Raw genomic sequence first — 72,089 nt, forward strand, 5'->3', positions numbered from 1 at the left:
TAATAACTGAAATAACAGGGCCAGAAAATTATAAATCCGTAATTACATTTTGTCAGAAGAATTATTACTCTCTAATAATAGATGAAACGACTGATATATGTATATCAAAAAATTTGGCAGTTTCGATTCGAATTTTTTATAAAAAGTACATTGATAGATTTTTAGATTTCATACCATTGACCGATAGTAGCACGGAGGGTATTTTTAATGCCATTATTCGATCTTTGAAAGACAATTCAATACCACTTGAAAAAATGATTGGTTTCACTGCCGACATTGCTCGGTTATGATGGGAGCAAAAAGCGGAGTGCAAGCAATGCTGAACAAAGTTGTTCCACATCTGCATGTTAATGGATGCCTTTGTCACATTTTAAATCTAGCTTCAATGACCGCTTGTAATGTATTTCCCAACAAAATTGATACATTTTTAAAAGACGTAAACTATCATTTTTGGATAAACTCCTGTTAGGACGGCAGACTTTCAGAGTTTTCAAGAACATTTCGGTACAGAAATGCATGTTATACTAAAGTACGCCGCCACAAGGTGTCTTTCTGGACAAGCAGTCATAGATACAATTCTTGAGCAATGGATACCCACAGGTATTATTTAAAACTTTCCGTATTTGAAAATAAAAGCAGTAATCAAAATATTAATCTTATATCTGAATTTTCAAAGTACTTTTTATAAAGTAGGTATATTTTACATTTCTTTCTTATATTTTAAATGAAATAAATAATTCAGCCTGAAGATATTCGCATACATTTACTTATTACCAAATTAAAAATTTTATAAAAAAACCTTATTTAGACTCCAGTCCCATTTGGATGTTAAATATTGATTCAGACGAAAATCACTTAACCCCAGATGAACTTTACTGCGGTGTTATTGTGGATATTATTCTATCAAACAACCTTTTCTAAAAAGATGACGTACACATATTTAAGAGCTGTGATAAACAATTTTATATAAAATTTTGTAGTACCTTATTATAGAAAGTAAATTTACATGATAAAACTTTGTTGTGGGCTGCAAAGCTTTCACCATAAAGTTTTTTAAGCGGCGAAACAAATAGTATTGTGCCTTTAGTTATCGACTTGTTTCCGAAATCTGAATTTGATGAAATAGAGAAAATTTATTCCGAATTTAGAGCTTTAGCAGAGAATTAGAGCCTTAAAAATTCAAGAATTTAAATATATGCAGCTTTTGGGCAGAATTAAGATCAGTTAAAAATGAATTAAACGCACAAATGTTTTCTAATATTTATAGAATAGTTCAAGGCGTATTGGCGATACCACATTCATCCACAAACGTAGAAAGGATATTTTTTATACAAAATTTAATAAAAACTAAGGGCAGAAATATATTTCAAATAAACGCAGTTTCGAATTTAATAAAAACTAAAGACTCGATGAAATCAGCTAACAGTAGTTGTCATAATATAGATACGAAAAAAAGCTTTTTGTCAACTGAGGTATTTAAAGAACTCAAAGAGTTTCCTGACTAAAAACAGTTTTTTGATAAAGAAGCAGAATATAACTCTAGTTTGGTTCAAATTCGCATCCGAAAACTTTTGGTACATTTTTGGTTGATTTGGTCAATTTTTTTCCTTCGTTTGGTACAAAATGAAAAAATTCATTTATCATCCCTAATCTGTAGTGTGTCTAATCACTCAACGTGATTTTGTTGTTGTTATCTTTTTTTTTTTTGATATAGTTAATTTTTTTTTTGGTAATTGAATTAGTCAGTCCGCTAGAGTGCAGGATTTTTTTTTGTATGGCCTACTTGTGTAGACTCACTAGTGTTAACCTTCTTTCTTGAATCCCACGGCAATGGCTGAAACTCCGGGCTGGACAACGAGCAAGGTGCACACGGTGGGGTAACACTGAGAAGGTGGAGCTTTCTAAGCTACACAGGAGAGATCCATTACAAAAATGGCGTCCAAGTGTGGGGCCCACTGAACGTGGGAGCTCCGAAGTTGTACTTGCTATTTATGTAAATTTTTTTTTACAAAGTTACTTATACCATTTTCACGGAATGCTGTAGTTGTTTAGTGCATCTACAATCACTCTTGAAACTATATTGATGCTCGATTTACCTTCAGAGAATTACATTTTGTCTTATTGTATAATGGAATGCAGTATAAATATACACTTGTTGTGTGTTTTACTGACCGATACAGTATAGGTGAAAGGTTCATTAAAAAACAAAAAAAAAACAAAAAAAAAAAAAAACTTTGAACCAACGTTCGAGGTGTCAGATTTGTTGGAATCACTTCTGGGAATAATACGGAATATGACCACAAGTCGAATTTTTTTCTATTAAATTTTTTTTCTCCACACGCTATCCTTACCTTTACAATATTTATTTATGCCTTCTTACAACTTTACGAAACCTTTGGACAGAAGAGAAATACATATCTTTTTATATCTTTTGTGGAGAGTAAACTAAAACAAAAATTATAAAAACAAATGAAATAAAATAAATAATTTTTTTTAAAGCTAGTGAAGATAAAAATCGTCAATATGTCTGTACGCTACAGCAACGAAAACTTGCCTAGAAATTCCGGTCAGTTTTATATACTCTATCAGGAATATATGAGGAAAAACTACGAAATTTTGCAAACCGCTTGTAGTCACTTATTTCACCGTGCGTGTCTAATAAATTGGCTTAAAAAAACCCAAACTTGCCCACAGTGCAGAGCGACTTGCAGCTCTAAGCAATGTACAAACCCGAATACCTCCGTAATGGGTACCCGATTGAAAACTACGTCTCAAAGCGGAATGTCTACTAATGCAACCCAGGCAACTGAACCACAAACTGGTGGTCATCAACAGCAACAACAACAACAGCATCAAAAAGAGATGCAATCTCCGCAGCAGCAAACATCTTCGGAACACAATACCGGTAATCCCTCAGCAACTGCAAATGCAGCAACTGCAAATACAGCCCCAGCAAACACTGACCTTAATGAAAGCCGCATTCGAAGCATAGTTACTGCTGTCGTATCTGCTAGGCAAGTTTCAGCATTAGAAAAGTTCGAAAGTAGGGTATTATTAAAGATAGGATTCAAAGCTCCTTAGCTAGCATTCTTAGTAGGTTTCATATAGATAACCCAAACAACAATGAGGCTAGCATTCCGCCTCAGCAACCCGATAATGTCAATTGGCCGCAGGATAGACCCAGTTTCTTAAATGAGCCCCTCTTACTTCCTAGGAACAATCATTTCAGACTAAGTGATATGTCTAGTGTGACTCACGCTGGCAAAATATCCCAACTTATTTCCAGCTGGGACATCAAATTTGACGGATCAAATAAACTGACTGTAGAAAACTTTATTTACAGGATAGAATCCCAAGCTGTAGACACTCTAGCGGGAAATTTTAACTATGCGGGTACTCTCTGCTTAACAACAACTAACATTTGTCGGCTTATTATTGGGCTTGTAAACATAGCACAATGCAGTAACCTAATAATAATAGTTTAAGTACAGTAGAAATAGAAACCTAATATGTTAAATCAAGAGTATTTACTGTATAAATTCATCATATATATATAATTTTTTTATAGTTTGAGCTGGATCGGACTGGTTCACCAAAATTGGGTTCAATTGTACGTGGGTTGGGCACAGACATAGCAGTTGTTAGCAGCATGGTTTTTCTTGCGCAGTTCATCCTATCAATATGCATGGGTACCATAGTACGAATGTCCGGCACGACGACAGCGGTCGTAAGCACTGCAAGCTTTTTGAACTTTTGTGGAGCAATAACAGCAACAAAAATCATGTATTTAGACTTGTAATTACTTTAAACTTTTTTATAATCTTGTTTACAGCATCTTTCAAAAATCAATAAAGCAAAACTCCAATTGCCAAAATAAAAAAAATAAAAACACCTTACAAAAGCCGAGATTAAATTTAACAGTTAATCAGAAAAGGTCGTCATTTTTTACGTATATGAACCGATTAACTTGGTCACTAAGAGATTTTCTCAGCGCAATACTAATTTTGGTGTTCTTTTAATATTCAACCGACACTCTATTTAACAGATAACCGGCCGATTCCCTTGGAATTGTTATCTTATATAACGCAAGAAAGTTATTCATACTGAAAGAAGAAATTCGTCAGCACCATATAGAAAAGATAGTGTACTGGGTTCCATACCGGCAAATCTATCATTTTTTTTCCAAAATTCCATTCTTTATTTTAAATAAACCAATGCACTAATTGAATGTATGTCCATTCCCTATTGCAAATAAATTCACTAACTTAAATACAGATAACTTCATTGTGAATAGTATCAATCATTGATTGCCAATATCCCATTACTGAAATTTACGAAGTGTCAAAATTGAGTAGAATGCAAGGAAAAAAATTGATAGAAAATGAAGAAGGTATCCGCTTCCGGTAAAAGCAAGGCTTTTATACAGGTTTTCAGCTGAAGACGCTCTCTTTTTCCTGTTCAAGACTCAGCGGTAAGATCATAAACGTGATCCAATTTTTTTTAGTCGGTACGGATTTTTGCCAACAGTCGATACAGTTTTTAAAGTCGCGTTAATGTAAAGAAAAACTTTTCGAAAAGCCGCGTTGACCGTACACAAAAAAAAATTTTGCAAAATAATATAAAAAAAATAATAAAGAAAAGAAATCCGAGTACGAAAACATAAATGTAACTTTACACAATATTGTTGAGGTCGGGGAGCCAACCTTCATTTGGAACTGGAGAAGGGTATTGCAAGTTGCCCAGAGGACACGCATCCAGCAGCTAAGTGGTCATGGGAATTGGATTCCTGGTTTTTTATAGCGGATTTTTATACGATTAGCAAACTATACAAAATAGACATATGTACATAGCAAATTTAAGACAGAAATTTGCTCAGAAATCACTAGAGAAAAATAGAAAGAAAATTATTAGTTTGCAAAAATTAACTTGAAGGGAAATAGGAATAAAGAAAGACAAAGCAATGTAAGAAGTTTTTTTTCTCTTAGAAAATATTTAATGTCCAAAAACTAACTAACTCTCATAGTATATGTACATATGTATAATAAACCTAGAGAAGAGGTACAGTTAGGCTCAAACTGAACTTCAAGTCGAGTTCAGCAGAAACTGAAAAATTTAGTATGTTCGGTAATGTAAAAATGTGCACATGCAGTGGAAAAGAAAAAAAAGAATTGAAATGACTACAAAAATTTAAAAAAGAAAGGGAAAAAAATGTAATAAGCAAAAATGCGGTTAATTAAAATTAAAGTTTAGATTAATTAAGTATTTGAAAGAAAAACAAAATCAAGTAAAGTACCGAGAAGTGTGAAATGTGAAAGACGAAAAAAACTTCTTACAAAGTGCATAAGGTATATACACGTGGGATATATGTAGCTATCAGAGCGCTTATACTACCCCCCATTCTTAAGGTTTTAATATTTTTTTTGAATTTTCACTAGAAAATGAATGCAGTCTAAAGAAAAAAGGGTTATCATAAAGATAATGAGTCTTCAGCTTTCATCTCCTCTACAACAAAAAAAAGTTTGTTCTGGCTATGGCGGAACTATACAAGGTGGTAGCACGGCGACAGCTGATTGTTCTTTTTTAATATGATTTGATACATCAACTTCCGGCGCATTACGATGTTGACATTAGTCCATCGATATACAAAAACAAAGTACATGGAAGTTTTATTTATGTTTGTTGCTATGTCACCATGCTACCACCTTGTATGGTTCCGCCATGGTTGTGGCTGAATGTCAGAGAGGGAAGGCGAGATATCAAAAAATATTAATAATATTCAATTTAATTAAAAGTTTAGTGCACGTCTAAATATATTAAATGGGTCTGACGAAACAATACTTGGCTTATCGGCCTATAATAGATTTAATATACGTTTTAATATCATCAATAGTTGCCGATCTAATGTAAATTTTGGTGAATATACAATACAATTGAAAGCCGATATGTACTAGCCGCAGCTGCTGAAAATGTTGTTATTTGGAATTTGGGGTAAGTAAGAGGTGGACTGCAAATTATTTATGTAATTAAACTGAAACTGATTTTGCGTTTACTTTAGATTGGCTTTACGTGCATTGACGCTACGATGAAATGGCATAGTGAGCGGTAGCCTTGATACGGAATTAATTGTGGTGGATATTGAAGAACAGGCGGGACGTCAACGTCTCATTGGTCATAATGCGCCCATAACGGACGCACATTTCTTACAACATTTTGCTGCAGAACAAAACATTATTGTTAGCTGTTCAAAGAAATATAAAGGACCCATATTTGGGATCCTGCGGGAACGTTCCGCACACACACTGCCACTAGTTTTCTTTTATTTAAAAGTTTCCTTTCTTTCCGTTTAGTTTTAATAATGAGAGGTTTATTTAATTTTCACAATATAGTTTTTATTCAACTTATAATTCGTTACACTTTGTTCTTTCTTCCCGTTAGGTCACTTAGATTTTTTTGTTTTCTTTTTTTTGTAAGACTAACTCGTGTAGTCAATTTGCCGGTTCACTTCAAACTAATAACTGCCGCTAACGCAACTCTGCGGCTTGGCATATTTTCCTTACGTTGCTTAGCAACGAAATTAATTATGGCGTCGAAAAAAATCATGGCGTTGAGCAACGGCAGTTTCAGCCAATCAGAAACTCTCCGAGTTGCTCGACTCTAACAATTTTAGTGATGCCAAGTGCATCTGATGTATGGTTGCATCTTGCACATTTCTAAACAGGGTTGCCATCTACAATTTATTTTAATGCAATTTACTATGGCACTACATCAGCCCCCTTTAGAAAAGAAGTATTTGGTGAGATTAGTAATTAATCTTGCCACATTCTTCTTTAGGCTTTAATATGTTGTAATGTTATGAACGAAGGAGTTTGCTAATGCTAGGGTGTTCTAACCCGGGACTCATTCGTTCATCACAGTGCAACTTCTAAAAAGATGATTAAAAATGAAAAGAAAATTTTTAATAAATTGAAATATATAAAAGTTAGTTTGAAATATTTCTTTTAATGTTTGAAGTAAACCGGTGTTTTTTTTCTTCGTATTGTAAAATCTAACTAATTAAATGTATATTTATTTGTTACATTTTTTTGCCTTCATTGGCGGATTTTTAAAATATATTTATATCTAAAGATGATTAGTAATAGGCTATTAAATTAATTAATTTTTTGTACTCGATTTTTGTGTACAATTTTTTCGTTTTCTTTACTTATCTCACAAATTGTTACATTTGGCCCATCAATATTCTTTACTATGTAGAGACCTTGATATATATTTTTATGTTTATTCCTAGGTTCTGTTTCTACTAATTCTTTATCATTAATTTTAATTTCTAAAGGCTTAGCTGTTTTATCGTATAAGTCTTTATTTCTAATCTTATGCTTATTAATCAAATTTTTTGCCATTTTATGCGATGTTTGCATTCTAAACTTAAGCGCTTTTGCGTAGTTTTCTACGTTATAGATCGGATCAATTTGCCCTTTTTTCAGTTCATGTGGCATTGTAGTTTTTCTGCCAAATATTAATTCAAACGGAGTAAATTTCTTATCAAAAACCGAACTACTTGTAGTATTGTGTAAAAATGTAAAGTATTTTAAATATGTATCCCAATCTGAATACGTTTCGTTTAGGTATGCACGCAAGTATTCGTTAAAGACTCTATGATTTCTTTCAACAGTACCAACAGTTTCGTGATGGTAGGCTGTTGAGAAATCATGGTCAATCTTTAAAAGTTTTGTCAATTCAGAGAATAATTCGTTTTTATATTCCGTTCCTTAATCGGATCTAATAGCTTTCATTGTACCATATGTTAATATAAAGGTTTCAAAGATAGCGCAAGCAATAGTTTTTGCTGATTTATCTGGTACAGCTACTGTTACCAGGTATTTAGAAAAGTCACAAATCATAGTAACAGCGAACTTGTTACCATATTTGGATTCCGGAAGAGGACCTATTGTATCGACAATTACTATGTCAAAGGGTTTGCAGGGGGTTGGAGTCAAAACAAGATTTTCCTTTGTTTTTGGTTTTGCTTTATTTAAAAGGCATTTATTGCAATTTTTAACAAATTTCGCAATGTCTCTTGTCATATTTTTCCAATAGTATTTTGTTCTTAATTTGGAATATAATCGTTTTATACCGCAATTACCGCCTAACAAAGGGTCCTCATGATAAATTGTCATAAGTTTTTGTTTTTGCTCTGTTTCTGTTACAGTTTCTACAGGGTCTGTTAATATTATTTGTAATGATTTTAAAATTTTATTACCGCTGATTTTAAAATTTGTAATTGAAAATTCTTTGAAAAATATATAATTTTTTGGCCATTCTAACTGCTTAATATTGTGACTGCCGGCTGCTTTTTCAAGCCTCGAAAATAACTCATCTAAATTTGTTTTTCCGTTAGCATTCACAAAATTAAGTAAATTTAGTTTTTTATTTTTTAAATGCGCATAAATTTGTATATTAGAGATCTCATTATTTTTATTAAATTGTATAGTCGACTTTATTCCCGGTATCTTTTTTGAAAAATTGTATGAAAATTTGTCATAAACTTGTACTTTAGGCGTTTCGCAAAAAGTATCAGTAAAATTATCGCCTTTATTTTGTAATTCCTTTTGTTTGGTTTGTGATCGCGTTTGGATTGCTAAACCATGCTTTGTATATTCTTTTATTTCGTCTATACTAATGCGTGAAAAAGCATCAGCAACAACGTTGGATTTTCCTTTTATATATTCAATCGTAAATTTATATTCTGACAGTTCTAATCGAATTCTAGAAAGTTTAGACGAAGGGTCTTTCATGTTAAAAAGATAAACTAGTGGTCTGTGATCGGATTTTACTGTGAAATTTGTACCGTAAACATATCGACGAAAATGCTTTATAGCGAAATGTATTGCTAGGAGTTCTAATTCGATAATTGCTTTTTTCTGTTCTGCTTTATTAAAAGATTTTGACGCGAAACAAATTGGTAAATCGTTATCACCATGCTTTTGGCTTAATATAGCACCACACCGACTCTTAGAAGCATCTACTGTAATTATAAATTCTTTTGTAAAGTCAGGGTATTGTAGTAGTTGGGGAGACATTAATTCTAGTTTTAGTTTTTCGAAAGCGTTTTCGCACGCTTCGTCCCAAACAAATTCAACTTTTTTCCTATTTAAACGATTTAAAGGCGTTGCCAGTGACGCAAAATTCGGTATAAATCGCCTGTAATAATTTGCAAATGCGACAAATCGCCTAACCGCATCTTTGTCTTTTGGCTTAGTATACCTTTTGATAGCGTCTATTTTTGAATCGTCTGGTAGCAAACCTTTTGACGTACATTTATGGCCTAGAAAAGTTACTTCGGAACGAAGGAAATTGCACTTGTTTGGATTCAGCTTTAAATTAAACTTTCTACAGGTTTCGAAAACTTTTTCTAAATTTTTAAGGTGGTGTGTCTCACTACAACCAATGACGATAACGTCGTCAATGTACATAAAAGCCTGATTTGGCGAAATGCCTGAAAATGCTATTGACATCATACGAGAAAATGAGTTTGGTGCAATATTTAACCCGAAAGGTAAAACTTTCCAACGAAAAGCTCCTCGATCTGTACTGAAAGAAGTTACATCTCTAGATTTAGGGTGAAGGGGTATTTGGTGAAAACCAGAAAAAAGATCTAGAGTTGAAAAGTATTTGGCTCTGCCAAGATTGTCGAGTATGTCATCAACGCGTGCTAGTGGAAATTTTTCGGCTATAAGCTTTTTATTGACTGCTCTGAAATCTACGCACATGCGATACGATTTTTTGCCTGTTGGATCTTTTTTCGGTACCAAAATTAAAGGACTGTTATAATTTGAAAAACTAGGTTCGATTAAATCATTCTGTAATAGGTTTTCGACTTGTTTATTGATTTCTTCGCGTTGTGTGTATGGCAAACGGTAATTTTTAATATAGACAGGGGTTTTGTCAGTTAATCTAAGTTTTTGTTCGTAGAAATTATTAAGCGTCATTAAGTCGGTTTTTAACCCAAAAATATCAGAATATTTCAAACATAAATCAAGTAATTTCTTTTTAGCGTAAGAAGGCATTTGTTTTGCCAAAATTGATTTAAGCTCTTCTATACGTTTTGAATCGATAGGTGTATCATTTATTCGATAGACATTGAAGTTTTTAATGTCTTCAGTTTGAATATTGAAATCTTTTACGTACTTGACCTCGTCGGTGGTGTTGATAACTTTTATTATTGGATTTTTTGTATCAACGATACATTTTGCTGTGAAAACACCGTTACAAAGTTCCTGAGTATCAACAAAAACTGAACTTGTCGAATTTTTCAAACTAAAAACACGAAAAACTTCGCATCTTGGTGGAATTACAAGAGTATTTGTTGAAGTGCTATGCAAAATTGAAATAATTACCTTTTCTGTCCCTTGTCCGAATGTAATTGTGTCATTAGCATAATTGATTATGCATTTGTTCGTTTTTAAAAAATCTTTCCCTATTATACCGTCCGAAGGAATATTAAAGTTGTCATTGACAACATGAAGAGTCAGAGCAAAAAATTTATTTGATGCGATTATACTTGTATTAACTGTTCCTAGTGTCGTTACCGTGTCTGTTGTTACGCCTGTTATATTTATTACGTTACTATCGTCTACTTCTACATCGTTTGCCAAACTGGAAATTTTTATTAATGAAATGTCTGCCTGTGAATCTACTAGAAAAGAACATATTTTATGTGAATCGCTACAAGCGACTTCGACGAAATCGGAAAAATTTAAATTTAGACAATATATTGACTGAGAAGTATTTAGTCGAATTGCCCCTGCTCCCTCAGTGTTCGCGCCTGAGGGGCTCCGGCATTTAAAGAACGAACATTGGCTGAATTTCTAGAATTTGAACCCTGATTATTGGAATTTCTGTTATTTCCGGACCGATTATTATTGTTATTGTTGGAATTGCTATTGCCTCTATTGTAATTGCGATTATTGCCTCTGTTATAATTGTTATTTCGGAAATTTGTATTATTGTGTTGCCTATTTGCGTTATTGTCAAATCGAAAATTACTATTGTTGTTGTATCTGAAATTACTGTTACCTCTAGAATTTCCACGGAAATTACTATATCTTATCGGATGTGACCGAAACGCTAACACTTGCCGCTCTTTAACTTCCTGTTCTCGCTCCATAATCATTTTCGCTACTACGTCCTTTGAATCTTTGAAGGTTGTTGACGCAAGGATTGATTTCACCATATCTGACCTACTATTTAATCTACAAACGCTAATGGTTTGTTCAACTGCTATCTCATGGGCTTTTGCCTTCGTCATACCTTCAATGATTAGACAGCGCTCTAACGAGTCAGAAAGCTCTTCTACCTGCTTTGAAAATTCTGAAAAATTGTTATTGGTTACTCTTAAGGCTGCAATTTTTCCCGCGACAACTTTCGAGTTGTCTGGCCTAATTTCACTACATAGCGCTTCTTTAATTTGGCTGACTGATTCTATATGCGTTGGTAGTGCTTCGCGAGCTTTGCCTTCGAGCTTGGATTTTAAAAATGCAATAAAAGTAGGAGTTAAATTTTCGTTAGAGAATACTTCCATTAATTCAACTTTATTTATAAATGAGCCAAGCGCTAACAGGTCTCCACTGTAGTTGTCTCGCATAATCGGGGCACAAGTATTAATAAACGATTTTTTCTCCTCGATTGTGGCCATGGTTGTAACGTTAAGAACCGGAGTTAGAATAGAAAAACTAGAATTTGGAATTACAGGTTGATCAGCAAATCCTAAAAAGTCTGCACTCAGGGATAATTTATAATTATGTTAACTTGTTAAGATATCAGTTGACGATGCACTTCAAGATGAATCAGAATATGAATTATTGGAATCTATATCTTGCTCTGAGTTTTCGGAATCTAAATTTTGCTCTGAATTTTTGGAACTTGAACTCGGATGGGAATCTTTAGAAACAACCTTCCCGCTTCTTAGGTCCATACGCGTTGAAACGAATAGACAAAATATTAAAATTTTTGTTGCAAGATATATGGGATTTGTTTATGAAGATTGAATAGAAATTGAATTTAAAGGAAATTAAGTTGGAACGGGTTGAGTTGAGCTCAAAAGAAAATTATGAAAGTATTCTTAAAGGGAATTTATGAAAATATTTTAAATGAAATTTGTGAAAGTATGTATTTTTGAAAACTTTTAGATTTTAGTTATAATTATGCAATTGGTTAGCGAATACTTATAACAAAACAACTTAGTTAGTGCATTTTATTGAAATACTAATGTTAGTGATTAGTTAATGAAAAGAAAGATTAAAAAATATTTACTTTACGCTTTTGTTGTCCGCAAATCCAAATCCAATGATTGGAATTAGCTGAAAAATTTTCATGCAAAACGGAAGTGGGAATTGGAATTCACATGCAAAAGATGTTGAATATATTTATTGAAATGTAAGGATTTTTAATAGTACAGAAAGTGAAAAAAATTTTGAATCTGAAATGTATGGCAAAATTATAATTTTATTTGAATTTAAATGCAAAGATTATAGAATGCCAAATATTTTTGTACAGGCTTTAAACGGACGCACCGCTTTTATCAAAATTGTCTTGTTTTTATTTTTATAGATACGGGCGCACCGCATCTTTCCAAAATTGTATTATAAATGTCCTCGGACGCACCGGGGTTTAAAAAAATTTATATCATATTTTTACGCGGGCGCACCGCTTACGAAAAGTAAACAAAATTTTTTTTTTTTTATTTGTGTTTCTAATTGTTTGATGGAGCCCACTGTAGGGCAGAGTGGGACTAAAACTAGAAGCAATTAATAAAAAATGTTTTTCTGTTTTTGTCCGACCCTGTCCCACAGTGCCTACCTGAAACCTTTGATGCCTTTGATGGATGTATTGTATGTATGTATTTATTAATCAAAATAAATTTTTTTTTCTCTTTTTTTTTTAGTTAATATAATAGAAAATGGTATGAAAATTGGATTTGTAACGTATTGAAAAAAGTAGTTTTAAGTAGTTTTTATAAAATGAGTTTAAATAGTATAAAAGTGAGTATAATAATTAAGAAAAAATTCTATACCAATGCCTCTGCGTTTTACCGTTTGCTGTTTTTCTGCTGCGTTTGGTATACTGCTGCTGCGCTTGCTGTTCTGCTGCTGCCACCTGGTATTCTGCCGCTGCACTTGCTGTTCCTGATGGCGTCACTAGCCTTCTGCTATTCGGTTTTTCGATGTATGGTGGTTTGCCGTTATGACGGTGGCGTGGCTAGTGCCGTTTTTCCACTAGCTTTTTGGTACAGTTTCAATTTTTTGATTTTATATTTCAAAATTTCATTTTTTCCAGTTTTTTCTAATTTCTTTTATTATTTCTGCTGCCGATTAGTTTGGTGTTTTATAAGCTTTGAATTTTCGTATTATTTCCGATTTTTATTAAGTCTTGGTATTACGTGTATATGTATATTTTTCCAACCGATTTTTTTTCTACCACTAGCCACGACCAACGAAAAATCCACCACCACTGCCTTATTTGTTGATTTCGTAAAGTTTTTTTCTTTTACAGTTTCAAATTGTGGGTTTTTGTTAATTTTTACATATTTTTGGTTTTTAATGATTTTAAATTTTTTTGTAAATTTTCCTCAGTTTTATATATTTTTGTTTGTAATGATTTTAAGTATTATAATTTTGTGAAAAGGTTTTTGAAATTTTTGTATTTTTTTTTGTAGATTTTCCAAATTTTAAAAATTTTTTTTGTAGTAGTTTTTAATCTTTTGTACTTTTTTTGTAATTTTTGATTTTATATATTTGTAGAATTTTAAACTTGTATTTCATGTAGATTTTTTAAATTTTTTTGTATCTTTTTTTCAAATTTTTATATTTTTTTTGTAATAGTTTTTAATGTTTTATATATTTTTTGTTAGAATTTTTAAATGTTTTGTATTTTTTGTAAATGGCTTTAAATTTTTGTGGTTGTTTTTTGTAGATTTTTGATGTTTTTTTTAAATTTTTTTTTGTAGATTTTTTTTTTGTAGTAGGTTTTTAACTTTTTTATTTTTTTTTTTATTTTTTTTGTAGATTATTCATTTTTCCATTATTTTTTTAAATTTTGTGCAGGGCTTCTCTTTTTTACTTTGAGCACCCACGCCTGTTGGGAGGCTTGCCTCCTTTCGGCCACACACCATTTTTACAGGGCTTCGGCCCACGGTCGCCATATAAAGGACCCATATTTGGGATCCTGCGGGAACGTTCCGCACACACACTGCCACTAGTTTTCTTTTATTTAAAAGTTTCCTTTCTTTCCGTTTAGTTTTAATAATGAGAGGTTTATTTAATTTTCACAATATAGTTTTTATTCAACTTATAATTCGTTCTTTTGTTTTCTTTTTATTTGTAAGACTAACTCGTGTAGTTAATTTGCCGATTCACTTCAAACTAAAAACTGCCGCTAACGCAACTCTGCGGCTTGGCATATTTTCCTTACGTTGCTTAGCAACGAAATTAATTATGGCGTCGAAATAAATCATGGCGTTGAGCAACGGCAGTTTCAGCCAATCAGAAACTCTCCGAGTTGCTCGACTCTAACAATTTTTTGCACATTTCTAAAGAGGGTTGCCATCTACAATTTATTTTAATGCAATTTACTATGGCACTACAGAACACTCAGATAAAATTTTGGAATTTAGAAACGCAAACTTCAAAACTATTGTAGACAACCAACAGAAGTTTGGGCATTAGCATTGGTGGATAAATTTATGATTGCCGGTTGATAAATTTTAAACTTATTTAATTTTAACATAATATTAAATTTTGTGTTAATTTTTTAATTCATTTTAATAAAAATTTTATTAAAAAAAGTTTAGTGTTATTTTGTTCGTTATAGATGCGTTAGGACTATGGGATAAATACAACAGCTAGATAATATGATATTTATGCCATAACGCTAACACATAGATTTATGACATTCGTTGCTGTATAAATCATGTTATATATGGCATATGAATAGCATATTGAAAAGGGAAAAATATATGAAAGCTTAATAGCAGAATTTAGTGAACATAAAAGAGAAGGCTGCTCACATGTATAGAAAAATATACGTGAGGATTTGTCACTCTGTCTTAACAAACTGATGTAAACTTTTTGAATTTCTCACGCATAGTTTTTGTAGCACCATGGATAATTTAATGCTTTATATAACAAGTAGCGTTCTAACTGGGTATGTTGCCTACATACATATATGTTTGCAGTTTTACATGCTTATATACTTGTTTTATTAACATTATTTAATGAAAAAAATTTTGGTTGTAAAATATTGCCACGATTGAAAATCAATTTTTTTTTTTTGCACCATAATATACATAACTTTCTGTATGCGCATGAACATACACATGTACATAGTTACATAAGCAAGTGTCTTTTGACCGCCGCTCTGAATAGCATAAGCTAGAGCGAGCGAAGAGTAGCTTAAATTGTAGGGGAGAGCCTTTTCTTTTGGCAATATGCATTTGGCTTCCTCTCTCTAATTCCGAAAATTCATTTTAATAACTTTTGTTTGTGTTGATTTGAAGTTTCTACTTCTTTCATATTGAGGTAAAATTAGAAGTCAGGTATAACAACAAAAACATATGCATGTAGATATAAGGTCAATTACACTTTTTGAATATATGTACGTTATCTGTGGAAATAAACGAATTTTTGTATTGATCAGAGGAAAATGATCGTTTAAGTTTTTTTCTATCTCTGTATGAACCCGAAGGTAACGTAAGTTGTAGTAAGGCGGGGCTTTCACCCATTTTTAAAATTTCCCCACAGAAATGTAAGCCATGGATAAGGAGGGCAAAGGGGCAGTTTCACCATCTAAAGCTGCCAGGATTGTAAATGGTAAGGATCTGTAGCAGTGATGATAATTTGTACTTTTTTTTGGTACATTTCGCTTCCCGAAAGTACATTGGTACTACATTGACATATTTGGTACATTTTTGTAAAACACCGCCCTACACTTCAAGTCATTTGCAAAGCAGCTCTGAATGTACAAAAAAATTTAAAATGTTTCGAAGAAAATATATAGATAGTTAAGTTGTTTTGTTGCCGAGCACAATTTGCCATTTGCAATTATGGATCATTTAAATATGCTTATGAAAAATAGCATAACTGGCTCTAAAATTGTGAACAAATTTTACATCAACAAAATTAAAGCACAGAAAATAATAACTGAAATAACAGGACCAGAAAATTATAAATTCGTAATTGCATTTTGTCAGAAGAATTATTACTCTCTAATAATAGATGAAACGACTGATATATGTATATCAAAAAATTTGGCTGTTTCGATTCGAATTTTTTATAAAAAGTACATTGATACATTTTTAGATTTCATACCATTGACCGATAGTAGCACGGAGGGTATTTTTAATGCCATTATTCAATTTTTGAAAGACAATTCAATACCACTTGAAAAAATGATTGGTTTCACTGCCGACATTGCTCGGTTATGATGGGAGCAAAAAGCGGAGTGCAAGCAATGCTGAACAAAGTTGTTCCACTTCTGCATGTTAATGGATTCCTTTGTCACATTTTAAATCTAGCTTCAATGGCCGCTTGTAATGTATTTCCCAACAAAATTGATACATTTTTAAAAGAAGTAAACTATCATTTTTGGATAAACTCCTGTTAGGACGGCAGACTTTCAGAGTTTTCAAGAACATTTCGGTACAGAAATGCATGTTATACTAAAGTACGCCCCCACAAGGTGTCTTTCTGGACAAGCAGTCATAGATACAATTATTGAGCAATGGGATACCCCCAGGTATTATTTAAAACTTTACGTATTTGAAAATTCCGAAAATTCATTTTAATAACTTTTGTTTGTGTTGATTTGAAGTTTCTACTTCTTTCATATTGAGGTAATCATATGTAAAATTAGAAGTCAAGTATAACAACAAAAACATATGCATGTAGATATAAGGTCAATCACACTTTTTGAATATATGTACGTTATCTGTGGAAATAAACGAATTTTTGTATTGATCAGAGGAAAATGATCGTTTAAGTTTTTTTCTATCTCTGTCTGAACCCGAAGGTAACGTAAGTTGTAGGAAGGCGGGGCTTTCACCCATTTTTAAAATTTCCCCACAGAAATGTAAGCCATGGATAGGGAGGGCAAAGGGGCAGTTTCACCATCTAAAGCTGCCAGGATTGTAAATGGTAAGGATCTGTAGCAGTGATGATAATCATGGTACATTTGTACTTTTTTTGGTACATTTCGCTTCCCGAAAGTACGTTGGTACTACATTGACATATTTGGTACATTTTTGTAAAACACCGCCCTACACTTCAAGTCAGTTGCAAAGCAGCTCTGAATATACAAAAAAATTTAAAATGTTTCGAAGAAAATATATAGATAGTTAAGTTGTTTTGTTGCCGAGTACAATTTGCCATTTGCAATTATGGATCATTTAAATATGCTTATGAAAAATAGCATAACTGGCTCTAAAATTGTGAACAAATTTTACATCTACAAAATTAAAGCACAGAAAATAATAACTGAAATAACAGGGTCAGAAAATTATAAATCCGTAATTGCATTTTGTCAGAAGAATTATTACTCTCTAATAATAGATGAAACGACTGATATATGTATATCAAAAAATTTGGCAGTTTCGATTCGAATTTTTTATAAAAAGTACATTGATAGATTTTTAGATTTCATACCATTATTCAATTTTTGAAAGACAATTCAATACCACTTGAAAAAATGATTGGTTTCACTGCCGACATTGCTCGGTTATGATGGGAGCAAAAAGCGGAGTGCAGCAATGCTGAACAAAGTTGTTCCACATCTGCATGTTAATGGATGCCTTTGTCACATTTCAAATCTAGCTTCAATGACCGCTTGTAATGTATTTCCCAACAAAATTGATACATTTTTAAAAGACGTAAACTATCATTTTTGGATAAACTCCTGCTGGACGGCAGACTTTCAGAGTTTTCAAGAACATTTCGGTACAGAAATGCATGTTATACTAAAGTACGCCCCCACAAGGTGTCTTTCTGGACAAGCAGTCATAGATACAATTCTTGAGCAATGGGATACCCCCAGGTATTATTTAAAACTTTCTGTATTTGAAAATAAAAGCAGTAATCAAAATATTAATCTTATATCTGAAAATTTTCAAAGTACTTTTTATAAAGTAGGTATATTTTACATTTCTTTCTTATTACCAAATTAAAAATTTTATAAAAATACCTTATTTAGACTCCAGTCCCATTTGGATGTTAAATATTGATTCAGACGAAAATCACTTAACCCCAGATGAACTTTACTGTGGTGTTAATGTGGATATTATTCTATCAAACAACCTTTTCGAAAAAGATGACGTACACATATTTAAGAGCTGTGATAAACAATTTTATATAAAATTTTGTAGTACCTTATTATAGAAAGTTAATTTAAATGATAAAACTTTGTTGTGGGCTGCAAAGCTTTCACCATAAAGTTTTTTAAGCGGCGAAACAAATAGTATTGTGCCTTTAGTTATCGACTTGTTTCCGAAATCTGAATTTGATGAAATAGAGAAAATTAATTCCGAATTTAGAGCTTTAGCAGAGAATTAGAGCCTTAAAAATTCAAGAATTTAAATATATGCAGCTTTTGGGCAGAATTAAGATCAGTTAAAAATGAATTAAACGCACATATGTTTTCTAATATTTATAGAATAGTGCAAGGCGTATTGGCGATACCACATTCATCCACAAACGTAGAAAGGATATGTTTTATACAAAATTTAATAAAAACTAAGGGCAGAAATATATTTCAAATAAACGCAGTTTCGAATTTAATAAAAACTAAAGACTCGATGAAATCAGCTAACAGTAGTTGTCATAATATAGATACGAAAAAAAGCTTTTTGTCAACTGAGGTATTTAAAGAACTCAAAGAGTTTACAGTTTTTGGATAAAGAAGCAGACCACAGATAGGGCGCGCTCGTAATAATGGTGGGGAGAGAAGAAAAGAAAATACACAAACGAATTCGTTATAAAAAAGTGAACAATAATATTTATTAAAATACATGGAAATGCAAATTCAACGTTAGTCCACTTAATCACAATAAATGGAATTGGTTAGAAAAAGATACACAGCAATGTTTCTTGAAATAAGATTAAATGCAAATGCAAAGTTAATCTACTTAATCACAATTCCATGAATTCGTTAGAAAATAAAATGAAAGTAAAAGCAATTGCAAAGATAATCCACTTACTCACATTCAATATTTCCGATGACGGAGGTGCAAAAATGAATTTTAGAATTTTTAATATAATTGAAAGACTTACCTTCGGTGGCTTGGCTGCTGGCGGTTTCTTAGACGTTCGCAAAAGAAGTGAAAGAGGTAAAAAACCTTTTGTTCGTGGTCACCGCCGAATCCTAGGCTTAACTATTATCCGGCGGGGTAAACGGTTATCGGTATAAACCGATATGTATAAATGAAAGATGTGGGGTAAAAGGACAACGAAAAGAAAAAGTTAAGTAATACGAGGGTGCACCGCCATATTTAGGCTTGTGGCCTAAACATGCCGGCCCCCTTGCGGCGAGCAACTTCGAAACGATCGTAACGCCCCAACAACCAAGTCCCAAAGGGCTCGCGAGAACGAATCTCAACTTAAAATTAACGAATCTCAACTTAAATTTAGCCCCGCTGTAAATGCGTATGGAAGAAAAATAGTGTGACCAGGATACATAATTCGACCGACGCCAGACGCTTCTCCGTGGGATTCCTGTGAATAAAGAGATGTTAGTCGAAATAGACATGGGTTGATTTTAGTGCACTTTACTTATTGAATGGACAGATACCTGATTATTGCTGGTGGGCTCCAGACACTACCAACCCGAATATGGTGGCTTGAGTCAGCAGCCCGCCGACGTTCGACAGTGGTGTGCCGCTAACCATTAGGCTGGCGTAGACGTCGGCACCTAGTGTGAGCCGGACCGGTGTAGACCGGTGGAAAGCTGGATCCGCCAGCTTCATAAATTGGAATGCCGTGGCTACTGATGGATCCAGAGTTGCTGTCGGACTAAGCCGTGAATATCGCGACACCACTGTGGCCTGGGTCGTCACTGCTCCCGTTACCCCGTACTTCCCTCGCAGAACAAGCGTGCACTTCACGTGATAGGACGTGCCGGTACGCTCTAACCCGAGGTCCTTTGCGAGATTTGCATCGATGATTGAATTCGGAGCGCACGGATCGATAAGGGCGCGTACTGCGTGGAGCTTCCCTCCTGCTGCTATCCGAACGACCGCCGTTGGAGCTATGGCTACAAATGCGCATGTAATGGTTGTTGCTAGAGGCGTCTCCCGGAGGCGTCCTGTTTGGAAGCCGGCTGGCGTTGTTGGTTAGCGCGCGAGCGTGGTTACTTGGTTACGAGCATTATACGGCCCTGCCAATTAAGCGTCGTGACGAGCGGGACGGACGCGGTTCCGCGTCGCCACGGCGCCCCCCGGCAGAGCGGTGCGATGGGGGGAAAGGACGTGTCTCCCCGCCATCCCCGCGTTGTAAGTTTGAAGGCTTTTCATGACGTAATAGCGGTCGGAAACGTTGTGGTCCTGAACCGCCCGGTGGTGTTGTTGCTACTATTGCAGTAGGATCTTCCCGTCGTTCGATCTCTTCGTCGGCGACGTCCGCTTCCCACCACAGGGTTTGTTCAGTGGCGTGGATGGATAGGGCTCCGTCGGAGCTCTCTTCGCCATCACTCTCATGGGACGGTGGTGGAACGTCGTCGAGGTGTGTTGACGTGTGGTGCTGCTCGTTGCACCGATGACAGCGGTCTTCGCTGGGACATGTCTTCCGTTGGTGGAATGGCGATAAGCAATTGGTGCAGTATCTCAGATCTATAATCGTCTTTAGTCGATCCATGTTCGTCATGCCCCGGTAAATTGGGCAGAGCCTTATGCTGTGCGATTTTTCACATAGCCGGCATGGGACGCTGAATGTACTGCCGCGTGCCTCCGTCTTGGCGCGTTTATGGGACAATCCAGTCATTCTGGAATATCAAATTGTTAATAGAATATTCGTAGATGCCCTTGGGTTGGGTGGCTTATGAGCGGAGACAAGGAGCTTAATAGGCTGAGCTTGTGGTTGGCGTACTCGGGATGAATAATCTGATTAAGTCAGTCTGCCGACATAATGACGTGTAGTGATTGAAACCACTGTTAGGTTTGGTAAAATTGCATTGAGATACGCGTAAAGGTATCTTTAATGTTGAAAATATTTTCATCAGAATGAAAGTTCTGATGTTGAAACAATCAAGGAGTGAAATTAAGAATTATTAAATATAGACTTAGGACAAACTATATTTTTTGGTGTTTGCCTAATACAGGCAATATGCGGTAATATACGCTACATTTGTGTAGCAGATGGTATCACGAGTTACCCGTGTATTTTCACGGCTCCTTGTAATTGCCCTAAAAAATTTGGTCACAAAGCTTACCCACGCCCATGCAAATGTCACTATGAATATAACCTTTGAATGACTGTAAAATGACTAGTCAAATGACGTCGTGCAGATAAATGTGCGACAGATGTAAAGTGGCCTTTATTCGCTGTCTGGGAACACTCTTTGTGTTGATTTGGGCCATGTTGTGTGAGAATCACAAATTGTGGTGTGTTTGTTGATTTCAACACATCCGGGCGGAAATAGCCTACACTATTGAGTGTGGTAATTTGTAGAGCTGTCAGCTGTTCACTCTTCCAATCGTTGGAATGAGTCAGCTGTGCGGTTCTGCCAATTTGGCAACGAAATGAGACATAATGGTCATGTCATGCAATCATTTAGGGACAGCTCGCGTCTGAGTCCTGACGCGACATCAACGCTGATAATTATTTCTGGAAATTTTCATTTTTTGTTTTGGGTTTTCCCATAACGTTGATTTTGTTGAATTACTATTTCGTAAAACCATTCTGACCCTTCCTTTAATTATTTTATCAATCTTAAAGATTGTATTGAAATCTCCCATTAGCTCTTCCACCGTTAAGTGTACGCTACTAAACAACGTTGAAAGGCTTGGAAATTTTGCGGTCTTATATAATTCGAAGTTATTTCTTTATAGTTCACGAAACAGTCTAAAACTAAGTTGGAGTTGAGAAGAAGACTTAACTTTTCCAAATGAAAATAATAATGGAAAGTGTGTGTTCCGAACTATATCTGTTGGTAGGGTGCGTCGGGCACCTACCTAGCTCGCGTATGACTGATCGTGCTTTTCGGATCACACGGATCCGACTTGTGGTCCCACGGTATCGCCTACAATGTGTTCACCGCTTAAGAGACCAAAAAGAGAAATGTCATACGAGTGGCAACCTTACACTATTCATTCAAACTGACCTTCATTCATGGAAATATGGATACACACATATATTGAATGAATTTATAAATAGACAAATTTCTTTCCTTTTTCCCTTGTTTTCGCTGCAGGTAACATGGATAAGTTCTCTTAGCTGATCTTTAACCGTTTGATCCAACAACGCAAACAATGTCATGCCGGTGGCTCGCATTTTTTTGAAAGTATCATTTGTACGAATGGCTCAATATGATTTAGCTCCTCAGGATCATACATTTTATTTCCATGAGACCCTTAATGATCAAATTGCAAGTTCAGTCATCAGTTCATACGATATACGTATCTGGTAGTTTTTCGGCAATTGCGCATGCATCTGCTTGAGCTGATCCACCGTCGTTAGCTATGTATAGTCCGGGGTGTGGGTGTGCTACTACCCAATAGACTTTGAACGGCAAGTTGCTATGGCACCTGCGCTAGTGGCTGGGAGTTCTGTCTTCATTGAACGGGATTTCGTCAATATTGCTTTGCGCTTCACTACCATTCTACCAAGTGCGGACTCTTGCACAACACCTTAGTCGTCGTAATTCACTGCTGCACGACAATATCACCCAATCGGAAGCAATAAATAATTACCTGCATTCGATCTTGACATCTCCCTAAAAGCAGGTTCAAGCTGAAGCAGGTAACTTTCGACGAACTAATTCCTTCAGCTAAATAATCCCTTGCCGCCTTTCCAGATCGTTTACACATCAAGCCGTTAGAGGTGGCGAGAGGCGACAGACTTTGCTTGATGGGTATGCAAAAGGGAAAAAGGGCGGCTATCATATTGTCTACGAATTGGGGTACACCAAACTATTGCCCGGGTTGTGTTTACCGACTGCAGCTTGTGGTTCGACCGTAGCGCTGTGAAGGGTTTTCTACAACGCTATGTGGACAACGAACATGAGCTCGAGTACGATTGGGTTTCGCTGCTCAAAGCAGTAAACTCAATCTCATTTGGATGGATGTCCATGGCGACTGTTACCTTACGCGTGCATTCCCAGAGGTGGTGTGGTGGATAGAGGCAGCGTCACTCGTATCTTTGAAAGTAGCCAGAAGAGCGACACACCACCGCTGTGACGACACCATAAGCGCTTTACTTTATTTGAATTGCTAACGAACGGACCTACAATGATTGAACTCCCAATTTGACAATTTCATATAATCAAGGTCCGGAGTCAGCTGCTATGTTTTATAATATATCGTAAAAAGGTTGAGAAAACAGCGCAGGAGTTAGTAAAGAAAAATTAAAAAGGTTAAAATGGCTTCTAGACCTTATTAAATTAAAGCACAATCAAATGCATAAATGCCCATGAAGTGAGTGCTCTTTGACAACAAGTGATCTTGTGGAAATCATGTGTATTGTCATCGATACTATACTGTGAGTGTGAACAAAATCCCAGTATGCCTAAATGTAGTGCGCGACCTAAAGGCGATAGGCAAACTGCCCAAAGAATGATTTGATATGTGAATAGGTGGATTGTCGCCGTACATTCGTACCAACCGTTACACTTCAGGACCACATTACCTCATTTGAGTATGAAATTCAAATCACCGAATCTTGCCCGGAGGTGAGAATTATCACACCAGCAATCCTGAGGTAAGTGCAGCAATTGTTACTTGTTATTTTGGGTTGGTTCCGGTTTTGATTTTAATAGATTTTATATTAGAACCAATGGGTTGTCCCTTCCCTTGTTTCTGCAATGCTGATACCTCCGCCTTTAGGGTAGTTAAAGAGGATAATCTTTGAACACCATAAGGAATTGCAGAGTTTGAATAGTTCCACATATAGTTCGCAAATTGAAGGGGAGCAACAGAAACAGTTCAAAATTGGTGAAGTAAGCCTCTTGATGGCATGCAATTCTGTGCTTTCAAAAAAAATATCTATGTACTTCAAACGTTTTATCGATTCTCAATGTGCAACTTTCTTTGCACGCGACTCCCCAATTGTCAAAATGCTGCCGTGACCTAAAATCCACATTTTGCATGATACATTGAGGTGGGACGAAATGTAGGGGGTTTTTGAAACAGTAAACTTGAATGCTTGATTTCCTAAAACTGTTGTTCTAGTACATTTGTGTTGCTGGAAAGAGGGTGACCATAGACACGTTACAATTTTTTTGTGTTTTTGCGAAGGAAATGTGGTATTCCGAAATCTTTCCAACCATTAATAAAAGTTACATCTATGTATGTATATATGTATATCTACCTATAATGTTGAAATACACGCTAGTTCAGTGTTTTACTTTGTTCTGTCTGACGTAGTAGCACAATCGGCTTATCGGATTATAACCAGCGCCAGACTGGTACTATGTAAACGTACGTTTTGAACTCATTTGTAACTAGCTGGAACTGGCTATATCGACTGACGGTCGATAGATAATGGAAATGATTGAAAGTCTTATCAAAACATAAAGCCGGGCCGATTGCGTGACAATTCTTCGCTAAATAATACCCAATTTGGTTGGGTTTACCGGGTAATGGAAGATCATTCTGGTTCAGATCGGTGGCCGATGCTTTTGAAAGAAGGTTTCTATCACCAATTAGAAGGTACCTTTATAGTATGTACGCTTCTCAATGGTCAGCGTTTAATGCCTATCACCTCTTATTGGCTTCCAGCGGGCAGCGCGAAAGTAGTTTTCTTTTGCATTGCATGCCGTCGCGCGCACTTCGTTCATAACTGGCCAAAATGTTTGAAAATGTTGGTATTTACACAGAGCCTTTTATCGATTGTTCTTCCTTGTATATACGCCGAAACATGCCAGGAAGAGATTTGGCTTATCAGACTGTTCTGCAGGCATTTAATTTTTCGAAATATTGGACCGAATAAGGTGGGCCTGCACAATTTAGTCGTTGCGAAGTGTGCGCTAGTATTTACTAACTTAGCTTTAAATGCAATATTTAAATTTTCTGAGCAAATATTTTATGAACAGGTGATCCAAATTAAGTAAGCTAAGCGTACCCTTACCTATTGAATCGTGCAATACTTTTCCCAATGCTATCTTCTTCTGTTTCAGGGTGAATTGGTGCTCGCGCTGGCAGTTCTTTTGGGAATACATTTTTTTGCCAGGGAGGTCCGAGTTTGATTAAAATACCTGTGGCCAATTTCGGCCGGAGGGCAACATCCCGCGGCGCGTTTTAAGCACGCGGATCTCTAGGAAGAAGAGTCATTGGAATAGGGGGTTTGTGCTACGCATACCCTTGCATATATACATATGATATATATGCATGTCCGTTTATGTAACCGAGTGGTTATAGGCGCCTGGACTGACGGATGGTTTTGATTCATTCAGTTTACGGGCGGAAGGATACGATACGAGATGAAGTGAGTTGAGTGTTTTCCCCGGTTCATATTTTCTCTGGGTGTAATTGTTGCAAACAGATTAAAAGGTATGATGTTAACTATATTACCTTACGGTAATAAAATATTAGATGTTTTAAGACAAAATCGTGCTTATTGATTAATTGGTATTCTGTGGCAGATAATGGATCTGCGTTAGGATTGTGTTGGCCTCGTTCGGGGTGAACGAGAGCTGGGTTGAGAGAGTTGTTGGCCTCGTTCGGGGTGAACGAGTGCTGGGCTAGGGGGTTGGTTGGTGGCCTCGTTCGGGGGGAACGAGAGCTGGGTTACGGGGTTATAACGGTTGGGAGTTACAAGTCACCCTCACTGGAGGGTGGTAGCAGGACCAATTTCGTGATTGGTCTGGTGCTTTGTCCCCTTGCCGTATCCAGTTCGACGACTCGAACTCGGTTATCGGGGCCATAGTGAAGATTGGCTATCCGACCTAGTCTCCATTCGTTAGGAGGCAGATTATCCTCCTTAATGACTACTAGGTCTCCCTGTTTAAGGTTTGATTGTGGATGCTTCCACTTAACGCGCTTCTGCAATTCGGTGAGATACTCCGATTTCCACCGTTTGCAGAAGGTTTGATGCAGCGCCTTAAGTTTTTCCCATCGATTGACGAGTGATGCGCGATTCTCGCTGACGTCGATCTCCGGTGGAGCTAACAGGTGCCCTCCAACGAGGAAATGGCCTGGAGTAAGGGGCTCCAAATTAGACGGCTCGTTGGAGGAGGGGCTTAACGGTCGAAAATTGAGACAGGGCTCGATTCGACAAAGTAGTGTGCTGAACTCTTCAAGGGTAAATTTGTGACCCAAAGCGATCTTCTTGAAGTGGTTCTTGAAGCTTTTGACCCCTGCCTCCCATAGTCCGCCCATGTGAGGAGCTCCTGGTGGTATGAAATGCCATGTCAGGTTTTGGTGACTGTACTTGGATAAAGTTTGGTTGCGACCGTCCGCCAGGAAAGCTTTGAGTTCTGAGCGGAGAGCTCTGGAAGCTCCGACAAAGTTGGTTCCGTTGTCGGAGTAGATGTTCTTTGGACATCCTCCGAGAGATCCGAGCGACAAACCTATCGAAAGCTGCCAGGAATGCGGCAGTACTGAGGTCACTAGTGGCTTCCAAGTGGATCGCTTTGGTTGCAAAGCAAACAAAGAGGCAGACGTAACCCTTTGACATGCGGCATCCTCTTCCGCTATAAGATTTGATGTCAAATGGTCCGGCAAAGTCTACTCCCGCATTGGTGAAAGCCCTCGGAAAGGTGGTTCGTTCTGGGGGTAGATCTCCCATAACTTGGGTTTGGGTCCGTTTGCGGAATATTGTGCACGTTTTGCAATTATGTATGACCGATCGGATCATATTTTTTACACTAGGGATCCAATATTGTGTGCGTAGGCGACGAAACATAAGTTGGTTCTCCCCATGCAGGGTGTCTTTATGGATGAACTGGACAAGAAGTCGTGTGAGCCGGCAGTCATACGGCAGAATGATCGGGTGCCGTTCACTGTAGGGAATATCCTTGGCCCCTGAAAGACGACCGCCCACCCTCAATATGCCCTTTTCATCGACAAGGGGGGTAAGAGGGAGGACTTCACTCTTTGAGCCGATGAGCTTCCCGGCATTTAAACTCGAAAGTTCCTCCGAATAGTGCCTCCGTTGGTAGAAAGCTATTAACTGACTTGTCGTGGCCTGGATTTCATCGGGTGAAATGAAGTGCGATGCCGCTTTAAAGGAAGATTTTGTCTTAGGATTGGTTCTTTGGATAAATCTTCGAACATACGATATGACCCTCAAGGCCCTGGATAAATTGGAAAACCGTTCGAGGATGTCGTCTTTCTCTTTTATTTTTGAAGTTGTATGAACCTGCACCCGTTTCTCCTCTATGTTAGTCCGATAGTCCTTTTCTTGTATTGGCCATTCTGTCTTATCTTCTTGTAACCAAGAAGGTCCCTGCAACCACAAAGAGTTATTGACTAACTCCTTCGCTGATAGTCCTCGGCTAGCCAGGTCTGCAGGATTGGTTGCGGATTCAACGTGGTGCCAGGATTTGTTTCCTAGCTTTTGACCCCTGCCTCCCATAGTCCGCCCATGTGAGGAGCTCCTGGTGGTATGAAATGCCATGTCAGGTTTTGGTGACTGTACTTGGATAAAGTTTGGTTGCGACCGTCCGCCAGGAAAGCTTTGAGTTCTGAGCGGAGAGCTCTGGAAGCTCCGACAAAGTTGGTTCCGTTGTCGGAGTAGATGTTCTTTGGACATCCTCCGAGAGATCCGAGCGACAAACCTATCGAAAGCTGCCAGGAATGCGGCAGTACTGAGGTCACTAGTGGCTTCCAAGTGGATCGCTTTGGTTGCAAAGCAAACAAAGAGGCAGACGTAACCCTTTGACATGCGGCATCCTCTTCCGCTATAAGATTTGATGTCAAATGGTCCGGCAAAGTCTACTCCCGCATTGGTGAAAGCCCTCGAAAAGGTGGTTCGTTCTGGGGGTAGATCTCCCATAACTTGGGTTTGGGTCCGTTTGCGGAATATTGTGCACGTTTTGCAATTATGTATGACCGATCGGATCATATTTTTTACACTAGGGATCCAATATTGTGTGCGTAGGCGACGAAACATAAGTTGGTTCTCCCCATGCAGGGTGTCTTTATGGATGAACTGGACAAGAAGTCGTGTGAGCCGGCAGTCATACGGCAGAATGATCGGGTGCCGTTCACTGTAGGGAAGATCCTTGGCCCCTGAAAGACGACCGCCCACCCTCAATATGCCCTTTTCATCGACAAGGGGGGTAAGAGGGAGGACTTCACTCTTTAAGCCGATGAGCTTCCCGGCATTTAAACTCGAAAGTTCCTCCGAATAGTGCCTCCGTTGGTAGAAAGCTATTAACTGACTTGTCGTGGCCTGGATTTCATCGGGTGAAATGAAGTGCGATGCCGCTTTAAAGGAAGATTTTGTCTTAGGATTGGTTCTTTGGATAAATCTTCGAACATACGATATGACCCTCAAGGCCCTGGATAAATTGGAAAACCGTTCGAGGATGTCGTCTTTCTCTTTTATTTTTGAAGTTGTATGGACCTGCACCCGTTTCTCCTCTATGTTAGTCCGATAGTCCTTTTCTTGTATTGGCCATTCTGTCTTATCTTCTTGTAACCAAGAAGGTCCCTGCCACCACAGAGTTATTGACTAACTCCTTCGCTGATAGTCCTCGGCTAGCCAGGTCTGCAGGATTGGTTGCGGATTCAACGTGGTGCCAGGATTTGTTTCCTACGTTTTCTACTATTTTCGTTACTCGATGAGCGACAAAGGTTGACCAAGAACAAGGGGGTTTTCTTATCCATGCCAAAACAATCGTGGAGTCTGTCCATAGGTGTAGATTGAAATTTTCTAAATGCAGATTTTCACGCACTGATTCGATGGTTTCGGCCAGCAACACTGCACCGCATAGCTCCAATCGGGGTAAGGAAATTGTTTTAACGGGTGCTACTCTTGTTTTTGCTATTAATAAGTTAACGTAGACCTCATCCTTTATCTTTGCTCGTAAAAAGACTGTCGCGGCGTAAGCTTTTTCAGAGGCGTCGCAAAAGCCGTGTATTTCAACGTCGTTGGTTGGCGTAAAATACACCCAACGTGGGATACGAATTCCGTTAATGGAGGGGTATTCCTGCATAAAATTATGCCATCGGTCTAGGGTTCCTGCCGACACTGGTTCGTCCCAGTCAGTCCCTTCTAGCCAATCGCTTTGCATAATGATTTTGGCAACAACGACGACTGGGGCGAGCCAACCTAGAGGATCAAAAAGTTTAGCGATTGCAGAAAGTATTGCCCTTTTCGTTAACATGTCCCGATTTTCAATTGGTTTTGCGGTGAAGTAAAAATAATCCGCATGCGCGTTCCATCGAATTCCAAAAAGTCTTCGTTGAGCAGATGAGGTTTGGGTATCCCTTCAAGTATTCTTGAGCAATTTGACGTCCATTTGCGGAGGGAAAAACCAGCGGACTGTAAAGCATCTGTGATTTCATCGCGAGCTTTGAGTGTGGATTCGATGCTATGTCCCCCGGCTAGAACGTCATCGACGTATATACCTGTCCGTAAGATATCTGCGGCAATGGGTAATGAAGTTTCAACGTCGTCTGCTAGTTGGTGCAGTGTCCTTATCGCCAGATAAGGAGCACAATTGACTGCAAAGGTGACTGTCTTTAATTCGTAGACGCTGATAGGGTCACTAGGATTGTTGCGAAAAACTATTCTCTGGAATTGTGTTTGGTTTGGCTTTACCCATATCTGCCGGTACATCTTTTCGATGTCGCTATTAAAAACATATTTAAAGAATCTCCATCGAAGGAGTAGAATCGTTAAGTCGGCCTGAAGCACTGGGCCTGTATAAAGTACGTCGTTTAGGCTTGTGCCATTGGCTGTGGGACACGAAGCGTTGAACACCACACGAACTTTGGTCGTGGTGCTTTCCTCTTTTATAACCGCATGATGGGGTAAGAAATAGCAATCGGTCACGTGGGGTGGTATGATTTTTGGAACTTTTGATATATGTCCCAATGTCTCATATTCCGCTAGTACCCTGTTGTATTCTGTCTGTAGGGCCGGCGTCTTGGCTAGGCGCGTCTCATTCCGGTAGAATTGGGAGCATACGCCGTTTAGGGAAGGCCCTAAGGAGACGTTGTTAGGAAAATCCTGTTTAAAAGGAAGGGCGACAGTACATTTGCCATCGGAGTTTGTTTCTGTTGTAGCTTTGAAAAGTTCCTCACAATAGGCATTATCTTTGTTAAGTGCCCTTTTCTTAAGTACGTTTTCAAGTTCCCAGAAAGCGGTTAGTTGCTTGTCTAGGCTGATTTCATTAAACAAGGATACCCGTGTATTAGTTGGGTGAGGTACTTCTGCACGACCAGTTAGAATCCAACCAAAGACGGTTTCTTGGGCGAGAAGCGTATTTAGAACGTTCTTCCTTATACCGTTCAGTATTATCTGGGGATAAATGTCGCCTCCAAGTATGAGGTCGACTGGTTCATTAATGAAGAACCTCTTATCCGCCAGAATCAGATCAGGAAACGCTTGTCGAGTCGTTGCGCTAACTTGGCAAGTCGGAAGGTCCCCTGTTAATTGAGGCAGGACTAGGACCACTGTATCGATGCTCACTAAGGGGTCTATCAGCGATCCTAACGTGATCACACATGATTCCTTTACCTGTGCAGATGGTGTATTACTTATTCCTGACACTTGCACATGCAGACGTTTGGATGGAAGGTTTATTCGCTTTTTTAGTCTTTCTGTTATGAAAGAGCATTCGGACCCAGAGTCTATCAGCGCTCTGGGGGAAAATTTTACTCCATTATAGTGTATATTAACACGTGCTGTTCCTAATAACACCCCTTTAGTGGTGTTGGCATGACACGAAGAGACGTTATTAGCATTATCTTGCCTTTTTTCAGACTCCATCCTTGCCCTAGCCTGCTGTGAGGTTGAAGGTGTATTGTCGGTGGCGTTTTGAGTCCACCTTTGAGGAGTTGTCTTTGGTTGTGCTGTCGGAAGATGGATCAAGGTGTTGTGCCTTGCAGGGCACGTGCTGCAATTAAATTGGCTAGTGCATCGTGTCACGGTGTGTCCACCCGACAGACAATTCAGACAGTAACTATTGTTTTTTACAAATTCGATTTTCCCTGACGTAGACAACCTACGGAATGTTTGGCAATTTTGGTACGCTTGCTTGGTAAACCCCAAGTTTCGTAGAATTTTCCCTAGAATGCGAACTCTGACTTTTGGGTGTTTTTGTTATTTTATTACCCCTAAGATCGGAAACCGTCTCTAATGTCTGGAAGCGATTGGACAGGAATTTGTCCATATCCTCCCATTTCGGAATATCTGTTTTTCGTTCTACGGTCTGTTCCCAAAGAGCCAGTGTAGATTCAGGGAGTTTTGTGGAGCATAAGTAAGTTATAATTGCATCCCAATTTGTGATGTCAATATTATGCCATTGTAGCGCAGAAATGCAATTGTTGATCTCACGTTGCAATTTTTTAATTGATGTTCCACACTCCTGCTCGACTGCCGTCAGATTAAATAAAAGTTTTAGTTGTGTGTTGAAGAGGATACATTTATTTTCGTACCTGTCGCTTAGATTTTTCCAGGCGGTTGCAAAACCCTCGTTTGTTAATGAGCACCTTCCCACTATTTCTTTGCCTCCCCTTGCGTTTTTTGTTTTAAATAATATAATTTCTCGACATCCTTTAGATCAGTATTGTGGATGTATATCGCCGTGAACATATCTCTAAAGGCTGGCCAGGAAAGGTAGTCGCCTTTAAATACATCGGTGTCACAAGGCGGCAGCCGCATTTTATGTCCCCGGCGCGAAGAATCTTCATCCTTTGCTTCATCCTTGGCCGGCTGTGGGGTGATGGCTTCGGCTTCAGCCGCCACAGCAGACATGCATTGCAGGTAGCATGCAAAGCAACTTTTATTCTTCTTTCTTAATGAGCTGAGCTCGTCTTTGGACAGTTCAGAATTGCTGAGAAGACTTTCATATGTGGACTTGGTCTTCTTCCATAGTGCCCTTAGCTCCTCTTGCAGTAGTGCAAGGGTGTGCTTGTTCCGGGATTCGGCCGGGGTGGAGTTGAAATCTTGTTCAAACTGGGCTATGGAATCAGCCAATCTAATATAAGTCTCCATTGATTTTATTAATTTGAATATCTTGATTCTTTAAAGGGTTCGAGCTTGGAGGCAAAATACTTAGTGGCGTTGGTGTGTATCTAACCGCAGCAAAAATTACAAGTGTGTTTCGTTTTTTGAACGTAGCCCAGCTATCAATCCTGCTGTGACTGTGCTGTATGAGTAAAATCTAAAAAATACACGGATTTGAACTCCGATCGGATTGTATGTGTTAACACAGAAAGCAATCTTATGTGAATTTAGTGATAAGAAAAAATTTGAATCAGATGTAAATCTTGACGTGGTGTAATATGTGGCCAGTGATATGAACCACTTATAGAGATCCTCACGAGGATTATGTAAGCCACAGATAGAAATCCTTACGAGGATTTAATGTGTATACAGTGTTATAGATAGAAATCCTGACGAGGATTTAATGTGTATATAGTGATATGCAGCACAGATAGAAATCCTGAAAGGTTCTAGTGTGTACAAAATGATATCAAACACAGATAGAAATCCTGACGAGGATTTAATGTGTCTACAGTGATGTCCAATGCAGAGAAGAGAATTCGTCTGCAAATATTTAATGTGTCTAAAGGGTGTGTTGGACACAGATAGAAATATTTTCTGAAAACTTAGTGTGTCTAAAAAAGTTTAAAAAACGCAGATGTAATCCCGATGTGGATATGATGTGTAATCCTCGAGATTTGAAACACAAATAGAAATCCTTATATGGATTTAATGTGTTTAAAGGGTGAAATTTGACCCACAGATAGAAATCCCGCCGAGAATTTAATGTGTATACAAGTGAAAGTGAAACACAGATAGAAATCCTGACGAGGATTTAATGCGTATACAAAAGGTGTTATGTGAACGTTGATCAGTATCGCCGAGTAGCCAACCAGGGTATCTTTCCCAATATAAATAAGACAATAAATTTGTTTATCCAACTTAATGTGGAAAATTACACTTTTAATTATTTATTATAAAAAACGCTGAAAACATACAGCTAGGTAATATTAAACGATCAGTATAAAATTGTGTTTGTGACCAATTGTGATGAGCCACTAGTCACCCAACGCAGTGCTAATTTTTGGCTTTATGGTATTATTTCAGTTCGCAACTGATTAACAAACTGATTTCCGTTCAAAGATAACGCAATTGATTATATGTATATAATTCGGTGAAAAAATATTCTATATTAAATGCCCTCGAATTAATATGAATTAAGTGTATTCACAAATGAGCGATTTGCAACAATTCTGTGATTGATTGTCGCAATTAAGCAAAAATGACTACAAGCCACCCAACGAAGGTGAAATGTTTTTGAAAAAATTTTTCTGTGCTTGCAGAATATTATGACTGCGTGAATATTGTGGTATTTCTTTCCAAGTTCATCAACCAAGTGAGAGTGTATGTAGATTGTTGCCGAAAATCAACACAACCGAAGAGACTGTCTATAGAAACAGTGTGTGGTTGCACAGTGCAGTGATAATTTTGTTGCAAAAGGAGAAAAAAAATCCACTGACTGCCTGCCTTGAGTCGTGTCGGAAAAGTCTTACCACTGGTGGGGGACTTAGCCGATAATCAAAAGGCGCTAGGTGTGCGTTGTAACACAATGAACTTCCACTTGCTTTGACTCGCAAATGGGTATCACAAATTCACTCGATACGTTAGTTCGTATATAAAAAAAAATGTGTGCACCAAAATCAACCACTTACCTTACACAAGTTTTGGTAATGTATGTGATCTGATATGATGTTATGTGGACTGTTGATGTGATGTTATATGGACTGTTGATGCGATGTTATGTGGACTGTAGATGTGATGTTATTGTGATGATGTGATAAATGGACGTGATATCGTATGATGAGTTGATTCGTTCTTGCTGTGTGATGATTTTATGGCTGTATGTGTGTTGTGATGACCAGTTGGACTGTATGTGTTGCTCGTTCACTTGCTTCTTCTGGTTGATTTTAATTTGTAAATTTGATACCTTTTATAAATAATATCTAAGCTCTTAGGCTTTCCACATGTGCTGATTAATTTCTGATTTATTTGTGCTTCGATTTTATTCCTTCGATTTGACAATTAGGTCGCTTCGCTTTTATTTCGGGGAGATTGACCAAATGTTACGGCGGCAAGACCACAGATAGGGCGCGCTCGTAATAATGGTGGGGAGAGAAGAAAAGAAAATACACAAACGAATTCGTTATAAAAAAGTGAACAATAATATTTATTAAAATAAATGGAAATGCAAATTCAACGTTAGTCCACTTAATCACAATAAATGGAATTGGTTAGAAAAAGATACACAGCTATGTTTCTTGAAATAAGATTAAATACAAATGCAAAGTTAATCTACTTAATCACAATTCCATGAATTCGTTAGAAAATAAAATGAAAGTAAAAGCAATTGCAAAGATAATCCACTTACTCACATTCAATATTTCCGATGACGGAGGTGCAAAAATGAATTTTAGAATTTTTAATATAATTGAAAGACTTACCTTCGGTGGCTTGGCTGCTGGCGGTTTCTTAGACGTTCGCAAAAGAAGTGAAAGAGGTAAAAAACCTTTTGTTCGCGGTCACCGCCGAATCCTAGGCTTAACTATTATCCGGCGGGGTAAACGGTTATCGGTATAAACCGATATGTATAAATGAAAGATGTGGGGTAAAAGGACAACGAAAAGAAAAAGTTAAGTAATACGAGGGTGCACCGCCATATTTAGGCTTGTGGCCTAAACAGTTCAAATTCGCATCCGAAAACTTTTGGTACATTTTTGGTTGATTTGGTAAATTTTTTTCCTTCGTTTGGTACAAAATGAAAAAATTCATTTATCATCCCTAATCTGTAGTGTGTCTAATCACTCAACGTGATTTTGTTGTTGTTATCTTTTTTTTTTTGATGTAGTTAATTTTTTTTTGGTAATTGAATTAGTCAGTCCGCTAGAGTGCACAATTTTTTTGTATGGCCTACTTGTGTAGACTCACTAGTATTACCCTTCTTTCTTGAATCCCACGGCAATGGCTGAAACTCCGGGCTGGACAACGAGCAAGGTGCACACGGTGGGGTAACACTGAGAAGGTGGAGCTTTCTAAGCTACACAGGAGAGATCCATTACAAAAATGGCGTCCAAGTGTGGGGCCCACTGAACGTGGGAGCTCCGAAGTTGTACTTGATATTTATGTAAATTTTTTTTTACAAAGTTACTTATACCATTTTCACGGAATGCTGTAGTTGTTTAGTGCATCTACAATCGCTCTTGAAACTATATTGATGCTCGATTTACCTTCAGAGAATTACATTTTGTCTTATTGTATAATGGAATGCAGTATAAATATACACTTGTTGTGCGTTTTACTGACCGATACAGTATAGGTGAAAGGTTCATTAAAAAAACAAAAAAAAAAAAAAAACTTTGAACCAACGTTCGAGGTGTCAGATTTGTTGGAATCACGTCTGGGAATAATACGGAATATGACCACAAGTCGAATTTTTTTCTATTAAATTGTTTTTCTCCACACGCTATCCTTACCTTTACAATATTTATTTATGCCTTCTTACAACTTTACGAAACCTTTGGACAGAAGAGAAATACATATCTCTTTATATCTTTTGTGGATAGTAAACTAAAACAAAAATTATAAAAACAAATGAAATAAAATAAATAATTTTTTTTAAAGCTAGTGAAGATAAAAATCGTCAATATGTCTGTACGCTACAGCAACGAAAACTTGCCTAGAAATTCCGGTCAGTTTTATATACTCTATCAGGAATATATGAGGAAAAACTACGAAATTTTGCAAACCGCTTGTAGTCACTTATTTCACCGTGCGTGTCTAATAAATTGGCTTAAAAATTACCAAACTTTCCCACAGTGCAGAGCGACTTGCAGCTCTAAGCAATGTACAAACCCGAATACCTCCGTAATGGGTACCCGATTGAAAACTACGTCTCAAAGCGGAATGTCTACTAATGCAACCCAGGCAACTGTACCACAAACTGGTGGTCATCAACAGCAACAACAACAACAGCAGCAAAAAGAGATGCAACCTCCGCAGCAGCAAACATCTTCGGAACACAATACCGGTAATCCCTCAGCGACTGCAAATGCAGCAACTGCAAATGCAGCCCCAGCAAACACTGACCTTAATGAAAGCCGCATTCGAAACATAGTTACTGCTGTCGTATCTGCTAGGCAAGTTTCAGCATTAGAAGAGTTCGAAAGTAGGGTATTATTGAAGATAGGATTCAAAGCTCCTTAGCTAGCATTCTTAGTAGGTTTCATATAGATAACCCAAACAACAATGAGGCTAGCATTCCGCCTCAGCAACCCGATAATGTCAATTGGCCGCAGGATAGACCCAGTTTCTTAAATGAGCCCCTCTTACTTCCTAGGAACAATCATTTCAGACTAAGTGATATGTCTAGTGTGACTCACGCTGGCAAAATATCCGAACTTATTTCCAGCTGGGACTTCAAATTTGACGGATCAAATAAACTGACTGTAGAAAACTTTATTTACAGGATAGAATCCCAAGCTGTAGACACTCTAGCGGGAAATTTTAACTATTGTGTGAACATGCACAGATTCTCTTTACGAAGGAAGCGAAGGACTGGTATTGGCGCTATCGCAGATCAGCGTGTAAGGAGGAATCCCAAATTGTTGTGCAATGTCCTTTTTTTTCTTTTCGTCCTTTTCAACCTCAGCGAATAATTAAAAATTTTCCTTAATCGTTAAACCCTTCACATTTCGCTTTGTGTCATTTTAGTCTTCCAATAATAAGTATCACTAAAAATTCTTTGAACATTTTCTCGACCGTTAGCAACAACTGATGCATTCGACGCAAGTTTAAAAACTTAAAAATATATATGTACAAATTTTTATATGTCGCCCAGTAATTCCCCGAGATTATGCTAGGTGTTTCCCGGAAAAATTGCTTAGAAAAAAATATATTCATACCTAAGCAATGCGGGTACTCTCTGCTTAACAACAACTAACATTTGTCGGCTTATTATTGGGCTTGTAAACATAGCACAATGCAGTAACCTAATAATAATAGTTTAAGTACAGTAGAAATAGAAACCTAATATGCTAAATCAAGAGTATTTACTGTATAAATTCATCATATATATATAATTTTTTTATAGTTTGAGCTGGATCGGACTGGTTCACCAAAATTGGGTTCAATTGTACGTGGGTTGGGCACAGACATAGCAGTTGTTAGCAGCATGGTTTTTCTTGCGCAGTTCATCCTATCAATATGCATTGGTACCATAGTACGAATGTCCGGCACGACGACAGCGGTCGTAAGCACTGCAAGCTTTTTGAGCTTTTGTGGAGCAATAACAGCATCAAAAATCATGTATTTAGACTTGTAATTACTTTAAACTTTTTTATAATCTTGTTTACAGCATCTTTCAAAAATCAATAAAGCAAAACTCCAATTGCCAAAATAAAAAAAATAAAAACACCTTACAAAAGCCGAGATTAAATTTAACAGTTAATCAGAAAAGGTCGTCATTTTTTACGTATATGAACCGATTAACTTGGTCACTAAGAGATTTTCTCAGCGCAATACTAATTTTGGTGTTCTTTTAATATTCAACCGACACTCTATTTAACAGATAACCGGCCGATTCCCTTGGAATTGTTATCTTATATAACGCAAGAAAGTTATTCATACTGAAAGAAGAAATTCGTCAGCACCATATAGAAAAGATAGTGTACTGGGTTCCATACCGGCAAATCTATCATTTTTTTTCAAAAATTCCATTCTTTATTTTAAATAAACCAATGCACTAATTTAATGTATGTCCATTCCCTATTGCAAATAAATTCACTAACTTAAATACAGATAACTTCATTGTGAATAGTATCAATCATTGATTGCCAATATCCCATTACTGAAATTTACGAAGTGTCAAAATTTAGTAGAATGCAAGGAAAAAAATTGATAGAAAATGAAGAAGGTATCCGCTTCCGGTAAAAGCAAGGCTTTTATACAGGTTTTCAGCTGAAGACGCTCTCTTTTTCCTGTTCAAGACTCAGCGGTAAGATCATAAACGTGATCCAATTTTTTTTAGTCGGTACGGATTTTTGCCAACAGTCGGTACAGTTTTTAAAGTCGCGTTAATGTAAAGAAAAACTTTTCGAAAAGTCGCGTTAACCGTACACAAAAAAAAATTTTGTAAAATAATATAAAAAAAATAATAAAGAAAAGAAATCCGAGTACGAAAACATAAATGTAACTTTACACAATATTGTTGAGGTCGGGGAGCCAACCTTCATTTGGAACTGGAGAAGGGTATTGCAAGTTGCCCAGAGGACACGCATCCAGCAGCTAAGTGGTCATGGGAATTGGATTCCTGGTTTTTTATAGCGGATTTTTATACGATTAGCAAACTATACAAAATAGACATATGTAGATAGCAAATTTAAGACAGAAATTTGCTCAGAAACCACTAGAGAAAAATAGAAAGAAAATTATTAGTTTGCAAAAATTAACTTGAAGGGAAATAGGAATAAAGAAAGACAAAGCAATGTAAGAAGTTTTTTTTCTCTTAGAAAATATTTAATGTCCAAAAACTAACTAACTCTCATAGTATATGTACATATGTATAATAAACCTAGAGAAGAGGTACAGTTAGGCTCAAACTGAACTTCAAGTCGAGTTCAGCAGAAACTGAAAAATTTAGTATGTTCGGTAATGTAAAAATGTGCACATGCAGTGGAAAAGAAAAAAAAGAATTGAAATGACTACAAAAATTTAAAAAAGAAAGGAAAAAAAATGTAATAAGCAAAAATGCGGTTAATTAAAATTAAAGTTTAGATTAATTAAGTATTTGAAAGAAAAACAAAATCAAGTAAAGTACCGAGAAGTGTGAAATGTGAAAGAAGAAGAAAACTTCTTACAAAGTGCATAAGGTATATACACGTGGGATATATGTAGCTATCAGACCGCTTATACTACCCCCCCATTCTTAAGGTTTTAATATTTTTTTTGAATTTTCACTAGAAAATGAATGCAGTCTAAAGAAAAAAGGGTTATCATAAAGATAAGAGAGTTTTTTTCTGTTATATATGCGTGTCGTTCATTCATTTATACATATATACCTACAACCATATATATATATAATTTCCAAAGCCGTTCATCGATGTTGCAACGAGGGAAGCGCTTCACTTCGGAACTAGTACATAACAACGTGCGTATTTAAAAATTATATAAAACAGTTTTGCTTTTTAAATTAATATCTAAATTGTGTTCATCAAAACAAGTATAGCAGAAAACAGTAACGTAAAACAAAAAAAAGATAACTTTTATTGCAAGAAAATACATAATTATATACATACATATACCCAGCAAAAACTGCCTAACGCATTCACGTATACAAATGCAAAGTCTTCAGCTGTCATCTCCTCTACAACAAAAAAAAGTTTGTTCTGGCTATGGCGGAACTATACAAGGTGGTAGCACGGCGACAGCTGATTGTTCTTTTTTAATATGATTTGATACATCAACTTCCGGCGCATTACGATTTTGACATTAGTCCATCGATATACAAAAACAAAGTACATGGAAGTTTTATTTATGTTTGTTGGTATGTCACCATGCTACCACCTTGTATGGTTCCGCCATGGTTGTGGCGGAATGTCAGAGAGGGAAGGCGAGATATCATTTTTGCATTATTGTCTATTGTATGCATTCCCACTCATTTCTTTTGCTTTGTGACAGATAGCACGCGTCAAAAAATATTAATAATATTCAATTTAATTAAAAGTTTAGTGCACGTCTAAATATATTAAATGGGTCTGACGAAACAATACTTGGCTTATCGGCCTATAATAGATTTAATATACGTTTTAATATCATCAATAGTTGCCGATCTAATGTAAATTTTGGTGAATATACAATACAATTGAAAGCCGATATGTACTAGCCGCAGCTCCTGAAAATGTTGTTATTTGGAATTTGGGGTAAGTAAGAGGTGGACTGCAAATTATTTATGTAATTAAACTGAAACTGATTTTGCGTTTACTTTAGATTGGCTTTACGTGCATTGACGCTGCGATGAAATGGCATAGTGAGCGGTAGCCTTGATACGGAATTAATTGTGGTGGATATTGAAGAACAGGCGGGACGTCAACGTCTCATTGGTCATAATGCGCCCATAACGGACGCACATTTCTTACATTTTGCTGCAGAACAAAACATTATTGTTAGCTCTTCAAAGAACTATAAAGGACCCATATTTGGGATCCTGCGGGAACGTTCCGCACACACACTGCCACTAGTTTTCTTTTATTTAAAAGTTTCCTTTCTTTCCGTTTAGTTTTAATAATGAGAGGTTTATTTAATTTTCACAATATAGTTTTTATTCAACTTATAATTCGTTACACTTTGTTCTTTCTTCCCGTTAGGTCACTTAGATTTTTTTGTTTTCTTTTTATTTGTAAGACTAACTCGTGTAGTCAATTTGCCGGTTCACTTCAAACTAAAAACTGCCGCTAACGCAACTTTGCGGCTTGGCATATTTTCCTTACGTTGCTTAGCAACGAAATTAATTATGGCGTCGAAAAAAATCATGGCGTTGAGCAACGGCAGTTTCAGCCAATCAGAAACTCTCCGAGTTGCTCGACTCTAACAATTTTAGTGATGCCAAGAGCATCTGATGTATGGTTGCATCTTGCACATTTCTAAAGAGGGTTGCCATCTACAATTTATTTTAATGCAATTTACTATGGCACTACATCAGCCCCCTTTAGAAAAGAAGTATTTGGTGAGATTAGTAATTAATCTTGCCACATTCTTCTTTAGGCTTTAATATGTTGTTGTAATGTTATGAACGAAGGAGTTTGCTAATGCTAGGGTGTTCTAACCCGGGACTCATTCGTTCATCACAGTGCAACTTCTAAAAAGATGATGAAAAATGAAAAGAAAATTTTTAATAAATTGAAATATATAAAAGTTAGTTTGAAATATTTCTTTTAATGTTTGAAGTAAACCGGTGTTTTTTTTCTTCGTATTGTAAAATCTACCTAATTAAATGTATATTTATTTGTTACATTTTTTTGCCTTCATTGGCGGATTTTTAAAATATATTTATATCTAAAGATGATTAGTAATAGGCTATTAAATTAATTAATTTTTTGTACTCGATTTTTGTGTACAATTTTTTCGTTTTCTTTACTTATCTCACAAATTGTTACATTTGGCCCATCAATATTCTTTACTATGTAGGGACCTTGATATATATTTTTATGTTTATTCCTAGGTTCTGTTTCTACTAATTCTTTATCATTAATTTTAATTTCTAAAGGCTTAGCTGTTTTATCGTATAAGTCTTTATTTCTAATCTTATGCTTATTAATCAAATTTTTTGCCATTTTATGCGATGTTTGCATTCCTGCGATGGTTGCATTCCTAAACTTAAGCTCTTTTGCGTAGTTTTCTACGTTATAGATCGGATCAATTTGCTCTTTTTTCAGTTCATGTGGCATTGTAGTTTTTCTGCCAAATATTAATTCAAACGGAGTAAATTTATTATCAAAAACCGAACTACTTGTAGTATTGTGTAAAAATGTAAAGTATTTTAAATATGTATCCCAATCTGAATACGTTTCGATTAGGTATGCACGCAAGTATTCGTTAAAGACTCTATGATTTCTTTCAACAGTACCAACAATTTCGTGATGGTAGGCTGTTGAGAAATCATGATCAATCTTTAAAAGTTTTGTCAATTCAGAGAATAATTCGTTTTTATATTCCGTTCCTTAATCGGATCTAATAGCTTTCATTGTACCATATGTTAATATAAAGGTTTCAAAGATAGCGCAAGCAATAGTTTTTGCTGATTTATCTGGTACAGCTACTGTTACCAGGTATTTAGAAAAGTCACAAATCATAGTAACAGCGAACTTGTTACCATATTTGGATTCCGGAAGTGGACCTATTGTATCGACAATTACTATGTCAAAGGGTTTGCAGGGGGTTGGAGTCAAAACAAGATTTTCCTTTGTTTTTGGTTTTGCTTTATTTAAAAGGCATTTATTGCAATTTTTAACAAATTTCGCAATGTCTCTTGTCATATTTTTCCAATAGTATTTTCTTCTTAATTTGGAATATAATCGTTTTATACCGCAATTACCGCCTAACAAAGGGTCCTCATGATAAATTGTCATAAGTTTTTGTTTTTGCTCTGTTTCTGTTACAGTTTCTACAGGGTCTGTTAATATTATTTGTAATGATTTTAAAATTTTATTACCGCTGATTTTAAAATTTGTAATTGAAAATTCTTTGAAAAATATATAATTTTTTGGCCATTCTAACTGCTTAATATTGTGACTGCCGGCTGCTTTTTCAAGCCTCGAAAATAACTCATCTAAATTTGTTTTTCCGTTAGCATTCACAAAATTAAGTAAATTTAGTTTTTTATGTTTTAAATGCGCATAAATTTGTATATTAGAGATCTCATTATTTTTATTAAATTGTATAGTCGACTTTATTCGCGGTATCTTTTTTGAAAAATTGTATGAAAATTTGTCATAAACTTGTACTTTAGGCGTTTCGCAAAAAGTATCAGTAAAATTATCGCCTTTATTTTGTAATTCCTTTTGTTTGGTTTGTGATCGCGTTTGGATTGCTAAAACATGCTTTGTATATTCTTTTATTTCGTCTATACTAATGCGTGAAAGAGCACCAGCCACAACGTTGGATTTTCGTTTTATATATTCAATCGTAAATTTATATTCTGACAGTTCTAATCGAATTCTAGAAAGTTTAGACGAAGGGTCTTTCATGTTAAAAAGATAAACTAGTGGTCTATGATCGGATTTTACTGTGAAATTTGTACCGTAAACATATGGACGAAAATGCTTTATAGCGAAATATATTGCTAGGAGTTCTAATTCGATAATTGCTTTTTTCTGTTCTGCTTTATTAAAAGATTTTGACGCGAAACAAATTGGTAAATCGTTATCACCTTGCTTTTGGCTTAATATAGCACCACACCCACTCTTAGAAGCATCTACTGTAATTATAAATTATTTTGTAAAGTCAGGGTATTGTAGTAGTTGGGGAGACATTAATGCTAGTTTTAGTTTTTCGAAAGCGTTTTCGCACGCTTCGTCCCAAACAAATTCAACTTTTTTCCTATTTAAACGATTTAAAGGCGCTGCCAGTGACGCAAAATTCGGTATAAATCGCCTGTAATAATTTGCAAATGCGACAAATCGCCTAACCGCATCTTTGTCTTTTGGCTTAGTATACCTTTTTATAGCGTCTATTTTTGAATCGTCTGGTAGCAAACCTTTTGACGTACATTTATGGCCTAGAAAAGTTACTTCGGAACGAAGGAAATTGCACTTGTTTGGATTCAGCTTTAAATTAAACTTTCTACAGGTTTCGAAAACTTTTTCTAAATTTTTAAGGTGGTGTGTCTCACTACAACCAATGACGATAACGTCGTCAATATACATAGAAGCCTGATTTGGCGAAATACCTGAAAATGCTATTGACATCATACGAAAAATGAGTTTGGTGCAATATTTAACCCGAAAGGTAAAACTTTCCAACGAAAAGCTCCTCGATCTGTACTGAAAGAAGTTACATCTCTAGATTTAGGGTGAAGGGGTATTTGGTGAAAACCAGAAAAAAGATCTAGAGTTGAAAAGTATTTGGCTCTGCCAAGATTGTCGAGTATGTCATCAACGCGTGCTAGTCGAAATTTTTCGGCTATAAGCTTTTTATTGACTGCTCTGAAATCTATGCACATGCGATACGATTTTTTGCCTGTTGGATCTTTTTTCGGTACCAAAATTAAGGACTGTTATAATTTGATAAACTAGGCTCGATTAAATCATTCTGTAATAGGTTTTCGACTTGTTTATTGATTTCTTCGCGTTGTGTGTATGGCAAACGGTAATTTTTAATATAGACAGGGGTTTTGTCAGTTAATCTAAGTTTTTGTTCGTAGAAATTATTAAGCGTCATTAATTCGGTTTTTAACGCAAAAATATCAGAATATTTCAAACATAAATCAAGTAATTTCTTTTTATCGTAAGAAGGCATTTGTTTTGCCAAAATTGATTTAAGCTTTTCTATACGTTTTGAATCGATAGGTGTTTCATTTATTCGATAGACATTGAAGTTTTTAATGTCTTCAGTTTGAATATTGAAATCTTTTACGTACTTGACCTCGTCGGTGGTGTTGATAACTTTTATTATTTGATTTTTTGTATCAACGATACATTTTGCTGTGAAAACACCGTTACAAAGTTCCTGAGTATCAACAAAAACTGAACTTGTCGAATTTTTCAAACTAAAAACACGAAAAACTTCGCATCTTGGTGGAATTACAAGAGTATTTGTTGAAGTGCTATGCAAAATTGAAATAATTACCTTTTCTGTCCCTTGTCCGAATGTAATTGTGTCATTAGCATAATTGATTATGCATTTGTTCGTTTTTAGAAAATCTTTCCCTATTATACCGTCCGAAGGAATATTAAAGTTGTCATTGACAACATGAAGAGTCAGGGCAAACAATTTATTTGATGGGATTATACTTGTATTAACTGTTCCTAGTGTCGTTACCGTGTCTGTTGTTACGCCTGTTATATTTATTACGTTACTATCGTCTACTTCTACATCGTTTGCCGAACTGGAAATTTTTATTAATGAAATGTCTGCCTGTGAATCTACTAGAAAAGAACATATTTTATGTGAATCGCTACAAGCGACTTCGACGAAATCGGAAAAATTTAAATTTAGACAATATATTGACTAAGAAGTATTTAGTCCAATTGCCCTGCTCCCTCAGTGTTCGCGCCTGAGGGGCTCCGGCATTGAAAGAACGAACATTGGCTGAATTTCTAGAATTTGAACCCTGATTATTGGAATTTCTGTTATTTCCGGACCGATTATTATAGTTATTGTTGGAATTGCTATTGCCTCTATTGTAATTGCGATTATTGCCTCTGTTATAATTGTTATTTCGAAAATTTGTATTATTGTGTTGCCTATTTGCGTTATTGTCAAATCGAAAATTACTATTGTTGTTGTATCTGAAATTACTGTTACCTCTACAATTTCCACGGAAATTACTATATCTTATCGGATGTGACCGAAACGCTAACACTTGCCGCTCTTTAACTTCCTGTTCTCGCTCCATAATCATTTTCGCTACTACGTCCTTTGAATCTTTGAAGGTTGTTGGCGCAAGGATTGATTTCACCATATCTGACCTACTATTTAATCTACAAACGCTAATGGTTTGTTCAACTGCTATCTCATGGGCTTTTGCCTTCGTCATACCTTCAATGATTAGACAGCGCTCTAACGAGTCAGAAAGCTTTTCTACCTGCTTTGAAAATTCTGAAAAATTGTTATTGGTTACTCTTAAGGCTGCAATTTTTCCCGCGACAACTTTCGAGTTGTCTGGCCTAATTTCACTACATAGCGCTTCTTTAATTTGGCTGACTGATTCTATATGCGTTGGTAGTGCTTCGCGAGCTTTGCCTTCGAGCTTGGATTTTAAAAATGCAATAAAAGTAGGAGTTATATTTTCGTTAGAGAATACTTCCATTAATTCAACTTTATTTATAAATGAGCCAAGTGCTAACAGGTCTCCACTGTAGTTGTCTCGCATAATCGAGGCACAAGTATTAATAAACGATTTTTTCTCCTCGATTGTGGCCATGGTTGTAACGTTAAGAACCGGAGTTAGAATAGAAAACCTAGAATTTGGAATTACAGGTTGATCAGCAAATCCTACTCAGGGATAATTTATAATTATGTTCACTTGTTAAGATATCAGTTGACGATGCACTTCAAGATGAATCAGAATATGAATTATTGGAATCTATATCTTGCTCTGAGTTTTCGGAATCTAAATTTTGCTCTGAATTTTTGGAACTTGAACTCGGATGGGAATCTTTAGAAACAACCTTCCCGCTTCTTAGGTCCATACGCGTTGAAACGAATAGACAAAATATTAAAATTTTTGTTGCAAGATATGTGGGATTTGTTTATGAAGATTGAATAGAAATTGAATTTAAAGGAAATTAAATTGGAACGGGTTGAGTTGAGCTCAAAAGAAAATTATGAAAGTATTCTTAAAGGGAATTTATGAAAATATTTTAAATGAAATTTGTGAAAGTATGTATTTTTGAAATCTTTTAGATTTTAGTTATAATTATACAATTGGTTAGCGAATACTTATAGCAAAAAAACTTTAGTTAGTGAATTTTATTGAAATACTAATGTTAGTGATTAGTTAATGAAAAGAAAGATTAAAAAATATTTACTTTACGCTTTTGTTGTCCGCAAATCCAAATCCAATGATTGGAATTAGCTGAAAAATTTTCATGCAAAACGGAAGTGGGAATTGGAATTCACATGCAATTTAAAAGATGTTGAATATATTTATTGAAATGTAAGGATTTTTAATTGTACAGAAAGTGAAAAAAATTTTGAATCTGAAATGTATGGCAAAATTATAATTTTATTTGAATTTAAATGCAAAGATTATATAATGGCAAATATTTTTGTACAGGCTTTAAACGGACGCACCGCTTTTATCAAAATTGTCTTGTTTTTATTTTTATAGATACGGGCGCACCGCATCTTTCCCAAATTGTATTATAAATGTCCTCGGACGCACCGGGGTTTAAAAAAATGTATATCATATTTTTACGCGGGCGCACCGCTTACGAAAAGTAAACAAAATTTTTTTTTTTTTTTTTGTGTTTCTAATTTTTTGATGGAGCCCACTGTAGGGCAGAGTGGGACTAAAACTAGAAGCAATTAATAAAAAATGTTTTTCTGTTTTTGTCCGACCCTGTCCCACAGTGCCTACCTGAAACCTTACGCATATACCTATGTATGTGTATTTTACTAAATTTGATGGATGTATTGTATGTATGTATTTATTAATCAAAATAAATTTTTTTTTCTCTTTTTTTTTTAGTTAATATAATAGAAAATGGTATGAAAATTGGATTTGTAACGTATTGAAAAAAAGTAGTTTTAAGTAGTTTTTATAAAATGAGTTTAAATAGTATAAAAGTGAGTATAATAATTAAGAAAAAATTCTATACCAAATGCCTCTGCGTTTTACCGTTTGCTGTTTTTCTGCTGCGTTTGGTATACTGCTGCTGCGCTTGCTGTTCTGCTGCTGCCACCTGGTATTCTGCCGCTGCACTTGCTGTTCCTGATGGCGTCACTAGCCTTCTGCTATTCGGTTTTTCGATGTATGGTGGTTTGCCGTTATGACGGTGGCGTGGCTAGTGCCGTTTTTCCACTAGTTTTTTGGTACAGTTTCAATTTTTTGATTTTATATTTCAAAATTTCATTTTTTCCAGTTTTTTCTAATTTCTTTTATTATTTCTGCTGCCGATAAGTTTGTTGTTTTATAAGCTTTGAATTTTCGTATTATTTCCGATTTTTATTAAGTCTTGGTATTACGTGTATATGTATATTTTACCAACCGATTTTTTTTCTACCACTTGCCACGACCAACAAAAAATCCACCACCACTGCCTTATTTGTTGATTTCGTAAAGTTTTTTTCTTTTACAGTTTCAAATTGTGGGTTTTTGTTAATTTTTACATATTTTTGGTTTTTAATGATTTTAAATTTTTTTGTAAATTTTCCTCAGTTTTATATATTTTTGTTTGTAATGATTTTAAGTATTATAATTTTGTGAAAAGGTTTTTGAAATTTTTGTATTTTAGTTGTAGATTTTCCAAATTTTTAAAATTTTTTTTGTAGTGGTTTTTAGTCTTTTGTACTTTTTTTGTAATTTTTGATTTTATATATTTGTAGAATTTTAAACTTGTATTTCATGTAGATTTTTTAAATTTTTTTGTATCTTTTTTTCAAATTTTTATATTTTTTTTGTAATAGTTTTTAATGTTTTATATTTTTTTTGTAAGAATTTTTAAATGTTTTGTATTTTTTGTAAATGGCTTTAAATTTTTGTAGTTTTTTTTTTGTAGATTTTTGATGTTTTTTTAAATTTTTTTTTGTAAATTTTTTTTTTTGTAGTAGGTTTTTAACTTTTATATTTTTTGTAATTTTTTTGTAGATTATTCATTTTTCCATTATTTTTTTAAATTTTGTGCAGGGCTTCTCTTTTTTACTTTGAGCACCCACGCCTGTTGGGAGGCTTGCCTCCTTTCGGCCACACACGGTTTTTACAGGGCTTCGGCCCACGGTCGCCATATAAAGGACCCATATTTGGGATCCTGCGGGAACGTTCCGCACACACACTGCCACTAGTTTTCTTTTATTTAAAAGTTTCCTTTCTTTCCGTTTATTTTTAATAATGAGAGGTTTATTTAATTTTCACAATATAGTTTTTATTCAACTTATAATTCGTTACACTTTGTTCTTTCTTCCCGTTAGGTCACTTAGATTTTTTTTGTTTTCTTTTTATTTGTAAGACTAACTCGTGTAGTCAATTTGCCGGTTCACTTCAAACTAAAAACTGCCGCTAACGCAACTCTGCGGCTTGGCATATTTTCCTTACGTTGCTTAGCAACGAAATTAATTATGGCGTCGAAATAAATCATGGCGTTGAGCAACGGCAGTTTCAGCCAATCAGAAACTCTCCGAGTTGCTCGACTCTAACAATTTTTTGCACATTTCTAAAGAGGGTTGCCATCTACAATTTATTTTAATGCAATTTACTATGGCACTACAGAACACTCAGATAAAATTTTGGAATTTAGAAACGCAAACTTCAAAACTATTGTAGACAACCAACAGAATTTTGGGCATTAGCATTGGTGGATAAATTTATGATTGCCGGTTGATAAATTTTAAACTTATTTAATTTTAACATAATATTAAATTTTGTGTTAATTTTTTAATTCATTTTAATAAAAATTTTATTAAAAAAAGTTTAGTGTTATTTTGTTCGTTATAGATGCGTTAGGACTATGGGATAAATACAACAGCTAGATAATATGATATTTATGCAATAACGCTAACGCATAGATTTATGACATTCGTTGCTGTATAAATCATGTTATATATGGCATATGAATAGCATATTGAAAAGAGAAAAATATATGAAAGCTTAATAGCAGAATTTAGTGAATATAAAAGAGAAGGCTGCTCACATGTATAGAAAAATATACGTGAGGATTTGTCACTCTGTCTTAACAAACTGATGTAAACTTTTTGAATTTCTCACGCATAGTTTTTGTAGCACTATGGATAATTTAATGCATTATATAACAAGTAGCGTTCTAACTGGGTATGTTGCCTACATACATATATGTTTGCAGTTTTACATGCTTATATACTTGTTTTATTAACATTATTTAATGAAAAAAATTTTGGTTGTAAAATATTGCCACGATTGAAAATCAATTTTTTTTGCACCATAATATACATAACTTTCTGTATGCGCATGAACATACACATGTACATAGTTACATAAGCAAGTGTCTTTTGACCGCCGCTCTGAATAGCATAAGCTAGAGCGAGCGAAGAGTAGCTTAAATTGTTGGGGAGAGCCTTTTCTTTTGGCAATATGCATTTTGCGAGCGAAGAGTAGCTTAAATTGTAGGGGAGAGCCTTTTCTTTTGGCAATATGCATTTGGCTTCCTCTCTCTAATTCCGAAAATTCATTTTAATAACTTTTGTTTGTGTTGATTTGAAGTTTCTACTTCTTTCATATTGAGGTAAAATTAGAAGTCAAGTATAACAACAAAAACATATGCATGTAGATATAAGGTCAATTACAATTTTTGAATATATGTACGTTATCTGTGGAAATAAACGAATTTTTGTATTGATCAGAGGAAAATGATCGTTTAAGTTTTTTTCTATCTCTGTCTGAACCCGGAGGTAACGTAAGTTGTAGGAAGGCGGGGCTTTCACCCATTTTTAAAATTTCCCCACAGAAATGTAAGCCAATGATAAGGAGGGCAAAGGGGCAGTTTCACCATCTAAAGCTGCCAGGATTGTAAATGGTAAGGATCTGTAGCAGTGATGATAATCATGGTACATTTGTACTTTTTTGTGGTACATTTCGCTTCCCGAAAGTACGTTGGTACTACATTGACATATTTGGTACATTTTTGTAAAACACCGCCCTACACTTCAAGTCATTTGCAAAGCAGCTCTGAATGTACAAAAAAATGTAAAATGTTTCGAAGAAAATATATAGATAGTTAAGTTGTTTTGTTGGATCATTTAAATATGCTTATGAAAAATAGCATAACTGGCTCTAAAATTGTGAACAAATTTTACATCAACAAAATTAAAGCACAGAAAATAATAACTGAAATAACAGGGCCAGAAAATTATAAATCCGTAATTGCATTTTGTCAGAAGAATTATTACTCTCTAATAATAGATGAAACGACTGATATATGTATATCAAAAAATTTGGCAGTTTCGATTCGAATTTTTTATAAAAAGTACATTGATAGATTTTAAGATTTCATACCATTGACCGATAGTAGCACGGAGGGTATTTTTAATGCCATTATTCAATTTTTGAAAGACAATTCAATACCACTTGAAAAAATGATTGGTTTCACTGCCGACATTGCTCGGTTAGGATGGGAGCAAAAAGCGGAGTGCAAGCAATGCTGAACAAAGTTGTTCCACATCTGCATGTTAATGGATGCCTTTGTCACATTTTAAATCTAGCTTCAATGGCCGCTTGTAATGTATTTCCCAACAAAATTGATACATTTTTAAAAGAAGTAAACTATCATTTTTGGATAAACTCCTGTTAGGACGGCAGACTTTCAGAGTTTTCAAGAACATTTCGGTACAGAAATGCATGTTATACTAAAGTACGCCCCCACAAGGTGTCTTTCTGGACAAGCAGTCATAGATACAATTCTTGAGCAATGGGATACCCCCAGGTATTATTTAAAACTTTCCGTATTTGAAAATAAAAGCAGTAATCAAAATATTAATCTTATATCTGAAAATTTTCAAAGTACTTTTTATAAAGTAGGTATATTTTACATTTCTTTCTTATATATTAAATGAAATAAATAATGTGAATATAGAAATTCAGCCTGAAGATATTCGCATACGTTTACTTATTACCAAATTAAAAATTTTATAAAAAAAACCTTATTTAGACTCCAGTCCCATTTGGATGTTAAATATTGATTCAGACGAAAATCACTTAACCCCAGATGAACTTTACTGCGGTGTTAATGTGGATATTATTCTATCAAACAACCTTTTCGAAAAAGATGACGTACACATATTTAAGAGCTGTGATAAACAATTTTATATAAAATTTTGTAGTACCTTAGTATAGAATGTAAATTTAAATGATAAAACTTTGTTGTGGGCTGCAAAGCTTTCACCATAAAGTTTTTTAAGCGGCGAAACAAATAGTATTGTGCCTTTAGTTATCGACTTGTTTCCGAAATCTGAATTTGATGAAATAGAGAAAATTTATTCCGAATTTAGAGCTTTAGCAGAGAATTAGAGCCTTAAAAATTCAAGAATTTAAATATATGCAGCTTTTGGGCAGAATTAAGATCAGTTAAAAATGAATTAAACGCACAAATGTTTTCTAATATTTATAGAATAGTTCAAGGCGTATTGGCGATACCACATTCATCCACAAACGTAGAAAGGATATTTTTTATACAAAATTTAATAAAAACTAAGGGCAGAAATATATTTCAAATAAACGCAGTTTCGAATTTAATAAAAACTAAAGACTCGATGAAATCAGCTAACAGTAGTTGTCATAATATAGATACGAAAAAAAGCTTTTTGTCAACTGAGGTATTTAAAGAACTCAAAGAGTTTCCTGACTAAAAACAGTTTTTGGATAAAGAAGCAGAATATAACTCTAGTTTGGTTCAAATTCGCATCCGAAAACTTTTGGTACATTTTTGGTTGATTTGGTAAATTTTTTTCCTTCGTTTGGTACAAAATGAAAAAATTCATTTATCATCCCTAATCTGTAGTGTGTCTAATCACTCAACGTGATTTTGTTGTTGTTATCTTTTTTTTTTTTTGATGTAGTTAATTTTTTTTTGGTAATTGAATTAGTCATCCGTTAGAGTGAACAATTTTTTTTGTATGGCCTACTTGGTTAGACTCACTAGTGTTACCCTTCTTTCTTGAATCCCACGGTAATGGCTGAAACTCCGGGCTGACAACGAGCAAGGTGCACACGGTGGGGTAACACTGAGAAGGTGGAGCTTTCTAAGCTACACAGGAGAGATCCATTACAAAAATGGCGTCCAAGTGTGGGGCCCACTGAACGTGGGAGCTCCGAAGTTTTACTTGATATTTATGTAAATTTTTTTTACAAAGTTACTTATACCATTTTCACGGAATGCTGTAGTTGTTTAGTGCATCTACAATCGCTCTTGAAACTATATTGATGCTCGATTTACCTTCAGAGAATTACATTTTGTCTTATTGTATAATGGAATGCAGTATAAATATACACTTGTTGTGCGTTTTACTGACCGATACAGTATAGGTGACAGAAGAGAAATACATATCTTTTTATATCTTTTGTGGAGAGTAAACTAAAACAAAAATTATAAAAACAAATGAAATAAAATAAATAATTTTTTTTAAAGCTAGTGAAGATAAAAATCGTCAATATGTCTGTACGCTACAGCAACGAAAACTTGCCTAGAAATTCCGGTCAGTTTTATATACTCTATCAGGAATATATAAGGAAAAACTACGAAATTTTGCAAACCGCTTGTAGTCACTTATTTCACCGTGCGTGTCTAATAAATTGGCTTAAAAATAACCAAACTTGCCCACAGTGCAGAGCGACTTGCAGCTCTAAGCAATGTACAAACCCGAATACTTCCGTAATGGGTACCCGATTGAAAACTACGTCTCAAAGCGGAATGTCTACTAATGCAACCGAGGCAACTGTACCACAAACTGGTGGTCATCAACAGCAACAACAACAACAGCAGCAAAAAGAGATGCAACCTCCGCAGCAGCAAACATCTTCGGAACACAATACCGGTAATCTCTCAGCGACTGCAAATGCAGCAACTGCAAATGCAGCCCCAGCAAACACTGACCTTAATGAAAGCCGCATTCGAAGCATAGTTACTGCTGTCGTATCTGCTAGGCAAGTTTCAGCATTAGAAGAGTTCGAAAGTAGGGTTTTATTGAAGATAGGATTCAAAGCTCCTTAGCTAGCATTCTTAGTAGGTTTCATATAGATAACCCAAACAACAATGAGGCTAGCATTCCGCCTCAGCAACCCGATAATGTCAATTGGCCGCAGGATAGACCTAGTTTCTTAAATGAGCCCCTCTTACTTCCTAGGAACAATCATTTCAGACTAAGTGATATGTCTAGTGTGACTCACGCTGGCAAAATATCCCAACTTATTTCCAGCTGGGACATCAAATTTGACGGATCAAATAAACTGACTGTAGAAAACTTTATTTACAGGATAGAATCCCAAGCTGTAGACACTCTAGCGGGAAATTTTAACTATTGTGTGAACATGCACAGATTCTCTTTACGAAGGAAGCGAAGGACTGGTATTGGCGCTATCGCAGATCAGTCCAACGTGTTACTTGGCCAGGTTTATGTGAGGCCCTAAGATTAAATCTCGAGGAACATAGAACCGATACTGATATCAAAGAAGCGATGCGAGCTAGGAGACAAGGTAATACAGAAAGTTTTGACGAATACAAAACCGCGGTATTAAAGATAGCTGAAAGCCTAAAGAACCCAATTAGTGAACTGGAATTGGTAGAGATATTACAAATAGGACTGTGTCTTAGGGTCAGACAACAGCTTTTGTATGTGACTGTTAACTCAGTTGTACAACTACAAATGTTTTGCTTAAAAGGAGAAGCGCTTTTGCAGGAAATTTTCAAAAATAATTCATCTAATCAAACCCAAGCTATTTCTAAACCAAATTTTAGCAAAAAACAAGTAAGCGAAGAAGAATTCGAAGAAGATTTGGATGGCAGTGATGCGATACCTCCTGCTGCAGGTGCTAACGAATTGGCAGCTGTAAGAAAAACAACAGGCCACATGTATTTCGACTGCGTCGCAGCACGTACCATATTTTGCTACGGCTGTGGACTTGTTGGAGTTTATAAACCAAATTGTAAAGCTTGTAGTCCGAAAAACTCGAATGTGAGCGAAGGCTTCATGACGAACCTTCGCAAGGACAAATAAAAATGCATCTGAATGAAGATAATAAAAATAGGGAGTGACTACACGTGACTGGATAAGAGTCTACCCAAAAAGTATTTAAAATAATACCATATAATGAACGTCTTAGAATTTATAAAGAAAAGCGCAATGAGATTTTAGGCAGTAAGGTTAGGAGTGATACAAAATGATCTGCTTTTCGTATGAGTGATTTTTGGCGGAAAGTTAAAACCAATCGTAAAAATGTTAGTAACCTTGTCTATTCAATTACTAATAAAAAAAAATGATCTTAGGCCACACGCAGTAGTAGTTATTGAAGGTAGGAGACTTCTGGGATTGTTAGACAGTGGAGCGCAGGTGTCTTGTTTAGGTAATAACTTAGCTAAGCACATCTGTGATCAGCACAAATTGTCTACACACGCTGCTACGATAAGTACGGCAGATGGTCGAAATCAAATAGTATATGGCACGATTTTACTTCCGGTAACGTTCAAAGGTCAAACCAAAAGCATTAAATTTTATGTTGTACGAAGCACAGCCCAATATTTAATACTTGGCGTTGATTTTTGGAAAGAATTTAGCATATCACCACACCTTATCATGCAAATAGACGTAGATGATAAAACAGAAGAGCGTGGAAATGCCAATAAACACTATCTCACCGAACAGCAAGCCATAAAGTTGAGAAATGTTATAAATACCTTTCTTTCTTACGAAAAGGAGGGGCTAGGGCAAACTTCTCTAACCGAGCACGTAATAGAAATTGAAGCAAACGTTAAACCAACGAAACAAAGGCACTTTCCTATATCCCCAGCGATAGAAAAACTGGTACATAAGGAGATCGATGTGATGCTAAAGCTAGGGGTAATTGAAGAAGCACCAAATAGTCCTTGGGCAAGTCCCATAGTGTTAGTACGAAAGCCAACGAAAGTTAGATTGTGTCTCGATGCTAGAAAAGTAAACAGTGTAGCAGTAAAAGATGCGTACCCTTTACCGCATATCGACGGAATATTAAGTCGATTGCCGAAAGCTGAGTTCATATCTTCACTGGATTTGAGACGAGCTTTCTGGCAAATACCCTTGTCGGAAAAATCTCGTGATTTGACATGCTTTACTGTTCCGAATAGACTATTATACAGATACCGCGTGATGCCCTTTGGCCTGTGTAATGCACCACAAGCCTTTTGTCGTCTAATGGATCACGTGATACCAGCAAACCTGAAAGATGAAGTTTTTGTTTACTTAGATGACCTCCTTATTATTTCAAACAGCTTTGAAAAACATATATCTGTATTATCTGAAGTTGCATATCAACTTCGAAGTGCTGGCCTCACTATAAATGTACAGAAAAGTAAATTTTGTATTCGCGAAGTAAAATAAAATAAAAAATAAATGTAAGGCGCAATAACCTCCGAAGAGATCTAAGGCGAGCTTCTCTTCCAATTTGCGTCGTGCTCCTCTTGATTTTCCCTACAAATTGGCCGGACGGGACCTACATGTTTTATGCCGACTCCGAACGGCATCTGCAAGGCAGATGAGTTTTCACTAAGAGCTTTTCATGGCAGAAATACACCCGGAGCGCTTGCCAAACACTGCCGAGGGGCGACCCCGCTTAGAAAAATTTTCTTCTAATTGAAAAACCTTATTTCTGAAATTTTGATGTTGCTTTGCCCGGGAGTTGAACCCAGGGCATACGGTATGATAGGCGGAGCACGCTACCATCACACCACGGTGGCCGCGAAGTAAAATACTTAGGTTTTATTGTGGGAAATGGTGCTCTTTTTACTGACCCAGAAAAGATTTCATTCATGATAAATTTTCCAGCGCCAAAGACGGTGAGACAGCTAAGAAGATTCCTTGGTATGGTAGGATGGTATCGACGATTCGTAGACAATTTTCCATCGCTAACTACGCCACTAACAAACCTTCTTAAAAAAGGCCGTGGGTTCCATTGGAATGAAGAAGCGCAAGCAGCTTTTGAAAAACTAAAGGAAAAGCTTGTAAGTGGACCAGTTTTAGCCAATCCGGATTACCAAAAGCCTTTTAATTCAATGTGATGCCAGTAATCAAGGTGTAGGTGCTGTACTGGCCCAAGTGAATGACCAAGGTGAAGAAATGCCTTTTTCGTATTTTTCAAAAAAACTAAATAAAGCCCAGTCGAATTATAGTGTAACAGAGTTTGAGTGCTTAGCTGCAATATTGGCAATGAAGAAATTTCGTCCTTCCGTTGAGGGTCAAGAATTCACCGTAATCACTGATCACGCAAGTCTTAAATGGCTCATGCAAGAGACCGACCTTAGTGGCAGATTGGCGAGGTGGTCGTTAAAATTACAGAGTTACAAATTTCAAATTGTACACAGACGCGGAACCCAAAACATTTTTCCCGACTGCTTATCGAGGCGGAACTTTGAAGAAATCTTTGAAGTCAGTTGTTATCCCATTATTGATATGGAGTCAGATGAGTTCGAGTCCGAGGATTATCAAAAACTAAGAGTACAAGAAAACCAATCTCGCCTACCTGATGTGCAAATTAGGAAAGGAAAAATATACAAAAGAACTGAACACCCAGATGTAAATGAAGAACGGGAAAAGTTTAACTGGAAATTATGGGCACCAAAAGTATTGACGGTTAAGGCCGTTGAAAGTGCTCATAATAATCCCCAAAACAAATCTCAAGGTGGTATTGAAAAAACTCTAGCTAGATTACAACTAAATTTGTATTGGCCAGACATGATAATAGATGTTAAAATATTTATAGCCAGTTGCTCTATTTGTCAGCAAACGAAATCACCTAATGCTATTCTTCGCCCACCGATGACAGACACATTTAAGGTTCAGCTCCATTTGAGCAATTATATATAGATTTGTTAGGTCCATATCCCAGATCGAAGGAAGGTAATATTGGCATGTTGATGTTGTTGTTGTTGTTGTAGCGATTAGGTTACTCCCCGACGGCTTTGGGGAGTGTTATCGATGTGATGGTCCTTTGTCGGATACAGATCCGATACGCTCCGGTAACACAGCATGATTAAGGTGCTGGCCCGACCATCTCGGGAACGGTTTATATGGCCACATTAAACCTTCAGGCCATCCCTCCCACCCCGCCCCCCAGTTCCATGAGGAGCTTGGGGTCGCCAGAGCCTCGTCTGTTAGTGAAACGGGATTCGCCGCTCGAAGGTGAGGTTGACAACCCCTTGAATCCCATATGGCATGTTGATCGTGGTTGATCATATGACAAAATTCCCCTTATTAAAGCTTCTAAGAAAACTGAACTCTACGGCAATAATAAAGTATTTAAGGGAAAACGTATTTACGATATTTGGTACGCCAGAAGTGATTATAAGCGATAATGGGAAGCAATTTAAATGCACGCAGTTTCAAAATTTTCTGGGAGAAAGAAATATAATACATGTTTATGAAGCCGTATATAGTCCTCAGGCTAATGCCAGCGAAAGAGTAAATCGCTCCATAATAACTGCCATTCGTATCTATGTCTCAAAGGAGCAAACTAACTGGGATAGATATATACCGGACATTTCGGAATCATTGCGAAGCTCGTACCACCAGACAATTGGTTTTAGCCCATACTATTCGCGTTTTGGACAGCAAATGTTCACCAATGCAAAAGATTATTCTCTTATTAGGAAGTTAATGACATGTGAGGGTGAACTAATTAATAGAAATGAAAAATTAAAGCTTATTAGGGATTCTATCGCCCATAACATTACAAAAGCTTTTGAAAATTCAGCAAAAAGGTATAACTTGCGTAGTACGTCCACTACTTTTAACATTGGAGATGAAGTTTATCGAAGGAATTTCGTACTCAGCATTTCTTCGAAAAAGTTCTGTTCAAAATTTGCACCAAAGTTTATTAAAAGTAAAGTGGTAGGTATAAAAGGAAAGAATATCTACCAACTAGAAGACCTAGACATAAAAAGAAGAGAGTTTTACCACAAGAAGGATATAATGAAAAGAGTTTCCTAATTTTAACCCTCTTCAAAACATTGCCACTGTACAGCAATATTTGTTTTGTACTGGGTTCACTACCGGCAAAGCTATCATTTTTTTTTCCAAATTCCATTCTTTATTTTAAATAAACCAATGCACTAATTTAATGTATATCCATTCCCTATTGCAAATAAATTCACTAACTTAAACACAGATAACTTCATTGTGAATAGTATCAATCATTGATTGTCAATATCCCATTACTGAAATTTACGAAGTGGCAAAAATGAGTAGAATGCAAGGAGGAAAATTGATAGAAAATGAAGAAGGTATCCGCTTCCGGTAAAAGCAAGGCTATATATACAGGTTTTTCAGCTGAAGACCTCTCTTTTTCCTGTTCAACAGCCAGCGGTAAGTTCATAAACGTGATCCAATTTTTTTTAGTCGGTACGGATTTTTGCCAACAGTCGATGCAGTTTTTAAAGTCGTGTTAATGTAAAGAAAACAAAAATAAAAAAGTAAGGCGCGATAACCTCCGAAGAGATCTAAGGCCGAGCTTCTTTTCCAATTTGCGTCGTGCTCCTCTTGATTTTCCCTACAAATTGGCCGGACGGGACCTACATGTTTCATGCCGACTCCGAACACCAAGGCAGATGAGTTTTCACTGAGAGCTTTTCATGGCAGAAATACACCCGGAGCGCTTGCCAAACACTGCCGAGGGGCGACCCCGCATAGAAAAATTTTCTTCTAATTGAAAAATCTTATTTCTAAAATTTTGATATAGCTTTGCCCGGGGCGTGAACCCAAGGCATATGGCGTGGTAGGCGGAGCACGCTATCATCACACCACGGTGGCCACCAAATGTAAAGAAAAGCTTTTCGAAAGTCGCGTTGACCGTACACAAAAAAAAAATTTAGTAAAATAATTTAAAAAAGTAATAAAGAAAAATAATCCGAGTACGCAAACATAAATGTAACTTTACAAAATATTAATTGTATATTCCGATCAGTTCTCTTTTCAAATAAAATTTATCATAACGGGCTTTTCTGATCTAAGTCCAGCGTGCAAATAAAACTAAATTATTCCACTATTTTCCCAACGTTTCGCTAATCTTTCTTAGCATCTTCAGGGTGGTATTTATTTTAAAAAATTCCACTATTGCATTTCGTATCAAAAACATGAACATAAAGCACGAACATAAAACAACAACAAAAACATTAGCCACTTAAACATATACATAAGTGAACTATAATCAGTACCATCTAAACATCATGGTAGTCTTGTCAATTGAGTATTGACAAGGTTATAGTTCATTTATGTATATGTTTAAGTGACTAATGTTTTTGTTGTTGTTTTATGTTCGTGTTTAATGTTCATGTTTTCGATACGAAATGCAATAGTGGATTTTTTTTAAAATAAATACCCCCTGAAGATGGTAACAAAGATTAGCGAAACGTTGGGAAAATAGTGGAATAATTTAGTTTTATTTGCACGCTGGACTTAGATCAGAAAAGCCTGTTATGATAAATTTTATTTACACAATATTGTTGAGGTCGGGGAGCCAACCATCATTTGGAACTGGAAAAGGTTATTGGAAGTTGCCCAGCGGACACGCATCCAGCAGCTAAGTGGTCATGGGTATTGGATTCCTAGAGAAGAAATACAGTTAGGCTCAAACTGAACTTCAAGTCGAGCTCAGCAGAAACTGAAAAATTTAGTATGTTCGGTAATGTAAAAATGTGCACATGCAGTGGAAAAGAAAAAAAGAAGAATTGAAATGAATACAAAAATTAAAAAAAGGGAAAAAAATGTAATAAGCAAAAATGCGGTTAATTAAAATTAAAGTTTAGATTAATTAAGTATTTGAAAGAAAAAAAAAATCAAGTAAAGTACCTAGAAGTGTGAAATGTGAAAGAAGAAGCAAACTTCTTACAAAGTGCATAAGGTATTTACACGTGGGATATATGTAGCTATCAGAGCGCTGATACTACCCCCCATTCTAAAGGTTTTAATATTTTTTTTGAATTTTCACTAGAAAATGAATGCAGTCTAAAGAAAAAAGGGTTATCATAAAGTTAAGAGAGTTTTTTTCTGTTATATATGCGTGTCGTTCATTCATTTATACATATATACCTGCAACCATATATATATATATATAATTTCCAAAGCCGCTCATCGATGCTGCAACGAGGGAAGCGCTTCACTTCGGAACCAGTACATAACAACGTGATTATTTGAAAATTATATAAAGCAGTTTTGCTTTTTAAATTAATATCTTCCTTTTAATCTTTAATAAATTTTGTTCATCACAACAAGTATAGTAGAAACAAAACGTAACGTAAAACAAAAAAAAAATTACTTTTAATGCAAGAAAATACGTAATTATATATATATATATGTGTTGCCTACATAAATATATGTTTGCAGTTTTACATGCTTATATACTTGTTTTATTTACATTATTTAATGAAAAAAAGTTTGGTTGTAAAATATTGCCACGATTAAAAATCGATTTTTTCTTTTGCACCCTAATGTACATAACTTTCTGTATGCGCATGAACATACACATGTACATCAGGGATGATAAATGGATTTTTTCATTTTGTACCAAACGAGCAAAAAAAAATGTACCAAATCATCCAAAAACGTACCAAAAGTTTACGGATGTGAATTCGAACCAAACTAGAGCTATATTCTGCTTCGTTATCCAAAAACTGTTTTTAGTCAGGAAACTTTCTAACACAAATTAAAGGTAGTATAACAGGGAAATATGATTCATGAAGAAATACTTTTCCAGTAAAAATAATAAAAGAAGTTTATCGATTGAAGCGTACAATTATGTACATATATAAAAACATTTCATGAGTACCAGTAAGGAACATAAAATTAATATTAAAAAAAAACCAGCTGTATTCAATGCAAAAACATTTCACAAAAACATTTTAGGTACAAAAGATTTAGATTCAGGTATAAAAATTGACAAATTGTCGCCTACATCTATACTAATAACTCATGTTTCAATCACTACATTTAAAGTTCTTGTTCTTTGAGTTCTTTAAATACCTCAGTTGACAAAAAGCTGTTTTTCGTATCTACATATATTATGACAACTATTGTTAGTTAATTTCATCAAGTCTTAAGTTTTTATTAAATTCGAAACTGTTTTTGTTTGAGTTATATTTCTACACTTAGTTTAATTAAATTGTGTATAGAAAATATCCTTTCTACGTTTGTGGATGAATGTGGAATCGACAATATGCCTTGAACTATTCCAGGCATGCTTAACCAACGAAACGATATCATTTCGTTACGATAATCAACGTTAATAAACGAAACGAAGTCATTTCGTTTCGTTTATTAACGTTAAGATCGTCAAATTAACGAAATGATTTCGTTTCGTTTTCTGCCATATCAAAACGAAATCAAATCGTTTATGTTGATTATTAATTTCAAACTATGCTGGCAAAGCTGATTGATGGCGGAGTCATTAAAGGTGAAAGCATTAGCCAAGCTGATTGCAACTTTTCTCATGAATTTTGACAGTACAAACATTTCTCAGAGTATTTTTGACATTACCACCAACGAATTACACAAACAAATTACATAGAGTTTGTGTGTGTATGTGCGCTCGTTGTTGCCACCTTACGGCTTCACCATGGCTATAGCATTGCCAGCACAATTCAAACATAAAGTATCACGTTTTTGTTAACGTTTTTAACGTTAACGAAAGCTTTTCGTTTCGGTTAAAAACGAGATACAATTTATCTTGATAATTTCTTTATCGATAATATTTCGAAGTGTTGCAACGGAAACGGTGGAAATTTTTTGATAAACGATTAGCTTAACGTTAAGGTGCATCCCTGAACTATTCTATAAATATTGGAAAACATTGGCGCTTTTAATTCATTTTTAACTGATCTTAATTCTTCCCAAAAGCTGCAAATATTTAAATTCTTGAATTTCTTAAGGCTCTCAAACTCTGCTAAAGTTCTAAATTCTGAATTAATTCTCCCTATTTTATCAAATGCAGGCTTCGGAAACAAGTCCATAACTAAAGGCCCAATACTATTTATTTCACCACTTAAAATACTTCCTGGTAAAAGCTTTGCAGCCCACAACAAAGTTCTATCTTTCAAATTTACTTTCCTTAATAAAGTACTACAAAATTGTATATAAAATTGTTTAGCACTGCTCTTAAATATGTGTACGTCATCTTTTTCGAAAAGGTTGTTTGATAGAATAATATCTACATTAACACCGCAGTAAACTTCATGTGGGGTTAAGTGATCGTCTGAATAAATATTTAACATTCAAATAGGACTGGAGTCTAAATAAGATTTTTTTATAAAATTTTCAATTTGGTAAATGTATGCGAATATCTTCAGACTGCATTTCTATATTCACATTATTTATTTCATTTAAAATATAAAAAAGAAATGTAAAATATACTTTATAAATAAGACTTTGAAAATGTTCAGATATTAAATTAATATTATAAATAATGCTTTTATTTTCAAAAACGTAAAGATTAAAATAATACTTCAGGGCATCCCATTGCTCAAAAATTCTCTCTATGACTGCTTGTCTAGAAAGCCACCTTCTGGAGGCGTACTTTAGTATAACATACATTTCTCTAGCAAAATGTTCTTGAAAACTCTGAAAGTCTGCCCTCCTAAGGGGACTGTTACAAAAATGGTAGTTTACGTCTTTTAAAAATGTATCAATTTTGTTGGGAAATACATCACAAGCGGCCATTGTAGCTAAGTTTAAATTGTGACAAATACATCCATTAACATGCAGATTTGGAACAACTTGCTAGCGCTCCGGTTTGCTCCCATCATAACCGAGGAATTGTCGGCAGTGAAACATGTAATTTTTTTAAGTGGTATTGAATGGACTTTCAAAGAATATATATTAATGGCATTAAAAATACCCTCCGTGCTACTATCGGTCAAAGGTATCAAATCTAAAAATCTATCGCAGCACTTTTTATCAAAAATTCGAATCGAAACTGCCAAATTTTTTAATATACATATATCAGTCGTTTCATCTACTCTAAGAGAGTAATAATTCTTCTGACAAAATGCAATTATGGATTTATAATTTTTTGGCCCTGTTATTTGAGTTATTATTTTCTGTGCTTTAATTCTATTGATGCAAAGTTTGTTCAAAATTTTAGAATCAGTTATGCTATATGTCATAAGCATATTTAAATAATCCATAATTGCAAATGGCAAATTGTGCTCGGCAACAAAACAACTTAACTATATATTTGCTTAGAAAAATTAAAATTTGTTTGTACATTCAGAGCTGCTTTGCAAATGACAAAAATGTACCAAATATGTCAATGTAGTACCAACGTACTTTCTGGAAGCGAAATGTACCAAAAAAAGTACAAATGTACCATGATTATCATCACTGATGTACATAGTTACATAAGCAAGTGTCTTTCTTTTGACCGCAGCTCTGAATAGCATAAGCTAGAGCGAGCAAAGAGTAGCTTAAATTGTAGGGGAGAGCCTTTTCTTTTGGCAATATGCATTTTGCTTCCTCTCTCTAATTCCGAAAATTCATTTTCATAGCTTTTGTTTGTTTTGATTTGAAGTTTCTACTTCTTTCATATTGAGGTAATCATATGTAAAATTAGAAGTCAAGTATAACAACAAAAACATATGCATGTAGATATAAGGTCAATCAAACTTTTTGAATATATGTACGTTATCTGTGGAAATAAAGGAATTTTTGTATTGATCAGAGGAAAATGATCGTTTAAGTTTTTTTCTATCTCTGTCTGAAGCCGAAGGTAACGTAAGTTGTAGGAAGGCGGGGCTTTCACCCATTTTTAAAATTTCCCCACAGAAATGTAAGGCATGGATAGGGAGGACAAAGGGGCAGTTTCACCATCTAAAGCTGCCAGGATTGTAAATGGTAAGGATCGGTAGTGTGTCTAATCAACCAACGTGATTTTGTTGTTGTTATCTTTTTTTTTGATATAGTTCATTTTGTTTTGGTAATTGAATTAGTCAGCCCGCTAGTGTGCACAATTTTTTTTGTATGTCCTACTTGTGTAGACTCACTAGTGTTACCCTTCTTTCTTGAATCCCACGGCAATGGCTGAAACTCCGGGCTGGACAACGAGCAAGGTGCACACGGTGGGGTAACACTGAGAAGGTGGATGTCTGTAGAGGAGCTTTCTAAGCTAAACAGAAGAGATCCATTACAATAGGTATAATTTAATTAATAAAAAGCATTTTTAAACGGTTTTATTTTGCTTGACTCTGTGTAGCGGCCGGCCGGCCGGTCTTTGTCAACGAATTTTTGTAATTTAAATGTAAATAACTTCCCGATAAACTAAAAGCTTTAAACTTGGAATATAGTTAAAAACCCGATGACAAAGCAATAATAAGAAGAAAACTCCTATAGGTGGCACATGGATCGAAATATTTAAAAAATTGTGTTTGTGGTCCGATTTGGCTCATATTTCGAACACATAATACATACATGAATAGGAATCGGTTTATGAAAAAAAAATCCCGCTAGGTGCGGCAAGGATCGAGATATTAAAAATACTCATATTTGTAGTCCGATTTGGCTCATATTTGGAACAAATATTACATACAGTCCGGTAGAAGTGACATCAAAATACTTCTATTTAATTGTCTGATCAGCACCCTAGATTGATAAGGAATGTGATGACTTGTACTTAGGTCCTACCTAATTATTTTCTAGCTTTTAGTATTTTTTTAGGCCAAATGCCTAACTTTTACTTGATTGACCGCGCCCCTCCCTACCGTTTTAATAATACTTTCAGCCACCCACACTCACGCCGCATTTGTGTGCATGCATGCACATGCATGCGTTTCATACACATGCATGTGTGTGTGTGCAGGTTGTCAGCACCCATGCACGTATATGAGGGGCCGGTTGTGTGTGTGGCTTTTCCCCTTCTTAACACCAGAGGACTTTTCCGCGGCTTAGCGGTTGTCATCAATGGGACAACCGGCCTCTTTTTCGATTGACCGCCAAGCAGTTCACGTCGCCCAGGATCGCCATTGTCACTTTAATCACAAAGGTAACATTTTATCCTTGATATATTTTTCTTTGGATATCATTAAAGATCAAATTATAACGAGGAAAATCCTCTTGTGTTTGTTTATTTCTTTTGAGATCGACCCGTGTACGCCTACCCACTGCCGGTTTACGACGCACCCAGGCCGAGCATTGGTCCTTCGAGCCGGATATGAACCAGCGACCTTCGAGACACCTTTGGTCAAACTGATCCTTCTTCCAACGGAGGATATGGATTGCGAGAAGCCCAGGAGCTCCTCATAACAATCCCTCCGTTCCTCTCCCTCTTTTCCAAATTCCACCTTCCTATCGAGTAACCCCCCCACCCCCCCCCCCCTCTCACAGACTTTCACCCGAAACGAGGCCAACCAACAACCGAACGCAGATCCTCTATCTTCCACAGAACCTAAAGGGACTCAGCCCATTATATTCTTAAGCTTACAAAGCAAACCCAAATTCACTCGCTCACCCAGAGCGAGGACACCGAAAGAGCCTACTGCAGATTGGAAAACTCATCTGCCCCAGACATTAGCATTATTAAATGAGTTAGATTTTTTAATACAAAATCTTATACAGCAGAAGATAGCACAAATAGAAAACAAAAGTAGCAGATTCTCAACAACAAACACTGCAAGCCAAACGAAGAAGTTCTTCAGTGTGACTTACATACCAAAATTAACAGAGCATTTCGGCTCTGATATACCATACAACAAAAATAACACATGCTTGGCTTATAAATCAAATCGAACTCTACAAAGTATTTTCACTAAAACAAAAAGCCCTATGCCCCTTTCACAACACAACAATATAGTATACGAAATACCATGTGAAGGAACCGAAAACGAAAAATGTAATAAAATATATATATGTACAACAAAGCGCACCTTGGGTATTCGACTCAAAGAACATGAGTCGGATATAAATAAAAAGAAAAATAATACAGCACTATCGCAACACACAACGGAAAGCGGACACTCTGTTGATTTAGGTAAAGCGAGAATGTTGAACAAGGAAAGACGGGAAAAAGTGAGATACACAACAGAAAGCTTAAGAATTACGCAAAATAGAGAGAGAACTGTTAGTAGAAAGGAAGACACAGCTGACATCTCCGCCGCATATCTTTTATGTTTATAAAGTTTTTTTTTACATTTTCACATTCTTAGGTATTCACCCGTACATATATAAACAAAACATACCGATTATGTTTGATGATCAAAGTCCAGTTTAATGACAAGTGTACTACATATTACTAGTACCATTTTTATACTTTTAATTTAAATGCATAACTTAGTTTATACTAAAATTGTGCAATTTGTGACGCCTAATCTAATCTAGGGATACATACATTTACATATGTAAGTTTTTTACTAAATAATCTGTTTACTTAATTCTAACCGAAATTTCTTTTAATAACTTTCTTTTATGTACATTGTTGTTGTGATAAAAAAAATTTACAAAATAAATTCAGTTTCGCTCCTGAAGAAGCTAAGGTGCTTAGCGAAACGTTGAGCCGAAATAATGGAGTTTAACTTAGCTTTTGACTAAGCAAATAATGGTCAAAAAGCCTATTTATAGTTTATTTTCATTTCATTGTTTGTGTTACATTTTAACATTTATTTCAATGTAGTAAAAAGCATATTTAGTTTCATAGACGACTACTATTTTTAAAAACTACAACGTTATTTAATAGGTTTTTCCTGAGCGTGTTGCTTTTCTATCTAAATGCACAGTGTTATCCGTTCATACATTTGGCCGTCCTGACGTTTCATTCGTCCCGAATGATGACCCCATGGCTTTATAAACTCGGCCACTGTCGACGAACACCCTGGACTCTCATTCTCACCTATTTTTTGTGCTTTATAACGGTCGTGAGGAAGTATTTTTGTTATTTTGTAAGGGTCTAAATACTTTGCCTTAAGTTCGAGGCCACTACCAAATTAAGTGTTTTAATAGCAACTAAGTCATCTATTTTATTATTTATCGCTGATTTACGTTTCTTATTAAAGAACTGGCGGTTTTCTTGCTGGCTTTTCAGTATGTTTTCTTTAGATTTATCTCGAATTTCGTTACGTTCAGGATATATATCCTTCAAACTTGCGTTTTGCATAAACTCATTAAGGTCAGGTAGGTCCTTTAAACGCATCTCACATCCTGTTAAAATTTTAAAATGCGAGTACTTGGTACTTCTTGCGGGAATACTATTGATAAATTGTTGGACTTGATCTACATGCCTGTACCACTGTTCTGGATGTTCCTGACTTAGTTTTGCCAACATAGGTACAACTACACGGTGCATCCTCTCGACTTGCCCATTTCCTCGTGGTACACCCGTAGTTATAGTATAATGTTGTATACGCTCTTCTTCGCAATAATCCTTGAACAAATTAGATGTGAAAGCAGAACCCTTATCCGAAACTATTCTTTTAGGATTTCCATAAATAATAGCCCGCTTATTCAATTTTTCTACCACCGCAGAAGCTCCGGTATCTTTGGTTGGATATAACCAACCGAACTTTGTGAACCCATCTACTACAACAAAAATATAATTGTATTGCTTATTCGTTGTTGTCATGGGACTTACGTGATCGACATGTAAGGTAGACAACGGTTTATTGTCTTTGTCGATTGGTGACAAAAGACCTTCCTTTTTACCCGCCTTTGTATTAACCACGATGCACTCAATATAACTAGATACAACTCTTGCAACTTTTGAGGATACTTTCGGTATGAAATATGACTCTTCATAATCTCTTTTGTCCCACGTGCTGAAAAATTACCCTGCCTACTAGTTTCATAATCTCTTCCTCCATTTGCTCCGGTACAACGGTAAGTTCTCTTGTGGGATCCTTGTAAAGGACACCGCGAAATGTGTAAAAATCATCATACGTATACTTTTCTAAAATCTTTAAAACCGCCTTGGTCCGACTGTCTTCTTCTTGCGCTGTTATCAACCTATGACGCAATGTATATTAAACAAGGAAACAATGAACCCGACTGAGCGCATCAACTTGCCTCCTTTGAGACCCTGATCGATGCTCGATTTATGCCGAAAGGGGCGTACAAAAATTTATACTGACCAGCATGTGTAACAAAAGCCGTGTACTTTATTGAATCCCTATGCATCGGCACATGAAAGAACCCGTCCTTCAGATCTAAAGTGGAAAATAACTTTGCCCCCTGCAATCTATCGATAACATCATCCATTAACGTCATTGGGAAGTTGTCTTTAACAATTTTTAGATTAAGCCCTTACGGTAATCGCAACACAAGCGCTTGCTTCCATCTTTCTTGTTTACTAAAACTATAGGAGACGCATAACATGATGAACTCGGTTGTATAAAAATACCTTCGTCTAACCATTCTTAAACTTGTTTATCAACTATGCTTTGGCTATCATAACAAAATCTTCTAGGTCGATGATAAACCGGTATGTCATCACTTACAATAATTTTTATTTCAATTGGGCTTTTTATATTTTGCTGTGGGTTGTATTTATCAATTAAATCTTTAACAAAGCACGAATGATTTTCCTCAAATGACTTAGATCTACAGACTCATGCGCTAGGTCCTCCATTTGAACTTTAGCACAAAGGCATTCAAATTCACTAAACAAATCACGACATATGTATATCTTTTTCATAAGAAGCTGGTCTGATCTAGTTTATGTGGGGTGCGAATAAAACAAAGTTTTCTGAGTACGAAGATCGGGAAAGGGAAGGAAGCAAAATTAAGATCAAAACTAAACAATCTGAAAAACGAAAAATTACGAAAACTAGGTATTAACATAAACAGCGATTGGTTTGTCAACAAAACAGATATTGAGTTTCCCGAAGAGGTTAAGTGGCTCCTCTCTCTGGGGAAAAAATTCACTTTACCAACAACCAATTATAATTTCTCACCAATATATACGATAGCTGAAATGGAACAGGTTTTTCAAACAATAGAGGATGAAAAGGAGAAAGAAGTTGCCAGAAATAAGTTGAGCAATAGAATTCTACTTCACAAAAGAAATATACGTTAGAGTCCGGCCGAAAAATTTATTTTAGAGACGTATAAGAAAACCAAAACTTTCCTTAAACAATATAAAGATGAAATAATTATTACGGACGCGGACAAAGGGAACAAAACAGTTGCTCTTTATAAAACGGAATACACTGATAAGATCAACCAACTACTAGGGGATAAGAAAACATACAAAGAAATTCGAAACGATCCAACCAATACACTTCTAAAGAAAAAAAATAAAATTGTAGACGAGCTCTACAAAGCGAAACATATAAATATAAGAGAAAAACAACAATTGACGTGCTCAGCTCGCATAGCTCCCAGACTGCATGGACTACCCAAAATACACAAGCCCGAATGTCCGCTTCGTCCGATCGTATCGTCCACTAATGTCCCGTGCTATTACTTGTCTAAACATATTGGAAAAATTCTGAGAGGTTTAATATCAGAAAATTAAAACATAAAAAATTCATATGAGCTAAAAGAAAGACTTGCTATTACAAATATATGTGACGAAGATGTGCTGGTTTCGTTTGATGTGGTTTCTCTTTTTTCGAATATACCGACTACTTTAGCGTCTAAGTTAATCATGAAGAAATGGGAAAATATCCAACATATGACTAATATATCGCAAAGCAAATTTCAGAGAATATTAGAGTTTTGTTTAAAAGACAATAACTATTTTGTTTGCAATAACAAAATCTTTACCCAAACGTTTGGTATGCCCATGGGAAATCCCCTCTCCCCAACTATTGCAGACATAGTGTTGGATGAAATTATTAACAATACCCTTTTAGAGCTGCAACAACTACACAATGTATACATACAATTTTTAATTAAGTACGCGGATGATATATTCGCATTTATTAAAAGAAAGGACGCGACACACTCAACAAACACCATGACAGGCTAAAATTTACCATGGAGTTAGAAGAAAATGAAAACATACCATTTTTAGACATCAGAATATATAGAAGCAGCAACAAATTATTACTTAACTGGTACTCAAAACCAACAACTTCTGGACGCCTAATCAATTATCTTTCCTCACAGCCATTTAAATATAAAGTAAATATGGCTAAAAATTTTATACACAAAGTATTAATTTTAAGCCATCCAAAATTTCATGACACAAATATTGAAATGGTTAAAAGAACCCTAAAGAAAAATAATTACCCTGATCACTTAACTTACAATATATTAAAAAGAAAAATAACAGAAATAAATAGTATCCCGAACCAATCTCAACCCAAAGATAGATGCAATGAAGCCAAGAAATATTTTAGTGTTACACACATTCCCGGCTCTCAGAAAATTTCGCGCATGACATTATCAAAAATCCTAATATAAGCCTGGCATACAAATCTAATTGCACGCTAGCAACGTGCTTTACTAAAACAAAAAGTGCGATTGACCAACAACAACAAAGTAACGTCGTATATGAAATAGCATGCAAGGGTAATAACAAAGAAGAATGCAACAAAATATATATCGGAACTACCAAACGAGCTTTATGCACTCGACTAGCAGAACACGAAGCTGATATAAGAAAACAAAGACAAGGTACAGCATTATCATAACATGCAATAACAAATAACCATGTAGCTGACTTTAAAAATGCGCAAATAATAGATATAGAGAGAACGGAAAAAACCAGATACACGTTAGAGAGCCTACGTATTATGCAAAAAAGGGATAAAACAATCAACAAAAAAGAAGATACAGACGAAATAGCCGCGACATACCTTTTCTGTTTATAGTTTTAGTTGATGATGACAAGTGTACCACTAATGATGGTATCGACAGTGTTTGCTTTTAAGTATTTTTTGTTTAAAATTGTTTTTATTTATTAATGTAATAATCCACCATCTTCAGTGTAAGTGCATGTAAATATTTTCCTACTGTTGTGATTGATCATTAATGTTGTTTATGTAATTTTTTCCTCAAATAAATTTCACAGTCCCGCCCCAGAAGATGCTAAGAAAATCTTAGCGAAACGTTGGGCTGCAAGGTGGAAAAAACTTTGTTTTATTCGCACCCCACATAAACTAGATCAGACCAGCTCCTTATGAATAAACAAATTATATGAATTAAACTGATCGGCAACAAATAATTAAGGTATATCTCTTTCATTCGCAAGGGTTCATTTTTCAATATACATCTTATAACCCTGAATTTACCATTTATACATTTTTACGACATGTACTATATCTTTATGAATTACACGTGAAAATACATATATGCTGTTGTATATCGAATTATTAATTACTAAATTGAAGGACAAACCAGGCCTTCGCACCTTTGCACACAAGCAAAATATTTACATTTTCGCCCACATAAATCTCAAATATAGGTCACTCTAACATACACCAAAACGTCTGGAAGGGAAGTGGATACATACAAAAACATAAAGTTGCGCCGGTTAACCAACCCAGTGCACTCAACTACAAATACAACATACATAATAATTGGAATAAACGGATATCAGTAGCAAGTCGCCAAAAATAAGAGCCGCTACTAATTGGAATTTACTATACATACTTAAGCACAAGCATACGACACACCAACGCA

The 72,089-nt window shown here is 35.7% G+C and overlaps 1 long non-coding RNA gene across 1 annotated transcript; it reads right to left on the reverse strand.

The window, feature by feature from the left end:
• Positions 1–19,445: 19,445 nt before the first annotated feature.
• LOC137239490 (uncharacterized) lies at positions 19,446–48,392 on the reverse strand. Its single transcript, XR_010949396.1, has 3 exons — positions 47,464–48,392; positions 34,339–34,446; positions 19,446–19,754 (listed from the first exon to the last, which is right to left on the reverse strand). It is a non-coding gene; the product is annotated as an uncharacterized lncRNA (long non-coding RNA).
• Positions 48,393–72,089: the final 23,697 nt, after the last annotated feature.

Source organism: Eurosta solidaginis, chromosome 1 (genome assembly GCF_040869045.1).
Source record: "Eurosta solidaginis isolate ZX-2024a chromosome 1, ASM4086904v1, whole genome shotgun sequence".
Classification (NCBI taxonomy): Eukaryota; Metazoa; Arthropoda; class Insecta; order Diptera; family Tephritidae; genus Eurosta; species Eurosta solidaginis.